General features: G+C 42.6%; 2 protein-coding genes across 4 annotated transcripts in view; both read right to left on the reverse strand.

The window, feature by feature from the left end:
* Window positions 1-2,573: 2,573 nt before the first annotated feature.
* LOC117532909 (ectonucleotide pyrophosphatase/phosphodiesterase family member 2-like) lies at window positions 2,574-37,091 on the reverse strand (the record flags this gene model as incomplete). The annotated part of the gene is given in 26 exon segments (XM_034196507.1): window positions 2,574-2,651; window positions 3,137-3,272; window positions 3,791-3,930; window positions 5,012-5,033; window positions 5,035-5,058; window positions 13,181-13,255; window positions 13,257-13,313; window positions 13,315-13,352; window positions 13,830-13,917; window positions 14,059-14,134; window positions 16,435-16,562; window positions 17,198-17,229; window positions 17,649-17,774; window positions 18,485-18,593; window positions 18,752-18,824; window positions 19,610-19,675; window positions 24,404-24,459; window positions 26,051-26,170; window positions 26,656-26,735; window positions 27,372-27,469; window positions 27,570-27,630; window positions 29,072-29,197; window positions 30,036-30,117; window positions 30,119-30,192; window positions 34,724-34,829; window positions 36,992-37,091. Coding segments are annotated over 26 exon segments (2,089 nt in total), but the record flags the coding sequence as incomplete, so codon positions are not given.
* Window positions 37,092-46,429: 9,338 nt separating this feature from the next.
* taf2 (TAF2 RNA polymerase II, TATA box binding protein (TBP)-associated factor) overlaps window positions 46,430-72,089 on the reverse strand; it is a 33,863-nt gene continuing 8,203 nt past the window's right edge. For all 3 annotated transcript variants that reach the window (XM_034196535.1, XM_034196533.1, XM_034196534.1), the window contains exons 8-27: window positions 70,873-70,986; window positions 68,586-68,685; window positions 66,927-67,012; window positions 66,709-66,844; window positions 66,427-66,581; window positions 65,971-66,085; window positions 65,470-65,579; window positions 65,047-65,112; window positions 61,597-61,723; window positions 61,192-61,317; window positions 59,272-59,412; window positions 58,600-58,710; window positions 56,059-56,252; window positions 54,652-54,791; window positions 53,056-53,125; window positions 52,230-52,339; window positions 49,256-49,485; window positions 47,866-48,036; window positions 47,616-47,718; window positions 46,430-47,450 (exon numbers count right to left, since the gene is read on the reverse strand). In XM_034196535.1, the coding sequence (XP_034052426.1) occupies window positions 47,155-47,450; window positions 47,616-47,718; window positions 47,866-48,036; window positions 49,256-49,485; window positions 52,230-52,339; window positions 53,056-53,125; window positions 54,652-54,791; window positions 56,059-56,252; window positions 58,600-58,710; window positions 59,272-59,412; window positions 61,192-61,317; window positions 61,597-61,723; window positions 65,047-65,112; window positions 65,470-65,579; window positions 65,971-66,085; window positions 66,427-66,581; window positions 66,709-66,844; window positions 66,927-67,012; window positions 68,586-68,685; window positions 70,873-70,986 (2,701 nt within the window). In that variant the 3' untranslated portion in view covers window positions 46,430-47,154. The remainder of the gene's footprint in view (window positions 47,451-47,615; window positions 47,719-47,865; window positions 48,037-49,255; window positions 49,486-52,229; window positions 52,340-53,055; window positions 53,126-54,651; window positions 54,792-56,058; window positions 56,253-58,599; window positions 58,711-59,271; window positions 59,413-61,191; window positions 61,318-61,596; window positions 61,724-65,046; window positions 65,113-65,469; window positions 65,580-65,970; window positions 66,086-66,426; window positions 66,582-66,708; window positions 66,845-66,926; window positions 67,013-68,585; window positions 68,686-70,872; window positions 70,987-72,089) is intronic.

The following is a 72,089-nucleotide window of genomic DNA, read 5'->3' on the forward strand; positions in this document are numbered from 1 at the left end:
CTTAGTTCCATAGGGAAACTAAGTGCTGGGAACCAGAGGTGGGGACTCGAGTCACATGACTTGACTCGCATATTTTTTGACTTGAGACTTGCTTGACTAACATTGATAAAAGACTTGACTTTGACTTGGTATTCATGACTTGAGACTTGACTTAAGCTTCAGAAAGATGACTTGAAAGGACTTGACTGTTTAAAATAAAAATATTTGCGTTTGTTTTTGTAGTGAGATATTACGTTTAGTTTTTTAGAAAAACGTGATTATAGCGCCATGCACGCAAACCTGGCAACCCACTAGAAGGCAGGAGTCTCAGTTAACATGGCGGCGGCTAGCGTTACTCCACAAATAGTGAAGTTTGGATTCAAGGATTATTTTTTGTCGATTACGGTAATAAGAAGAGAACAGCGGTATGCAGGGTCTACAGCATAAATATCAGTGACACGACCACCACAACATCCAACTTCATTCGTCACTACAAAAACACCACAGAGAAAGGTGCGTGCATGTGTTGTGTTAGCTAGAAAGCTAACGTTAAGTTTAAGCTACGTTAGACTTGGTTTCAAATCGATTAAGCAAAGAGAAACGGTAAATGAACACTAGAATCTCCAATGGATTCATTTTGACTAACCCTGATACTGACGGGCTGTCAGGAGAGGGAGAGAGAGAGGAAAATAGATGTATGGAGTCAGATTTGGGTCAATATTCTAGCGCGTAAAACAAGCTACTCACGAGCGGGAAATGTGCTTTTACACGCGCATAAAATGACCCTCGCGCGAAGATTAAACCCCCGCGAGCGAGAGAGACAGCCCTCTTGCTCTTGCTCTTGCTCGCGGGAGTATCAGCCTCGCGGAGTCTGTCTACGCGTGCGTGAAAAGTTTCTGGCACTTTGGGGCGGAGCCACTGGACTTTGATTGACAGCTGCCAGGAAACCCGGAGTTGCCAGGTTTGATAAATGCCTGAACTACCAAGAGCCGAGGAGTGACAGCTGCAAGATCAGTTGGACGAGATTGAATGGTAAAGTTGTCCATAAAAAACTATTATATTCGTAAAGTGTACAGCTTATATATTAATTAATTAATTTTATATAAAACAATATATTTTTGAGTGGGCTGTATCTGTCGGAAATTGCATATATATATATATATAGATTAAACCCCCGCGAGCAGAGCCGCACATTTTCCGCTCGTGAGTAGCTTGTTTTACGCGCTAGAATATTGACCCAAATCTGACTCCATATAGATGCCTCGTTTATTTCCCCTGTGTTATTATCAGAAGTTACTGTAAACTTTTGAATAATGTAGTTCATTATGTTATTTTTGTTTGTAGAAGTGCATCATTCCTTGATTTATTGTAAAATGAATCTGAACTTTTTGATCTGTTATGATGATAAGCTGAAGCAATTTCAAAATTAACCAAATTAAGTGAGTTTTAAATCGTCCTACTTAGTTTATAAGGAAATTTTGAAGAGGAACAAATTAAATGATTTGAAAATGATATATATGTAGGTGCTGACGCTGTTGGCGGTTCTAGTGTTAACAGAAATTTAAATTAAATATGTGTAGGTAATGGCATTTGCCATATGATTTTCTTACCTGGAATTCTGCCTTTTTTAACAGACATTTTGATTGAGTCCTAGCTAGTGTCTGCAGTTCTAGGGTTAATATGAATCTAATATGATTGTCATCGGTCTGAATTAGATTTCAAATGATTAACTGTGTATGTAATGAAGATCATAGGGTGGGTTAAATCCATTTTCATAACCACTGTCTTTTAACTGATTTAAATGCGGAAACTGGGCTTATTCATCAGACTTTTGTATGACTTGACTTGACTTGCTTGACCTGAGCAATGACTTGACTTGACTTGCTTGACTCTCACCACAGTGACTTGGGACTTGCTTGATACTTGTAGGTCAAAACTTGAGACTTGCTCATGACTTGCACATGTAGGACTTACTCCCACCTCTGCTGGGAACTAAGTACGGCAAAGTACTTGGTGTGAACGCGGCTATTGAGAACCTTTTTACCTCCTTTTCCGTCCCTGCTAGAGAGCAGGGACTTTCGTGGGAGAAAAAGGTTCCTATGTCTGATTGGCTGGGCGGATTGCAAACCACGCCCCGTAAAACTCCAAAAAAGTTTTGTGAAGCCGCCATTTTATTATCCTTGCATTAGCATTATTAACATTAGCATTAGCCCAGCGCACAGACAGAGAGACTAACTTATGACAACACAAAAGAAAACACGGGAGCGGCGGATATGAGGAAGTGTCGGCGTTCTGGTGATTTACTCGGAAGGCTTCAGTAGAAGCTCCAGTCCCTAACTCCGGGGACTTCGGGTGGCAGTATACGCCGTGAAGTTGTTTGCGGCCTGCCAGTAAACCCAAAGCAGAAGAAGAAGAAGTGACATCAGCGGCTCATTTGCGTAATCCACCCTCAGGGACTTATTCCGGTGTGAACGCGATCTGTACTTAGTGCCCTGGGGTACTAAGTGCCGGGCACTAAGTATGGCAAAGTACTTGGTGTGAAAGTGGCTAAGGATAATAAAGATGATGGAGTTTTTAATCGCTGAGTGACTTACTCTTGAATGCAGGATACATGGGCACAGTGTTGGTGATGAGGACAGCATCATATTTCTTCTCTATGCTTGAAGACAATTCTACCAATGAAAAAGTGAAACATATTACAAACATGTATAACATACAAACAAAAAATATTGAGCCATGGTTTAAAATGTATGAATGTATATGAGAAAAATGACGGTGGCCGACAGGTGCAAACGCGCTTCAACGGCCCAAAAGAATCCGAAAATATTGCAAGTAAAAAAACTGTGATCGGTTTGTGCAGCGCTTTTTGTAAATGTTTAAGCATTTGTTCTTATGTAAGTGTTTTGGGCCGTTGTAGCTGGTTTGCCACTGTCAGCCACCATAGAAAAGATATCAAAGTAAGTCGTAATTATTTGTACATTTAATTACAAGACCTTATATTTTGCTCAATGCATTGATAGTGAATAAATGCATGGAGATAAATGCATGAGAATGTGTCTGATTAAATCAATATTCAGTTTTTTGAAAATGAATAATCTACAAATATATAGTTTTTGTTTAGTTCCTGTGATTTCAGAGTTGCAGCTGGGGGACTCACGGGGGGGGTACAGGAAGCCGTAGGTGATCTGTCTGTCTGCTCTGTAGTTGGTGCACGACTGACTGTAGGTGGGCGGGACTCTGCTGTCAGCGCGCACACAGTTAAACAGAGCTTCAGGCAGAGGGGACACTTCTACCTGCAACACACACACACACACACACACACACACACAACACACACACACACACACACACACACACACACACACACACACACACACACACACACACACACACACACACACACACACACACACACAGTTGATCAAGAGTCTCAGAACAATCGATGGTGTCAAGTTAGGAAGACATTGCTTTCACATGAATGTAACAGTATGTGATCAGTAGCAGTTACTGTGCTAGGATAAGTCATTAAAGAAAATATATTTATTAAATAAAAACAAATAAGGAGAGTGGCTCCTGTAGTATCTTAGAACATTTGAACATATTGAAATGTCAGGTTATAAAGCTGTAAAGTGTAATGAATAGATCTGTATTCTACCAAAGCAGATGGTTGTAAGTCTATTAAACATGTTAGAGCCATAAACAAAGTGAATCATGTTCAGAAGGTTAAATGGTTTGAAGGTAGTTTCCTGCACAGCATGCTGTCTCTGATGGGTTCCTCTTATTGCTGAGCCACAGTCAGGGAGAAGAGTACCTGTCTGCTGACGCTGTATGACGTCCACAGAGGCATGGACAGGGCCTCGCTGTAGCCGCTGATGTAGTCGCTGTGGTGCAGGATGGAGTATTTGGTTCTGAAGAGGACAGCAGGGCGGCCGTACGGCAGGTTCCTGCTGTCTGGGGGGGGGGGGGGGGACACACAGCAGGAGACACAGGGTGTAACACAACACTACCGTTTACAGCTGATTACTAATACCCATGACAGGGACGTGTCATAGAATGCATTGGATAGTGATGCAGGACTACATGCTGGATCATTTGCTGTATTTTACTATTTCAATAAGTAAGCACTTAAGGCACTTATATACTAACAAAGCACTTATATACTAACAAAGGACTTATATACTAACAAAGGACTTATATGCTAACAAAGCACTTATATACTAACAAAGCACTTATATACTAACAAAGCACTTATATACTAACAAAGGACTGGCTTATCTAAAGCCTGTTGAGTAGCACTTAAAATGGTTTGGCTCTATGAAACCTAATTTGGTTTTCTTCAAGTTTGTCAAATGCACTTATTGTAAATCGCTTTGGATAAAAGCGTCAGCTAAATGTAATGTAAGTTGACGTATAATTACCATTAGATTTAGTCAAGTCTACATTTAAATTGAACAGTTTCCTAGAAAAGTGTGTTGCTAGATTTCGTATTGCTGCGAGGCTCTATTTCAGAGGTGTCCAAAGTTTTTTCACTGAGGGCCACATACATACAAATATATACGAAGGGCTGGGCCACATACTAGAGATGAGGTTTATTGCCTCATAAGTTAAGTTATAAGTTAGCCAAATCAATCAAATGTAGGTCAATTATGCTTCATACTTGAATATGCTCTCAGGAAAAAAACTGTCTACATCACAGCTCTCCACTCTAATTGACTGAATTTATTTGAAAAGTGGGCTTATTAACAAATGAATACTGTTTAATATATTGGTACATATATATTTAAGAAGTACAATATAAGACAGGCACAAGTTGTATGTGTGGGCTATATTCCATTACACTTTAAGAACTTTCTGAGGGCCAATTCAAAAAGGCCGTATTTGGCCCCCGGGCCGTAGTTTGGATACCCCTGATCGATCTTCATTTACTGGTGAGGATTAGAGTTATTGAACTTGTATTATGAGCTCCTTCCTCCTCCTGTTGTAAGCACAGTTCATGTCATTAGAGTGTCTCAGTAACATCATGAGGACTGACCATCCATAGCTTGCCTCATCCTGGTGGTTTAGCTCCTCCACTTTGTTCTGTAAGACAGAGCCACCGATGCTCCAGTTATAGCCTCGTACAAGGGTCACTTTCAAACCTTCTCTGGCCCCTACTTTTTACAACGCAACTGCAAAAAGATCGGAGATTGAAACATCTCTTGCCAGAGATCTACATGGGAATCACAAACACAGCAGAGATACAGCGCCACACTGCAGAGGAGACACAGATCACTTCCTATCCAAAACATTCAGTAAGGACATTTAAAACACTGATCAAAGAGAGGAGGCTTTCATGTGAAGGATACACTTTGATTAAAAGAGAGTTCTTTTCTGTGAGTGAATGACTTGACCTGAAGGTGACTGACTTCAGCTCGGCAGCAGGAAGCAAAGATGAAAGGTTATTAAAGTGTATACAAAAGCTTAATAGCCTAATCACACCACACACACACCACACACACACCACCAACACACACACCCACACACACACACACACACACACACACACACACACACTACACACACACACACACCACACACACACACACACACACACACACACACACACACACACCACACACACACACACACACACACACACACACACACACACACACACACACACACACACACACACACACACACACACCACACACACCACACACACAATATCTATTAAATCAACATGGGTGGTAGGCCCATGCTGATGAATCTTTTTTTACAGGTCTGCTGTGTAAAAAGACAACTTTAACTTCAAAAGCAAAAAAGGAGAGTTAGTTTAAACATTGAGAAAACAAGAAGGAACAAAGACAAGCATCATTAATGAAAGGTTTGGTTGTTATGATTAGATTCCTTTTAAATGTTTGTATTGTGATAGTATTCCTTTAAGGCTGTAAGGCACAATGCATTCATTGTACACAATCTGAGTTCAAGGTGCCTCAGACACCACAGACACACTCTCATCTTATCTACATGAGGAATGTAAGAGTTTATATCCTCAATCGAAGCATTGTTTAACTTCATGAACTCAAGAACAATCTCTCCTCTACTGCTTCCCCCCGGCCCCCCCCCCGACCAGTCACTGATGTCTGAGCTGTCCAATATACCAATATACATGTTATATATTTAAGATACTAGATTGCTTTTAGTCACCAACATATTCAACAGATCACATTAACAATCAGATAAAAGAATGACCCTCATGTTTGTCAGATGAGTCCATCAGAGTCATCCAGACTGCAATATCAAAGTATTACAGAATATCAATGTTTCTAATCTAGGAACTTCAGATCTGGTACAATGAATGTGTTGTGTGTTTTCGGAAAAAAATCCAAAACTTGAATCAATAAAGTATATCTTATCTTATCTTAAAATAAAATGCATACATGAAAACCATGTTACTGATACTGCTGGAGGACAGCTGAGTAGTGTGTGTTGAGACACAGTCAGCTGTCAGAGTGTTTGACCTCTGGCCAGCATCAGTCAGGTTAGTCACACCATGTTGAACCTTGTGAGGGTCTAATGTGGCCTGTGATCACCGAGGAGGGAGAGCCTGTAGCTGCTGAGCTACAGGAACCACTGTGAGAACACGCTGACTGGCAGTTTACCAACATTTATGTCAACAGTATTTTATCATTATTATACACTGTAAGGGAATTAATGAATTACTGAATGTGTGTTGCAAGAGATATTCTGTTATCATTTTGGGCATCCAACCAAACCTTATGATAGATAAACTGCTTCGTTTAACACGGACCCAAAAAGATGCATCATCGTTATGATCACATTAAAGTATTACAGTATCATTTTGGAGATTGGTTTAGAGGCCAACTTTCCAGAAATGGATGCAAACATTCATAAATACCAAATGATCTGTGTATCAGCTCCAGTGCTCCATGCCAACAGTTTATACTCAACTGAACCTTCCTCACAACTGTCCTCACTGACTCACTGTCAATCAGAGAAAACTGTCCTTCATCAGTGTTGTATGATGTATGATGTCCTTTAATTGTTTTATGTTTCATGTGGAACCTATATGCTGCAGGTCTCCCTTGAAAAAGAGATCTATGATCTCAATGGGACCAATCTGCGATGTTCGGGGGCGGTACGATTACATGTAAAGTCAATGCAGAGACGTGGACGGACGCAAATTCGCTCCGACGGCGAGGCATGAAGTGGTGGACCGGCTGCGAATCACGCGATTGAACGGTGCCGCTTCAAACGTGAGAGTTCAATTTTTTCAACTCGAGCGTCAAATTCACGTGACGCGTTCTCGCGGAAGCCAATCAGCGGTCAGGATCTCAGCCTGCCATCACTGATGTTCAACCAGAAAACATCAGCCGTTAGCTGTTAGCAGTTAGCACACAGAGCTCACAGCTCCTCATATCTGTTCAGAAACTGGACAAAAGTTAAACAAGTACAAACCCACAGACCAGGGCCATGGGAAGTAGGGGTGCTGAGGGGTGCTGCAGCACCCCCTGGTGGAGGACAGGGGATCTGCACTTCCACAAGATTAAATACAAATATAATACAAAAGAAACCGAATTTTCAGCCTTGATGTAACAACATTTATATTAAATAAAGATAACACCCTTTTCACCCCCGGTAAACATTTTCCATTTGCCCTGTACGATGGGCGCTGTAAGTGATGAAAGTGGGGGATGTTGGCTTATCAGGCGCCCGCAGCTCACAGCCAAAGTGAGAGATAGAGAGATAGAGAGAGGGGGTGCAACCGGTACCGGTGGGGATTGTTTGTTAGCTTCTGCTGCGCTAACGGATATAAGAAGCTGTTTCTACAATAATGTGGAGGGAGAGCTCTCCTGTCAGACTGAGAGGCTCAGTGAGGTAAAGGACTCTGAGTGTTTAGATAGTTCACTTTAGTCTAAGAAGTTATCTCAGTGGGTCTCAAACGTTTTGATCACAATTGATGTAAACAAATATTTCCAAGGCACACCTTTATAATTATTAGGATAAATAAAAACAGTTTTGCTTGTTGTATACTATATATACAGTAACCAACATATTGTTTTAAAAACTGGAGAGATTAAAATATGCATAAATAAATATTAAATGGTAAAATAAGATAAATGAACCACAAAAATAAAACAAGTTAGCCTACATTTATTTGTTTATTGGCTATGGTAGGTTATTGGTTATGTTCACATACTTATTTGATTAATAAAATGCAACCGATCTTTTTCACATGGGTGTTTTAGAGTTGTACCCCCTAGAATCAGGTCTCTAGTAATTGGGTTGCTCAAAGTGCACCAGATTGAAGCATTTTACTTTAAAATGTTAAAACAATCTTCGCGGGGGGGCTCCCCCGGAGCCCCCTAGAGGATCTGAAGTCCACCCCCCAATTAAAACATGTTCATAGCAATACTAAATAACATTTGAAGCCTTTTTATATAAGCTGTCCACCATGTCAATACGTTTCTCTGTTGTATTGGCCTTTTAGAGGTTTTTCATTGCCAGCTAAAATCTTGCCTAGGGCAAGCAAATTGTCAGAAACCGGCCCTGGTGTCAATCCCCACAGCACCCCCATTTGAAAACATGTTTCCCACGGCTATGCCACAGACTGTCTGTGTCATGGCGAATACAGTCGCTGGTTTATTTATGTCTGTAGGCCGTTGTTATGAGTGTGGAGTGAGCATTTATACAAGGTTAGCTTAGCCTGGTCGACCCAATCTTCATTCAGAAAACAAGCATTTAAAAAAAGGTTTTTCGCCTGCCGTCTGTCTGCAGACTTGTCATGCATTAATTCATGGTTTTTACTAACCGGTATCAGGGGCGGTTCTAGGGGGGGCAGGGCCCCCTAAGACTTTTTTTTTTTTTAAATGTATATTTTCTGGTACTTCGGTTTGCCAAAAACCGCAGGATTTTGTTGCTGTAATGTGAGATTGTGCAGAAAACCCTTATGTAAAGTAGAGATGTAACTGTTCATTGCCTTTATTTTTATATAAATATGGTGTGAGTGCAAACATTGCACTATAACTTAAGCTGAAGCTAACAGTAATAACTATAAGATCTATCTGAAATAAATACGTACGTGTACTGAAACAAATACCAATAACTATTGCATTGTTTTTCTTATGCGCAATTACTTCATACTGTCTAGTTCTCTTTTTCGTCCTGCATTTATTGTGGCCCCCTCAGAAAAATAACTGGCCCCCCAGTGGGCCCCCCCCAGTCAAATTGGTCTAGAACCGCCACTGATCAGTATGTTGTTACTTCGGCATCATTTAGAAATGTGTTTTACAATTAATCACGGTAAAATATGTTCATTTTGTTGTAGTTGTAGCTCCCGAGACAGCGCGTCTTGTTTGAATGATGCGAGTAAACACAGCTGGCAGCCAGGGTGGAAACTCGAGCGTTTAGAGCGAAGCGAATATTCGCATCGTGTCTGGTGTGAACGCACCATTAGACTAGAGCAGGGGTCTCAAACCTCAAGGCCCGGGGGCCAAATCCGGCCCGCGACTTCATTTTATGTGTCCCGCAAGAGCTTGCAAAGAATATAATAAGTTTATTATACAGTTACAACAACCAAGGCCAGGCCACTTTACAGAAGCAGGATGCCCATAAACTACATGTCCCACAATGCATCTCGTTTTGTGACATGCACACTGAAGAGACTTGCAATTATTTGCACTGGACTTCTGCTTTCAGACAGAGTTAATTACTTAAGTTATTATCCTATCCGATAATAATCCAATGCAGAGGCAATAATGTAATATAATTAGGGCTGTCAAGTTAACGCAAAAAAATAATTAACGCCACTAATTATTTTAACGCGATTAACGCATGTGTATTTTTTTTCCTCGGCCGCCCCGTAGTTTCAGAGCGCATCGAGTTTAAAATACCATCTACAATCTGATGCTGACAGCCCCGCTCCTGCCGCCCGCTTGTGGCAGACCACACTTCCACGCTCACCGGCAGGCACACCGACTGGCTGTTGGGAGGACCGGGAGGGGGTGTGGTATGTGTGGCCCCGAGCGAGCGAGAGAGAGACCTTACGTGCATTGTTGTTGTTAGCATCTGGTGCTAGCTAGCTGCGCTAACGGATATGGAGCTGTTTAAATGAAAACAGAGGAGCGACATTTCGCCACAACCTGCAGCCGAGCACTTGACTTTATGCAGGAAGCCAGACAGTGGGACATTGTACGAAAAGTCAGCACACTCAGCACGGATAGTGCGCAACATGATTGCAGTGTCCAGGCAGCTCCCGTTCGAGCATATGCCTTGAGTTGCACATAGCTCCAATGATCCATCACACACACACACACACACACACACACACACACACACACACAACACACACACACACACACACACACACACACACACACACACACACACACACACACACACACACACACACACACACACACACATAATTTGTATTGTATTAATGAATGAGAGAGGTTCCAGGTTGAATTGAGGCGAATATTTGTAATGTTCAGAGGTTGTTGTGTTTAATATTCATGAGAATATTTGTCATTGTTCAAATGATAATAAACATTAGCATAAATCATATTTGTCCACTCATATGTTGATAAGAGTATTACAAACTTGAAAAATATTCCTCTAAGGTACATTTAGAACAGATCAAAAATGTGCGATTAATTTGGCGATTAATCGCGATTAACTATGGACCATCATGCGATTAATCGCGATTAAATATTTTAATCGACTGACAGCCCTAAATATAATACCATTATTTTATATTGATATTATATATTTATATAGTTACAACCGGCCCTTTGAGTGGCAACCTTTATATGCGAATGAAATTGAGTTTGACAACCCTGGACTAGAGCGATGCGATAGGAGCGATTAGAGCGAAGCGAATATTCACATCGCGTCCGGTGTGAACGCAGCATTAAAGCTTAGGAATCCCAACTATAACATATAATAAGTACGCCTGTATCAAGATTGAATGCAAAACAAAGTGCAATTTTACCTTTTTAGAGAGGTTTAGCAACAAAAGAAAACACCTTTGGGTCATTTGGGTGGATTGTGGATTGGCCGTTTCTCTGGAACCCATTGGTCGATTTGATGATTGACACCTCTTTTTAACCGTTAGAGCCATAGAATCGAGGGGGGAAGTTCCACATACACACACGTTACCATTGAGGGAGTGAGAGTGACACGCACACATCGAAAGCTATGTTACGCTCTAAAAACTGAAACCTAAGGCTCAAACTAGTAAATATGAAGATTGGATTATCAGTAATCAATTCAAAGTGACACAGACACATTGGATTAACCTTCAGCAGCTGTTTTTAATCGTTTTGATGCCATTGAACACAACTTTTGATCAGAACAACAGCAAGGTAAGACTATTCGCATGTTTGCTCCGTAAAGCTACGTCGTGTGAATGTTTGGGTTTGTATCCCCATGCCGCAAGTTTTGATCGCAGTGATGATACTAGGGGTGTAACGGTATCCGTATTCGTCCCGTACCGTCACGGTTTCGGACGTCACGGTTCGGCACATGCAGTCACACGACGAATACGCCTTTTTTTTACGAGTGGGAAAAAGTCCTGTCATTCAAGGCAGTATCCATTACAACTATTTACAATCCAGGGGGCGGTATTGCGCCTAAAAGCTGTTGCCAGCCGCCCTTGAAACAAACAAATGAAGAACAAGAAGAAACACAACAAAACGAACAAAATACAAGAAGAAGAAAAGTTAGTATGACGATTTCAGATAACACACAGGAGCTAGAACCACCTGCTTCTTTTAAATCAGCTGTGTGGGAACATTTCAGGTTCCCTGTGGACTACAATAACGATGGAGTGGTGGGATCGGACGAGGACGGTGTGTTGGCGTTGTTCGACAGCGGTGCGGTATGCTAATGGAACACACGCCAAACATGCTAAATCATATCAGAAGGCATCACCCAGATTTGCCAATCACCGGAGCCCGGCAAAAGACAACAGCAGTTCAAACAGCTGATCCCCGCTGTTTTAAGAAACCAATAGACATGAAAGCCTTGAGACCAAAATAAATAACGGAAGCTTTTGGCATATGTTTTTCAACGACTTTTGCGCTCTTGAAACAATTTCTTATTATTTATGATGTCATATTTTCAAGACATTCTTTTTAGTTTTACAGCTTGATGAAAACCTTTTTGTTTGACATCAGCCATTATAGATAATATGGCCATCTGAGTGTGTGGTACTGTTTGTGGTTTGTTTTTAACTGTTTAATACAGTTAATTATTCAAAATGTCAGAGTTCCTTATTTTTAAACTGAAACTTGCACCTAACGTTCAAAACATAAATAACAACAAACCTGGAATTATGCATTTGGGACATTGTGTTGCTTTTTCTTGTTGTACCGAACCCGTACCGAACCGTGACCCCCAAACCGAGGTACGAACCGAACCGTGACTTCTGTGAATCGTTACACACCCCTATATTTCTGGAATCTCAGCTTGCTAGCTGATGTCTTGTTGTGCAGATCCGATAAGTGGTGGAGTGTTTCTACCGTGAGTTCTGTGCTAAGTGCGTAGCATTTTTTCGTTCAGGGCTGATTCAGAGGCTTGGCGTTAGACGTTTGGGCTAAAAATTGTTCATATTGTCAGTTAGCTGAGTTTCCTTTCCCGTTAAGTGGATATGACACATTCATAGTTTTGTTAAATGTTAAGAAGCCCTCAGACGCTGTTTTCTTGCAAGATGTTGAGTTTTGCCCCCGCGGGCGGGGCTTAAACAGGTTAAGACTATACCTTTACTCTTTATCCAAGTGTTACGTTTTATATTATATTTCTTTTAATAAATCGTACCTTCTTTGTAATTTCGCCACCATTTTACCCCACTAAAGCATTTCTTGAGTGTTTCTTGTACTATCAGACTTCATTTTAGCAATGTCAAAGCAATCTTAAAACTGAGCAGTTAGACAACATTTTTAATTAGATTCAAGTTGTAATGAACTAGAATTATCCTCGGAGTGCATGGCATTTACTACCAGTATTATTTACAGATACAATATTACTAAATCATAACTTACTGAACTATTGAAGATGATTAACATGCTTTCACACCCAAACTGGAGTAACATGTAAGCATGGAGTACTACGGCAAATTCAACAGGATCATTGTGTCTTCATGTTGTCATCAGTGTCTGAAGTCTATATCGCTGTAATGCTGAGTCATGGTGCTGACCTTGTCGTCGCAGCTGCAGCCCAGGTCGTCTGTCCCTGCCGGCGCCAGGGCCGAGGACAATGGTCTGGACACCTCCCTCGGGCATGGTGGCTCTGTGGGGGGGGGCTCCTCAGCAGTGGTTCATACTGCCATGTGGTTCCATTGTTAGGAGCTGGTTTCAGACCCAGAAGATCTGAGAGTGGGAGAGCCAGTTTCACCGCAGAATCAGAATCAGAATTCCTTTATTAGTCCTGCAGCGGGGGATCTTTACAGTGTTTACAGCAAAAGGGGCATAGCAGGTAAAAAGGCGACAATAATGAAGAGTAGGCTAACTTATTAATTATAAAGAAGAAAAGCACACATAAGTAATAGTATACAAAATAAAGACAAATAATTACATATCCATGGCTGAAAATGAGTAGCAGCAAAAAATAACTAAGTGACATAAGTAACAGATGTGTTGAGACATTTATAACAATGTATGTTTTTCACATAAAAGTGATTATTGCACAGTGTCTATAGTGCACATTGCAGGTTCATTGCACAAGGTTGCAGCAGTCTGTGTCGTCTGTGTCAGCTCCCAGAGACAGAGAAACAGACATTACGGTCCAAGATATCTGGAATCAAACACTCAGAACAAAGCACACAGGGACGCTAAAATATGTCTTACCACACATGACGTTATAAAGCTCAATGTTTTCGAAGGCTGGGACTTTAGTTTTGAATTTAAATGTAGGTCCATACCCCAAGAAAATAGTCTGAAAATGAAAATGGATTTGTTACAACAACGTTAATGTTTCAGAATTAAGGCCTAATTATTTGGCCTATTAAATCAGTGGAATCGTGCATACAATGGAGGTATAATCAGTGTTACTGGACAATATAGATTATGAGAGTACCTGCATGCTGTTGATCTTATTGTCGTATCCATGGTCACCAGCGAAGCCGCAGTGCCTCTTCCCCTCAGGGACCTTCCTGTATTGAAGAATAGGAATTATTGTATTGGCGCACATTGTTGTTAGTCGGATTTAACAAATATGGAATAAAGTATCATATATTTAAAAATATCAAAGTAGCGACATAAGCTATGTCATTTACATATGACAAAAATCCACACTTCCAGCATCCATACACTTTCTAGGTTTTTTGCAACCATAGAAAGTGCTTTTTAGAAAACATTCATGTATCTGCTCCTCAGGAGGATCAACACTCTGGGTTTCACTATTTTGCACTTCGACGTGTTGACCAAGCTAAACAAGCAATTTTTTTTATTTTACATTTCTCTTCGCGATTCTGAAAATCCTACCCACCAATTAATGCCAAACTGTGTTCAAATAAGGGAATTTGTAAAGAGATGTTTCGAGCTAGACTTTTGAGAATCTATGAAAAACTGTTCAGGATTACTGCTTCCTTGAAAAACAACATGGTGTTATTTTTTCTCTGAGCACACAGCACACACAGTGAAATGTGTTCTCTGCTTTTAACCCATCCTAGTACCAGGAGCAGTGGGCAGCTATTGTACAGCGTCCGGGGAGCAATGGGAGTGAGCGGGGGGGGGTGCCTTGCTCAAGGGCACCACGGCAGGGCAGGAGGTGAACGTGGTGACGTCACATTGCATAAAAGTCAAATAAATCATGAAGGGTTTCACCTCAAAGGTTCCAATTACTAGACGTTTTAGAAAGGTTCCAGTTTAACTTCAGTATGTTTTTATTATTCAGCTACTTAAAGGTGGGGTAGGTAAGTTTGAGAAACCGGCTCGAGATCGCTAGAATTTGAAAATACACAACCGGAGAAAATCTGCCACTTCCTTATAGAGCCCCTCCTCCAACACAAACGAACGCGCACATGACCAATGAGGGCACGAGATAAGTTTGTGCCCCGATGGAAGGCTGACAGGCAGGTAGGCCAACCAATCCGTTTAGCCGGGCCGGCTAAACGGATTGGTTGTACCTTTTACAGTATTACAGCTTCCACAGATGACATTTTTTTATGGATTTTTTGTCAAAGCACTTCAGATATTCATTGCTATCGGGGTGTTAAGAGCATTCCATGGAATATAACAAAAAGTGTATCTCGAGCCGGTTTCTGAAACTTACCTACCCCACCTTTAAGCCCTCTTCCCAGGAAAAGCACTCCTTAACAGCCCCCAGACTCAGTCCTGAAAAAAGGCCACTTCGTGCTAAGTGTCTTTTAAAAACGACTTACTACTTAATGTGTGTGTGTGTGTGTGTGTGTGTGTGTGTGTGTGTGTGTGTGTGTGTGTGTGTGTGTGTGTGTGTGTGTGTGTGTGTGGTGTGTGTGTGTGTGTGTGTGTGTGTGTGCGTGTGCGTGTGCGTGTGTGTTGTAAGCCGAGGTTTGTTTTCCCTTTTCAGTGCAGATGACCTCATGGTTTACTTTGTCACTGAATCACTGCGGTCACACTTCTCACCTCTCAACATCAAAGTCCCCTTCAGCAGATGCACAAAGATCTATGGTTTTCACACGAGTGTGGCCCATAACAGCACATGTTAAAAAATATTAGCACTTAATATGTTAATGGTGTGTTATTAGCAGCCCATCATTAAATGTATCTTTTAAGTAAAGCAAGATGTTCAGTAAAACACTCAGATGATGGGTGGGCTGCCACATCACTTCCTGCTAGTAAAAGCAGCCAAACATTTAGAGTCAATTAGTCACTTCTACAGGAGAACCCTGAACATCTAAACATTTTAATAATTATGGGGGGCGGGGGAGACATGGATCACTTGACAAAAAAGCAACGGGACCCAATTGGATTTTGGAATAGTTCCGAAAATGATATCTGTGGCAAACACACATTTATGATACGTTTTGTTCAGCAGGATAATCTCCACATATCGAAACTTTTATAATAGTTGAAGCGTAAATGCAATCAGCAGAATCAAAAAGCTAATGCTAGGCTACAAACAAACAACATCACACTTCATGGCTGCACTTCACCAGCGCTAAGCTAAAGGCAGCTAATGTTTAGCGACGTTTAGTCATCTCATGTAGTCACTTATTAGCAACTGCTTTTTTTTATGACACTTAGCAGCTTCAACATTCACCAGTGTGGTTTTTATTGACGTATTTTATGTCGTAGAACAAAACATATTTTTCTTTTCAATTGGGCCATCGCAAAAAACAATTGAATTTGGGGACAGGGGAACGGGAAATGTTCAAATGCTGACTCATTTCCGGCTTTTAGGACACATTACTGCTCCTCTCCAATTTTGTTGACGTTATTTGTACTTCCTGTTGCAGTGGTTGTACTGTACCTGGCAACGTGCCACTTCCTCTCCACCAGCAGGTGGATGTCCTCTATGCGTCTGTTGTTGGCGTAGTGCAGTCTCTTGGGCAGGTGCTGCTTCAAGTACGCCTTAAAGTGCTGGTCTGCTCTCTTACACTGGAACAAAGCCATCACACAGGTCACCAAAGTGCAAGAAGAAACAAACAAGACTACGACACCACTGTTGTGCAATAACACTTACTGTGTGTGCAATATGTTCCGAGTTCAAATTATTATTATAACTGGCTGCCTTCTTAGTTTGAAAATGGTAATACTGTAACAAGAATCTGTAAGTAACTATGTGCAATATATAATCTTACTTCTGTTATCTAGCTTCTACCGGACGACATCCTACATGTATCACTTCATTTTTTTCGGGTAAAAACGGCTGCTGCCACTTTCTACCCGAATGTTTACTTTGTAAATTGTGAACTTTTTTTATTACGAATTTACTTAATAAATTGCAAACACTTTTAATTTGTATTTCTAATATTATGTTCATGCCCTTCATCCAATAGTGTTTTATTGTTTGTCTCTATCTTACTTTTGTTGCAATAATGTGAATGTCCTCTCTGTGGGAAGAATAAAGGAAGTCTGATTCTGATTCTGACCAGCCGTTATCACCTGATCCATATTTCTTTGCTACAATAGTAAAACATTTCTTCTCATCAAACTTAACACATGTCGTCATCAATACTCATCACACAGTTAACTCTGCACGCTCATATTTGCCATGCAATCCTTATACTTACTGTTAGATTTGCAACAACAGCCTTGGCATCATCTGAAAAGATAACAATGAACAGAGCAGTGAAAATAAATAATCAATAAATAAATAACTTATGTAAAGCATTAATCCTCCATTTTAAAGTAAAACAAAGCAAGATAATGTTACCAATGAGAAGAAGTAGGACAAATAAACAAAGACATCTTACTAAATATCAATTTAGAAAATAAATGGTACGGCCAATGTTTCCACTGGTAGCTGCTGTAGGTTCTGTGGATGCTGCCATAATGACATCACAGCCTCGTGTTATTTATGGTGATGAAGATCTAACAGACAAAAAGCTCTGTAACAACGAGCTCAGCACGATCAATCATTAGCTGATGTTGTTCATGTTGAGTGAACAGAATACAGAAAAACCAAAAGAAACAATAAAAGGAGAAAGAAGAGAGAGGAGTATGAGCTGTCACTTCTCTAACATTTAGGGTTGTTGGGGAATCTGGAGCGTATTCTGCCCAGAGACCCAGGGATCAGGGTGATGTCATCAGCGTTGCTCAGGTAGTTACTGAGGAACTCAGTGCGATCACAGTGGGCCTCTTCCATACCTGAGGACACACACACACACACACACACACACACACACACACACACACACACACACACACACACACACACACACACACACCACACACACACACACACACACACACACACACACACACACACACACACACACACACACAAACACACACACACACACACACACACACACACACACACACACACACACACACACACACACACACACACACACACACACACACACACACACACACACACACACCACACACACACAATCTTAAAATACTCCAGTATAAGATGTCCTGAAGTCAAAAATCCAAAATACTCAGTATGCACAATGACTCTTTTCAGACTATTATTATATTTTAGAATATTATATTATTCTGTTGTTGTTGTTGTTGTTGTTGTTTTTGCTTACAGATACATGGAAGTGCAATTCAATGTTGTAGTTTGTCAATGTTTGCAATTTTAGCTACTTTTTAAAATACTGGTTTTGTTATAAGTACTGTATTGCATGATATCATATATACAAATCATGTGTTTTTATATGTAAAAGTAGCTGGTAGCTTTGATTGTTAAATACATGTGTTAGAGTAAAAAGTATGATATTTCCCTATTAAATATAGAAGTGTAGAACAGGGTTAAAGTAGTATAAAAAGAAATACTGAAGTGAAGTATGTTAGTAAGTGTCTGTGTGTGTGCGTGTGCGTGTGTGTGTGTGTATGTGTCCCACCATGGTCCCCCACCAGGATGATGTTGACACAGCGGTGCAATTTCATCTGTTTCAGTCCGTCCATCAGTTGGCCAACAATCCTGTCAATCAGTCTCAGAGGGCTGTTCAGCTGAAACACAGGAAGTGAGTGTGTGTGATGTGATGCCACACGATGCACACAGAGAGAAACTATATGGGTGTGTGAGTATCTTTCCATGTAAAAACACACATCCCAGTCTACACACATACACACATACACACACATCCCACACACACACAGGTGCTCACCTCGGCGCTCATGGGCCCCACTTTGTGTCCGTATGTGTCCGGCTGTTCAGAGTGCATGGCGTACACGTAGGGGCTGGAACAACATCACATCACATTGGAGAAGAGTTGAGCTACACTTATCAACATTAAATGCTTTTCTGAAACAGCTGCTTTACGGTGTTTTGAAGTGGTGGAAACCTAGTCCATTTACTCAAGTACTGCACTGAATGACCTTACCTGATTATTTTTACTTGATAGTACTTTAAACATGAACTTGACAGTAATGTTTACTACTTATTTATTCAGATTTTACATTACATTTAACAAAGAATGGTATGATCCATTTCAGACGTCTCTGAGTTGACAGAGCTTTCCCATTTAAATCACAGTCTAAAGCTTAAAGAGTTCAACTCATCCAATATTTTACAAAAAAGAGAATAATACAAAAAAAATACACATTTGTTAAAATAAATGGTTTTCTTGAGTTGCTGACTAAGATGTTAAAACTGCAATCTACATTTGATACAACAATAAATGCAATGCACACACTGATGTTTCAGTAATAAGTATTCACTGCAGAACAAGTTCTTTTAGGTTGATACTTTAAGTACCTTGCTGCTAATACTTCTGATCTCATAAGATTAATTTGCTTTTTGTATTTATTATATTGAAAGGGGGAGTGAGAGGGGACGACATGGAGCAAAGGTCCAGGTTTCTGACTGAAACACACTCACTCGCAAATGTACATTTCCTTTCTGAACATCTAGTTGTGATACTTGATTTCATTACAGGATGTGAAACAGCTGATCATGGGATATAGTGAAATTGTTTGCTGGAAACTGGAGTGTGAGACAGACAAACGGTGAGACAGGATTTCACCTCTCGCCTTCAGGGAGGTGGAGCCACTGCAGCATGGTCAGAATCCGCCTCTCCAACGGGATGGACCTGGAACATAAAGACACACAGGGAAGGGTCACATGGTTAACATTTGAAGAAATCCATAGCAGCAAGTGACAAACAAGCCACAGACAGAGTTAGAGCAATATACTGTGGTGCTGTCTTTATCCAACATTAACATCAAACTGTTCCTTCTCCTCACAAAGAGCTTCATTAAGCTGGGGTTGTAGAGTAGAACCCTCTCACTGTTTAGTGAGAGTGTCTCAAAGTCTGTGTGGTGACGAGGCCACCAACCCAGCAGCTGGCTGTCACACAGGCCACAGCTGTCAGACATCAAGCACAGGATGGAGGCCCTGGGCCCTTCTCACTTCGGTTAAATGGATTCCTTGCGTTCCTCACTTGCGTCGTTTCCCTGCGACTAGTCCCTCCCACCAGGGAAGCATGGAGAGACGCAAGGAAACCACGAGAAGCAGGGAAATTAGTTTTAAGAGCAATGGGACGTCCTTTCCTCCGGAGCGTCACGTGAAGCGACGTCCGTTTGTGATGACGCTGCACAGCTGATCGTCTGACAGCAGCTCTGTCCCCGTTGTTTTCACAAACACCCCCTCCTCTGTTAGTACACATTTACTGACACAAACATTTGTATCATCTGTTGTAGACCCAAATACATTAAATAAAATAAGAACTAATTCTCAAAAAAGATAAACGCCATTCTTAAAATGTATAAACGAACAATAGTTTGATTAATATTGATTGACACAATAGAAATAAAATAATTCAGAGAAGAAAAAGAGATATGTTATCTATCAAAACCCAGTAAGATTAACATTCATTGGATTGCACACTTTGTTTGGTTGTGTGGATATGTAGCAAATTAACATTTTAATAGCACTTAATGACTGAATGAATGGAAATGACAATCAATGAAAATGTAAAATGAAAAAAGCGATCATGAAAATGTTTCCAATAAATTAATAAAATGATTTTTGACCACTTTGTTGTTCAGATATCACATATTTGTAACTAAATGAAACATGAATTGAAACAAAACACGGTATAAACTGAGGAGTGACTCCCGTGAGGTTCATGTATTTTCTTCACTCCGCTGGGAAACTGCTCTCATGTCAAGAAGCATCAGATCAGTGCATGCGCTGCATCGTCCAAAAAAAAAACATGGGAGCGGTGGAGATGAGGAGGTGTCGGCGTTCTGGCGATTTACTCGGAAGGACTTCGGGTGGCAGTATACGCCGTGAAGTTGTTTGCGGCCTGCCAGTAAACCCAAAGCAGAATAAGAAGAAGAAGAAGAAGTGACGTCAGCGGCTTCATTTGCCTAATCCTCCCTCATGGATTTATTCCGGTGTGAACGCGATCTGCTCTTTAATTCCATGGGGTAACTAAGTGCTGGGAACTAAGGCCCCGGCCACACGAGGACGATAACGGTCGTTTCCGTTACCGTTTTGTGTCATATAGACCAGTGATTCTCAAATGGGGGTACGCAGACCCCTAGGGGTACGTTGGGGTACTGTAGGGGGTACGTGAGGTAAAATAAATAAAAAGGTTAATTAAAAAAATACCATGCATGATTACAAAATAATCTTAGTACAATAAGTAAAATAGAAAACACAATTTTATATAAAATATTCCTAGAACCACTCATATAAACATGTTACATTTGTGTATTGTATTTATAGTTTTTATTAATATATCATTTTGTTCATTGGTTTTTTAAACATATATTAATATTCAATTGAAAAACTCCTTGCATGCATAAAGATGAAAATATCCTTAGTTTGTTGTAATTCATGCATTAAGGAGTTAATAAATCAAACACTGTACTCACTATATTGTAATTATTTATATAGGCTTTTTCTGTCAAAAATGTCCGGGGTCGGTCAGGGGGTACTTGGCTGAGAAAATGTTTCAAAGGGGGTACATTACTGAAAAAAGTTTGAGAAGCACTGATATAGACCATTCGGCCACACTAGGACGACAGAATACGGCACTAAACGACTACGGTAACGATAACGGGTCCCAAGGTGGATAGAACGGCATACGCAACGCTCTGGGGGGTCAAACGGCTCCGTGTGTACGCCCTATACGATCATTTTCTGATAATGATGAGGCAATAGCCCCGCCTCTCCCCACCTCTGCTGCTCACCCCCGCGTCAAAGTAAACACTGAATTCAGATTATTTATCTTTCTCTCGATATGGACCTAAACGCGAGTGAAGTCTAATCTGACAGGACGGAGACACGCAACTCTGCTCACCTGCAGCTCCTCCCGCTGTGATGCGGCGGTGAACGGAGCAAAACACACACTTCAAGTGGTCAGATCATCACCCTTAGCTATTTTAATTACCTCTCAAACTACCTAAACTAGTTATAAATATGTTTATTTTTACTGTCGGCCGGGTCACTCATTACTGGATCAGCTGCTGCATGAGACAGACACTGGCGCTGTCCGAAGAGAGGGAGGAAAAAGAGAGGCTCCATGTATTTTATTATTATAATATATAGATTCGTTATTCATTTGTTTTAAAGCTCAATAAATAACAAAGAAGACCTTTGACCGGCACTTTCATAATTTTGTCGGAAGATTTAAACTTTAATACACGTTGACTGGCGAAAAACTCTGCCCGGTTCCCTCGGCCCCCACCGCGGAGAATAAACAGAAGGGCAACCATGACAACCACGCTTCTTCGCTGCTTTTGTGGAGGAAGTTACAGCGCCACGTACAGGCTCCTGCATATGTACTGCAGCTTCTCCAGCGGTTGGAGCTAAACGGAGCTATCTTGTGTGGGCAGACACTATCCGGTGAATATTGCGTGTGGACGGAAGCTTTTTTGCGATTGCGTTTGCGTTAATCCTATGCGTTTAGCCGTTTTCGTCCTCGTGTGGCCGGGGCCTAAGTACGACAAAGTACTTGGTGTGAAAGCGCCTATTGTGCAGATTGGTCCATTTCAGAATAATATGATATTTTTTATAATGATTGATCATTAAAGTGTTCTCAAAGCTGGTAAAAGTGCAGCTAGTTTGAATGACTTTGTATACTGCAGGGTAGCTGGTGGATTTACTCCAGGTGGAACTAAAGTCTGATTCAACACTTGATTATATTTCACATAGTTCATCCAAATCTGTGAAGTAACAAAAGGTATTAAATACATGTAGGAGAGTAAAAGTACACCATGTACCTCTGAACTGTAGTGGGGTAGAAGAATGATTCATCAAAAAGAACCTGGACTGAACATTAGTATGAATAATATTTGCACTGTATGTACACAAGACTTTCGTCGCACTGCTACCATCACATTTACATATATTGTAGAGTTATTTTATCTATTTATGTATTATTCGATTTGTATTCTTGTTCTTCCTATGTATGTGTGTACTATCTTTGTTTCTTTCTTATTCTGTTGCTGCTACGACACCTGCATTTCTCTACAAGGATAATTAAAGGTCTATAATATCTTATCTTATCCTCTGAATTGTAGTGGGATAGAAGTACAAAGTAGCAAAACATTTAAAAACTCAAGTAAATTACTAGTCTCTCAAAATTGTACTCAAGTGTGCTACTTGAGTAAATGTACTAAGTTACTTTACACCCCTGCTTCTATCTCTGCTCTCCCTGTGGTTAGGGGGACCCCCCAGAAAGCTGAACCCAGCAAAGACCTTCCACCAGTCAGCCAACCATTTAGCAAACCTCCCAGCTCCCATCACCATGCTGTCCCACTGTGGCACTGTAACCCTGTACTGTGTTGTTAAAAGGCTTCCTGTCTCTCCCCCTCTGTCCTCTGCACCGTCTCCTTCTCCTCTCCTCCCTTTCTTCTCCCCCCTCTGTCAGTGCCCAGTGTAAGGAGAGCAGTAAACCACACTGCTTCCATAGAGTGGCAAGTCTATGACCCTGGTTCACAGGAGTCGTGCATTGTGTAAACAGACCCATTTGCTCAAATTGCTGTAAAAACAGGCCTCAGCTGAGATGTGCCCCCCTGCTCCATCAAAGCCTGCTCTGTGCTGATTAATGTGGGCTGTGGTGTGTTCACAGGCTGTAGGGTTAGCGCAGCAGGAACATGAACAGGCATGTTCTGATCACTTCCTCTGAAAAACGTACACCACCAAATTATTAACACTGATGAATGATCAATTAAACATGATGCATCTGCAGGGGCCTTAACAGCCAACCTTCTTTGTTTTTAGTTCGGTGTTTGGGGAAATGAGAACAATACCACATGTGCTCAGGTGGAGCTTCATCAGGACTACACATCATATTCTACAGACTTGATCAAATATCTTTGTAAGGAACAGATTGTCTTTAAGAATCACACCATGATCATTTAAATATATCTTTCAATGATAATAAAATGAATGATGCCAGAATGATCAATCCCTCCATTATTGTGTTTTTTTACAATTACAATATCAAAATAATAGATTTGGCAGAAATGACTCATGGTTGGAAAGCATCCAATATTAATACATTACAATTTAATTATTTACATTTTAACAAACAGTGCATTCAGTATAAAAAACTCCCTGTAAGTCCTGTTTACAATCCCTGACTCATTTGAATACATAATGCCAGAGACAACTTTTCCAGAAAAGTATCCACCAATCCGTGATATGTACTAAGTAGAAATAAGATTAAATAGTAGTAGAAAACTAATGGAAAAAAGGAAGAGGTTTACTGTGACTTTGTGGAAGATTATCTTTATGGACATCCAAGTGTGGGAAGTGTATTCAGAAAGAAATGTGTGACTGAAATCTGTAAATGTATACTCACACAGGCCAGAAGAAGGTGGCAGCCTTCACTCCCTGTTTGAGCGCGGTGATCCAGATCTGTGAGAGAAACAGAACAGTGTCATTTTGTATCGCTATGTTAGAAGGGGACCACAGGAAAACCAAGGTCATGCTGGAGTAGCTACAGTACACCAAGAAGGATATCTCTCTGTGGGAGTATGGAGTACTACATCTCACAGTAACTGTTATTATATCTATTATTATTACTATGTCTTTATTTAACAATGACCATGTATAAAATGACATTTGTCTCAAAAAGAGAAGAGATGCCAGATTATAGCTAGAGGCTAATTTCCATCCATCCATGAACTTGGTGTCCATAGAGCATTTTGAAAACACTGATGCTATATTCTATTCAGTTTGTCCAATTTGTGAAACAACAAATCAAATCATGTGGAAAAGCCCCTTTACTAGTACCAGACAAATGTAATGTCAACGTTGGTGGACCAAATCCAAACCTCAGTCAGCCAATTTCACAGTTTTTTTCAATTTGCACATCCTGATATTTGTACTTGACTAAATGAAAGACCCAGAAACCACTTTTTTAAAAGCTGAAATAGAGTTGAAAGTTAGGACAGTCGACAAGAAATGTTCCACAGTCCCAGCTTTTGAACAGATACACCCCTCCCCAGCTTCAGATCAAGGTGTGCTCTCTATCTATGCAAGTATTGCCCAGTGTAAAACCCCACAGGAGCTATGCGGTCCCCTTTTAGGTTTTGAGCATCCAGACTACTTTCCCCCCGCTTAAGAGCTGAGGTTCAGTACCTTCAGGCAAAGTTGGCAGACTGCCTTTTTCCCTCTCTGAGACTGGCCTGCAGCTTGCACACTATAATGTTCTAGTTAGGGAATTGAAAACGAGGGTTCCTTAAATAATCACATGTCCTGGATGTTGTTGGTGGCACAGGAGATCTAAAAAATCTGCAATGCCAGCAGTACTGAAGTGTAAAAGTATCAGTAAGATCCACATCCTCTGGTGCTAAGGGAAAGCAGCGTGTGGTAAGCCAACGTCCCAGCTCTCCCCAGCAGCACTTTAGATATTTCCAACCAGCCTCGATCCCTGGTGCCAGTCCCAATGCCATCTGGTTTTCTGCGCCTGTCAGCTGGCAGTTGAGAGCAGATTCTCTCCTGGGCTGAGCTGAGGATCGGTTTGCTCCTAAGAGGTCAGTGTTGAAATCCATTGCATGGGTTCTCATCTTACCCAGACTGGGGGGACTGTACCATCTCTCCAGGTTTAAGAAGAAAGACATCTGGCATCTCTTTTTTTATTTGGAGGAAGACCTATTTCATTTTCTTTTGCAGGAAGAGCTCAACTCTCCTTCTGCAGCTGTTGACCAGCAGAGGGTTAGAGTCTCTGTAAGCCCTGTTCCATGTTTTTAATGCTGGCTTCAATTTCCTCAACAATTGCCACATAGACTGAGGTGGCAAAAAACTCAGTAAACAGTCAAAAAATCTTAACTGACCATACACATAGGGGTAAAAAAACAATCAGCAGGTGAACCCAATTAGCAGGGACCCGAAAATCCTTAAAAACTCCATGTTCACCACCACTCAGGCTCACACTCACTGGAAACGGAGAGAGAGGAGAGGAGAGCAGAGAAGAGGATAAGAGAGGAGGAGAGGGGGTACTCACTGGCTGTCCTCCCCACCAGCGATGGTTGAGTTTCTCTCGGCTCCTCAGGGTGAAGGTGGCATCAAACACAGGGTCATGCATGGAGTTACCAATGATACCATGAGACTCTGGGTAGAGACCCTGAAACCCATTTAAACTGATTTTAGGATTAGGCCAATATACTGTAATAACTGTACTTCACTGGTCTTCTTTTCACTGTTCCTGTTACAATGCTTCAGTAATGGACTGTCCATGCACTACATTCTCACTCAACTTCTGTTTGGATGTTGGTGAACTGTACAGCATTAATTAGCCTATGTTTAGCTACAGTTACTTTGGACCTTATGTGAATGTTAGCATGTTAGAATGTTAGCACTTGCTTATTATACTAGTATTAGATATTACAGCTATCAAATGCTTGCCATAAAAAAGCATTACTAAAATGTCAACATTACATCATACTTACAGCATACTCAGTGAAACATGCTAGCTAATTCAGCTACAGCTACAATTAGTTAGCCTCAGCTGTACTTTGAGCTGGATGCTAGTGTTAGCAGAACATTTGATGATAAAGCTGAGGTTAACAACTGGAAACTGACTACTTGACTATTGATGGCAACACTTACGGTAGCCAGAGAGTAGAGGTTGGGGAAGGTCTTCGACGGGTAAACAGGCCTCATGTATGGAGCATGGGTTCCACATGTTCCTGAAAAGGAAAGCCTTACCTTAGCATAGAGCAACCCATATATTATATTATAATAACGAAATTATAGTCACAAAATGTTTTTAATCTATTGATTCGTGTTCACCGACATGATTTTCGTGTCACACAGAACGATTTTAAAAGCAATGTATTTCTATTGGTAGTATGTTTCGTGCCTGCACCACGTTTTTTGTCCAGTCGGGTCTTGGAAGACAGGAAGCTGTGGGGTTCATAAAAACATTTTCTTACTCAATATCTTACCCTAAGCCTAACCCTTTTATTTTTGAATAGTATAATGTCTGAGTTGTTTTGCAATCCGTGAGGAAAATAAATTGGGCTCAGAGCCTCAGAATACTGAAATCTGTATTTTTTAAAATATTTGTTTCCTTCTAATTTGTTATTATTTGGTGCAAAACATGGGGAAAATCGTGTTAGTGAACACAAATCAATAGATTAATTTCGTGACTATAACACGAAATGCTGTGAGACTGTGTTGCATAGAGACACCCATGGATATAACCAAATCAGTTATTGCTCGTCTATGATCCTCACTACATAAATCATCACATCAACAGAGCCCCCCCACCTGCCAAGGACAAAACCTAGAAATCTTTTCTCATAGTCCCATGCAGGTCTTACTCAGTTTCTCGATGTTGGGTATGACAGTGTTTCCTCTCTTCACAAAAGAAGCTCTAAATCCGTCCACAGACAGCATGATGAGCGGCGGCCGCACAAACCTGCACACACATATATCAGAGGAAGAACAAAAATGATGATGTGTAAAATCAAATCGAATATGAAACTGTTTTTATATTAACACAGATGATGTGAACATACCCAGCAGGACATTCAGGTGTCTTGATCTCCTCACAGTCATCCTGCAGCCACGAGGAGTCTCCTGGAAGAACAGGAAGAACGGAGAGAGAAAATGATGATACAACATCACAAGCTACTGAATGGCTTGCTAATACATTGTTTTTGTATTATAGAAAAGGAAAGGAAAGTTTTTGAATAAGACTTATTCAAAAAGCAGCAGAATCTCTACTCTGAATCACCTATACTCTAAACTTACTTTAACTGTAGAACACACAGCTCCCTAAATGTTTAAAATATTTCTTTCCTTCTTTGTGTCCAAGCAGCCTGACTGAAGAGACACAGAGAGTAGTCCAGCACAAATGTGTCTGAATTCTACTGAAATCCTTGGTCAAATGTATTTTTGAGATCAGCGCTGATCTCTTTTCCCTGTGTGAAGTCTTTGTAATAATAATGCACATGCGGTTTAATAAAAAAGTTATACGTTCTCCAGGAGAAATCCAACAGGCAAGTTTCTCTAAAGTATTCCCAGCTAGATAGATAGAGGTTAGCTAAAGGTACACTTACAGTGTCTAACATATGACTGCAAAGTACATACTCAAGTAATGTAGGCTACTTAAGTATAATTTTGGGATACTTGTACTTTACTTAAATATTTCCATTGTACTTCTATTCCACTACATTTCAGAGGGAAATGTTTTACTTTTACTGCACTTCAATATCTGACACTGACATATTACAATTTACATCAACACGTGTTGATATGATAATATAGATGAGAGTAACACCTAGTCGCTTCCGGGCAAAAAAGTATGGCCCCGCCCACTTTTGGGGGAAAACAACGCTGTCATTTGAATGCCGGCGGTCAATACAAATTCTGAAGTTTTTGCCAATCCGATCAAATTGTTTTGAAAACCGTGGATTTTTGGATCTTCAAACGTTCATAATTTCTCTGCTTTGTTTCAAGACCCGCATCAGAAAGCTTTTGAATGGTGGTACTTTTCCAGTTGGTCTACCTGCTCTTCACGTAGCTCTGCATGTCGTCGCTTAGGTGCTTTTTTTTTCTGGAGATAGGCACTGCTCAATCCACTCCTCCATAGTAAGACCACCCCGGAGGTCGAAGTTAACCTTAAATGTTTCCATCTTAAGCTTTGTTTGTTTGTTAGTTAGTTAGTTAGTTAGTTAGTTAGTTAGTTAGTTAGTTAGTTAGTTAGTTAGTTAGTTAGTTAGTTTTGTAACGGATGTAATGTAACAGTTGTAACGGTTGTAGCTTTTTCTCAGACGCGGAGGGATACATGACTTGTGAAAAGTAACTACAATTCTACCCGTGATATACGCTCATTATATCACGGCTAAGAACCAATCAGATTGCTTGATTTGTCCGTTTTATAATGTCTATGTAATACTAATTTACTTTCCAAAACTTGCTCCATATTGACGAATTATAACATTAAAAAACTCTTGAATGTATTTTCTAAGGATAAAATGCACTTGAATGTACTTGAATGTTCAGGACAGTGGCAGACCTTTGCACAGCGTCCTGTAGTTGGTACAACAGTCTCCTCGGGCCAGGCAGTCCTCAGAGCAGTGGCAGGCGTGATGCTCATTCCGAGTCTCCCCACATCGATCCTTACTGCACTCATAACCCCCCTCTGTGTACCGGGACATAGATGTTCACAGAATAACCAGCAGGGAATTTCAAGAGTAGCTCCAAAAACTTTGATATATACACAATTCATCTGATACATCACTGCTGGAACCACCAGCGCAGAGAAAAGAAAGACGATATTAATTTAGCAGTGGTGTGGCTGCGTTCATACAGATGAACACTAAGCAGTTTTGGATTAACATTGACAATATTGCATGTTTTCTGGCCAAATCCTCCAGATGAGAACAGCAGATGACAGTTGTAGCTCAAAGTCTCTGGGTAGAGAACCCGAGTATATCATCAGGTTCAGACCCAGGCAGGATTACAGTGGCAAGGCTGTGGTAAGCCATAGACCACCAGGCTGAAGGAGAGAACTTCAAATCAGACCACCAACACTGATGTGGGGGGGCAGAGGGAAAGCTGCCCATAAACACGGAGAATAAGAAACAAACTACAGCTCACATCACAGGTAAGAAACCTGTTCAAACTGAATTGTACATCTGGACAATCGGGCTTAAGATCATACCTCAGATGAGATTTGTTTGCTCTGATACTTGATCTGATCTTAAAATGGTTCACATTAAATTTAAACTCACCAATATGTAAGAGAGCCCTGGAGATTTCAAATTCAAACTGATCAAACTGAACAAACATTCCTTCATTGAACATTATTAGGCTCTGTCTTAATAGAATATAGGGATAAATGTCTCAAAAGCATGCCAACAAACTGCAAAGTGGATTATGACTAAAGATGTATTAGACCTAAAATATGCAGGTCAGTTTCAGTCATAACTCTTAAGTCAAAGCTACACAGAAGTAAAAAAGGAAAGAGCAGAGAGTACCTGTCCGGAGGCACAGCTGGTCGAAGTCCCAGCAGCAGCTGTTGTAGGTCTTACACAGGTTGTCACAGCGGCAGCTGGGGGGGGTCCAGCTCCAGCAGCTCGAAGCACCTGTTCCTGCAGGAGCCGGAGGACGCCACGTACTGAGGAGCTGAGCGAGCTGCAGAGAAACACGCTCAGCGTTATCGCAGAACACTGCTGAAAACTGTTTGAACATCAATGATTCGCTGCATCATCCAAAATCAAATGTCAAAAATATTAAACAATAAAAATCCCTCAGTTTCTTGTTCATGTTCAATGTTATAAATATCTGGTAACTCAGCAGTATATTGATTTTAACAGTAAAATGCGGTTTGAGCTAACCAGCCAACTCTTGTGTTGGCTGGTTATAACATCTTTATCATAAACAAGCGCCAGTGTTGCTGGGGGTATGATTTCACATGACATGATAATTCTGCCATTTGTATGATGTGTGATGGACCATTTTTAAATGTTGTTTTACTTGTCATGAGCTCTCCTGGAGCAGTGTAATGGAGCTGATTCTAAGTGTATTGATATTCTATTGAAATACTTTTTAGCGACACCGTTCACCTTTCCTTTTGATAATCAGAAGATGTTTTACTTCAAATGTACACATCACATGTCATTATATAACATGTATATTCTAACATACAGTGGTGTATACAAATGTAATACTATTATTATGATGTCTTATATTATGATACTAATTTTGCTTTATTTATCTCTTATTTCAGTTTGTGCTAGCATTACTAATCAAAGGAGAAGCTGCTGTGATCCCATTGAGCAGAACAAATATATTCCCTCTCAAAATGAAACCCCATCAATGTGTTGTAATGTAACTATGACAGCATAAAACACTTTGACTGTGACTTTGAATGACTGATGTTGGTTTGGCCACCAGTGGTGCCTACAAATGTCAACGTCATTAAACTCAACACCTTCCTCAGTTCAGAGACATGAGCAGGAACTGGGAGGACATCGTGGAACCAATAACACAATACTGTACAGTATGCTGTCCAAAAAACGGTTTAAATAGCTGTTCAAGTGTCATTAAAGTCGACTAAATGTATTGACCTGGACTGACCTGCAGTCAAATCATTTCAACGTACCACCATGTCAAAAACAACAGACGTGGTTGGCAAACAAAAAATGTCAAATGAACAATTCACATTGCATACAGTCACAAAGAACTGTTAGCAATGTGCCAAACTCAACAGTTTAAATGTTCTCCGGGGACCAAGCTGTGTAATTCTAGCGCACAATAATGCTCTCTTTCCAATAGGTCCCACAGGACGGCGGAACCCGAGCTAAACTGAAGACATCCTGGAGATCTGAGCGTGAGACACACTCCACTTATTGCTACAATTCTAACAACATGCTCCTTGTTCACTCACCTTTGAAAAAACAACCTCAGACGCAGAGAAAACCTGAGGATGCCAAAGGGAGTTTGTGAGTTCCTGTGTGGGCATACGAATGTGTGTGTGTGTGTGTGTGTGTGTGTGTGTGTGTGTGTGTGTGTGTGTGTGTGTGTGTGTGTGTGTGTGTGTGTGTGTGTGTGTGTGTGTGTGTGTGTGTGTGTGTGTGTGTGTGTGTGTGTGTGTGTGTGTGTGTGAAAGGACACGTGAATGTGCATATGGATTCTGTGTGAAGGAGCTGAGGTGTTACACTGTGAATGATTTATCCTGCCCAGTTGGCGCAGCAGTGAGTCAGAGTGAAGCAGCACCAGTCCCCTGTCAGCTGGGAGAGTGGGGACTGCAGGTCAAAGGTCAACACTGTCTTCTGTCTCAGACTAATGGACCCAAGACTTCAGGAAGTGTGCCAGGCGTTCGACTTTTTCCCATTGATTTGCACTGGCGGATAATAATGTTTTTTTGGGGGAAGTCAACCTCTGAACAAAAGGCCCTAATGCAGGGTTGTATTAGGGCATTTTGGTAATTGGCCCAGAGCTAATTCTAAAAGTATAATGGAATATGAACCACACATCTATTCATCTATCTATCTATCATCTCTCAATCAATCTATCTATATCTATCTCTATGTCTGTCTGTCTGTCTGTCTGTATGTCTCTCTGTCCATCTATCTATCTGTCTGTCTGTCTGTCTCTCTGTCCATCTATCTATCTATCTGTCTATCTATCTATCCGTCTGTCTGTCTGTCTGTCTGTCTGTCTGTCTCTATCTATCTATCTATCATCTCTCAATCTATCTATCTATCTATCTATCTGTATGTCTATCTATCTATCTATCTATCTATCTATCTCTCTGTCTATCTATCTCTCTGTCTGTTTGTCTGTCTGTCTGTCTATCTATCTGTCTGTCTGTCTGTCTATATATCTATCTATATATCTATCTATCTCTCTGTCTGTCTGTCTGTCTGTCTGTCTATCTATCTATCTATCTATCTGTCTATCCATCAATCTATCTATCTGTCTGTCTGTCTGTCTATCTATCTATCTATCTGTCTATCCATCTATCTATATGTATGTCTATCTATCTATCTATCTCTCTCTCTGTCTGTCTGTCTGTCTGTCTGTCTGTCTGTCTATCTATCTATCTGTCTATCTATCCGTCTATCTATATGTATGTCTATCTATCTATCTATCTGTCTATCTATCTGTCTCTCTGTCTGTCTCTCTGTCTGTCTATCTGTCTGTCTATCCATCTATCTATATGTATGTCTATCTATCTATCTGTCTATCCATCTATCTATCTGTCTGTCTGTCTGTCTGTCTGTCTGTCTGTCTGTCTGTCTGTCTATATATTTCAACTGATTGCATTGTTTTCAGAATCAGGATTTTTTGGGAATAATCACAACTCTAATCAAAGTCAAAAGGAAAGTGATGCTGGCACTGTGGACTGCTTTCTCAAACACGTATATGTATATTTATGATTCTGATGTCATTCTTAGCAAGTCTGAGGGCAAAATAAAGTCAAGGAGAAAACATGAAGTATGATATTGAAAGCTCTGCATGGGAAAAGCCAGTTAATTTATATTGAACATTATGCATGGCTCTGTGAGTCCTGACAATACCTCAGCCTGACACTGAAGAATCAAAGTAATTTGAGTTAACTATGTTATTGAAAAATCTCTTGTTATTTTATACTATAAAAATAGAGGCTAATTATATAAATTAAATGTAAAAGTAAACAGATTCAGATGAAGGCAAGAACAGTATGCCAAAGTAGAGTTGTGTCTGCAGCCGCCGCCGGTTGCCATGACAATCCATGGCATAGTGGAGCAGACGTCTCTGGTCTCCTGCCACCGGCTCTGAGAGGCTGAGCCTCAACGCTCTCTCACTGTTGACCCAAGGTAGAGCAACACAAACACACTCTCTCTCCTCAAAAAAACACACCGGCTGCCCAATCACAGCCTCACAGGGTCACAGTGATCCGTTGTAACAACCCCCCACCACTACCACCATCTATTCCCTCATTTCATATGGACTGGCAGACACTCCATATAAAAAAATCCAGCAAATAAACGGAGCAGGAGACATTCCTGAGGAGCTGCAGCTCAGCTCTCATCCAGTACATGTTCAGAGACAGCCAGGTGGACATGTGTCTCTGCAGCTGACGCTGGGGCGACTGATTGCACTTGAAGCTCACACAGGGAACAAGATTGACTCTGCGTTGAAAAACAAACTCAGAAGTTGTTTTCTGCGTGTGTCTGAACTTGGAGCGCAGCTTTAGGCAAGTCCTACACACACTTGGCCAAGATACATCAGAGCTGGTCCAAAACACACTTCACATCCCTGTGCTGAGCCACTCTGGCAAATAAATGAGAGTGTGTGACTTTCCCTCAGCTTTACTGCACAGAGTTCTGAGAAGCTTTCACTTTAGCTGAAGACACTCACATTGTTGTCCTACATCTGACAGCAGTGAACACGGTGGAGACGTTGGCTGTGAATTACAATGACTGTCATCATTGATGGTTTGTTTCAGTTCATTCTTTGGCACATACATTCTATGGAGGTCGGCTTCAGACCGCTCATTCTGTCCAAACAAAAGTCAGAACCTAAAGACATGACTTCAAATCTGTCTGATGGGACAGCCTGGATGTCTCTGAGTTTGGACTGACTGGAGGACAAAACAAGTCATTGTAAGGTAGAGTTTTAGAAACTAATACAATGATTGTTGACAAATCAAGAAAATAAATTGAAGATGAGAACATGATGACAATAATCTCTAGTTGCAGCCCCAAAGGATTTGCGAAACAGAGAAAAGATGTATGCACAAACTTCTGGTTATTATTCAGACCAGAGTCATATGATGAGGCCCTCTGTTTCGGGAGCGGGGGGGGGGTGAGGGGTTGCTAGTGGAGCTGCTTCTTCTTGAACCTCTCTGCGATGATAACACTGTTACAGTCAGTGTTGAGTTCACCCCCCCACAGCTCAAACACATGACGGGAAAGCTTTTCTCTGCTGTACACCAACTAAAAACTCTGATTCCCAGGTTCTCCAGGTGGAACTAAAGTCTGATTTAAGACTTGATTATATTTCACATCATCTGTAAAGTAACTAAAGGTATCAAATAATTGGAGTAGGGTAGAAGTACAAAGTAGCAAAAATGGAAATACTGAAGTATAAGTGTACCTCAACATTTTACTTAAGTACAGTACTTCATACTAAATGTACTTAGTTACTTCCCACCTCTGCATGGCAGCGTACTCACACTCAGTCCTGGCTGACGTCCCGTCCTCTCCTGAGCGTTTGGGCCGGTCGTACACAAATCCAGAACCCAGGGGGGAGCCACCGAGGATGGACAGGATCCACACACACTGAGAGACACACACACACACACACACACACACACACACACACACACACACACACACACACACACACACACACACACACACACACACACACACACACACACACACACACACACACACACACACACACACACACACACACACACACACACACACACACACACACACACACACACACACACACACACACATTAGAGCGGCTGCAGAGGCAGACTACAGAGGAACAACACAAGATCTCACTGATTAGCAGTTTTTCTTCACACACATTGTGGATGTGTGTGTCTATGAATCCTAAAGATAGAGATGATAATAATATTAATACCTTACATTTATTATAGCGCTTTTTCAGATGCTCAAAGCGCTTTACAAATACACACATGTAACGGTCATGTACTGTGGACAATACCCACAGGAGCAAATGCAGGTGAAGTGTCTTGCCCAAGGACATAACGGCTTTACAGACGCAGCGGCGGCGGGTTTCGAACTGGTGTTCCCCAACGCCCCCTTGATCTGATGATCAACGCACAGCCCACTGCGCCACTCCACCCATCTTCACACCTCGAAGTCATCAAGGCGCTTTAGAAGTACACATTACACACATATCATACATGTAATGGTCATGTACTGTGGACAGTACCCACAGGAGCAAATTCGGGTGAAGTGTCTTGCCCAAGGACAAGGACACAACAGCCTGACGCAGTGGCGGGTTTCGTACTGGTGTTCCCCAACGCCACCGTCTGATGATCAACGCACAGCCCACTGCGCCACTCCGTCCATAATGATGGGATATAACTTGTGACAACTCCTACTTTATAAAACATACGTAAACTGTTGTTGCAATATGTACGTAGTTTAACATTCTTATTGCTACTGCTGCCTCCTTAGTTTGACCATTACACTGGAACAGGGATCTGTAAGTAACTCTGCAGTATATCATTACCTCTGTATAACTCCACCACACCACATCCATTTATTTGATACAAACTGCTGCTACTGCTGATTTCTACCCGAATGTGTACTTTGTAAATTGTAATAACTTTTATTTTTGTAATATGATGTGCATGCCCTTTATCTAATAGTGTTTTATTTTGAGTATCTGCACTTTTGCTCTAACAAATGTCCCCTCTTTGGGACGAATAAAGTCTGATTCTGATTCTAAACATTCAGTGAAGTCCTGCTCATAGCCTGCTCATAGGTGAACAGCTTTTACAACACGACTTTTAGTTTTTAGACAGAGTATTTTTTATAAGATTCAAGGCTTTATTGTCATTTGTACATACAGTGTAGATATGTCAATGAAAAACGTAGGTCACAGGCTCCGCCAACAGTGCAACATATGGACATAGACAAATAAAACAGATACAATAGTGCAAGTAAATAGAAATAAAATAGAAATAGTGCAAGAAGAGTCTACAAGTAAATGGAATATGATTTATTAGAGAGCCACCAGTACTATTCTCCATAGAGCTTCCTGTGCTCCTGATGAGTGCCACCATCACATCTAATACCAACAGCATCACCATGTACCTCAACAATACGCTGTCTACATATCTCTGGACGTTTATAGTTAGACTAAAACGTTTGAATTCTTCTTAAAAGCCTGCGAGCTATTTCTGGATATTAATAAGTAACGTTAGAATTGGTTCGGTTTGGCTTTGATTTGGTGTGATTATTTCATAATGCTGTGCCTGTTGAAGAGCATGACTCACAGAGAACACAGTCGACTCCAAAATAAACCTCATAAAAATGTGAACGTTTGTGAAGCATTAAAACCTAAAAATGGAGACAGAGATAATACTGATTTATAAAGCTCTTCTTTTATTGGATGTGGTCTAACACAGTTCCTGCTGGCTGCATTTCACGATGACCTGTCAACACCGCTGCCGTGTTTAGTTCAAAGTGAATAGGGACCTCCTGCGGCTGCATGACAATCACCTTCAGTCGGTTCACGGATCTAGAATGGTTCTGTAAATGCTAAACAGCACGAAGGAAATAGTGTGTATTTCGAAAGAGCTAAGAAACTGGGAACATGCCCTTTGATCACAATGAAAAACTACCAGAACACACGGTGAAATGCGTAAAAGCGCACGGATTTACGCACAGAGATGTCTCCTCTCAGGAGTGACCTGCAGTTAAAAAGGGAAAGACATGAACTCCTACCGTACCAGTTTGTGAAGCAACATGTTCCTGTGTCGGTGAGCGGGTCCGGGCTGTGATGCTGACTCCGGCACCGAGGGACCACAGAGGCGCGAGCAGAGGGAGGAGGAAGTGAGGGGGGGTTGAGGGTAGGCAGCGGACCCGCTTCTTATTGGTGTTGGGCTGGAGGAGGGATTCAGAGATCCAGGAAAAAAAATATTGAACGGGGGGGGGGGGGGGGGGGGGCGCGCCGTCTGCAGACACAATTTCATCTCGTGTGTGGGGGGGGGTCACTTTATTTTCAAAACATGACGCTACTTAGTTGTTTTTTACCATGATGGTTTTTTACTTAATAAAAAAACATGTTGCATTCAATTTGCATTTGTTTTATTTTTAGTGTAAAAAAAAAACTAAGTACAGTATAATAAGACAAAATGTGGGATGTTACGTGGAAAGCTGTGCAGATACATTCATATTTATATCAGACAATGGAAACACACACGCGTTGGAAAAATTAAGACAAAACCCCCCCCTGATGGGAGTTAGGGGGGGGTTTTGACAAAATGTTGGAGGGTTTACTCAGGTAGACCCCTGAAGACATTCAACACCACAAAAAGGATCCCATGGCACATAAGAAGTTTCTCATGAATCTCAGCATGGAGCTCTACAATGAGATCAGACAGCTGCAGGACGAGAAGGACAGCGTCTCCCAGGAGCGGAGCACCAAGCTCAGGGACTGGGGGGGGGGGGGGGGGGGGTCTGCTGCTGCTGCTGCTGCAGATAGAGAGGCTGAGAAATCAGAACTCTGGTGTTAGTGGCGCAGAGCAATCAACTAGTTGCACATAAGAGGACGTTCCTAATGTAACGAGGGCAGACATGGAAAAGTGGAGTCCTAAAAGTAACAGGTTTAGGTTTTGGTAGAAGAAGAAGAGATGCTGAGTCCATTCAGCCTGCTGAGCCTACTGAGATATCTCAAAATGATGTATTATCTATCTGGGCCGAGAAGAAGAAAACTATAGGGGTCGAAGGAAATTGAGAGTTTGGCCTTGACCCAGAGTACAACAAGTCAAAGAGTGAAAACACAGAGGAGAAAAATGTGCCTTTCATAGTGAGTCCACATACAGGAGCCATCGTGAAGTCTGCTCGCCTGAGGGTCCAAAGAACAACCTGACTCTGAGCAGGATGTTAGCAGTGACCTCAGCATGTTGACAAACCTGGAAGACCACACAAATGGAAACAGTTGCAGGTCAGAGGAGACGAGCGAGGAGTCAGGAGGTCCCTCCGAGTGAGGACAAAGGCCTTCAATGTTGAGAGCATTAAGACTTTCCTTTGGATAAGTCCTTCGTTATCAGTATATTTTTGAGGTTGGTGGGCTCCCTAAGAACTTGGTGTTATAGCGAGTTTTATTACTGTTTCCGCCACGGCTCTAAACATAAGATTATATATTGCACTTAGTTTAGGCTTCTTTGTATGATTACATGCATGCACTTTAAGAATTCTGAACAAAAATCCCTAACTATTTTTGTTTGATGCCAATAGGAAGGATTGAGTGTCAGTATGGACACGTTTTAGTTGTCAAGCTTGTGAAATGAGGCAAACAAATTCCTTTATCTGATACATGCCAAGTACTGTATAAAGGCAAACACAACATGGAAATATATTATACGCTTTGTAAGCAGTTTCATCCATCTAAATGTCAAAATATTTGTGCAAAATGTAGTTGTGTATAAATTCCAAGATAAAATTAGCATACCAGAATTGATCAGCTAAAAGTAATGGAATCATCTAGTTTAATCACTGATGAGTACACGTGTCTTTCATTATTAATGATGACAGTCTGGCAACAAAAAAATATATTTTACACTGAATACAGACTATCATTTTAGGAAATGATTGTTGATGGACACCATTTTATCCATGTCAATTTATTTGAGCTTTAAAATGGTATACCTTGTATATCCCAGAATAACAGTACAATGGCCAATTTAAAACTGTATCAAAATTCTGCTAAAAGAAATAAATGCACTCATTTGACCGAGGTTTAAACCCAGCCAGCCTCAGTCACATGTTTTGGCTCTGTCCAAAATGGACCCGTTTTTGGACTGGTATATTTAAAACCTGTTAGCATCTATAGCTGTATTACACATACTAACTCATCGACTGCATTATTTGGCGTGGTCCCACAGGAGACACGAATAACAACTCATCAGGCTGAGGCTGTGGCGTTCTTTACCCTACTTGCTAGACGTCTGATACTCCTTAGTTTGAAGAAGGCTGCACCACCATCTCATAAGCGCTGGGTAGAGGAAGCAATGTTCCATCTTAAACTTGAACAGCTAAAGCACATTACCCGGAGCTCTATCCAGAAGTATCATAAGTTCTGGCAACCATTTCTGTCTTATTTTGAGATGGAGTTCTCTGCCATTTACCCGTAGCCATTTGATAATGAATGATCAGCAAAATAAGAAATTATCTCTGCAGAAAGTTACTATGAAGCATGAGATCTGTGGGGTTGATCTTGGTGTCTGCAACAATTAATTCAGCTTTTTAGATCACAAACACTGTTTGATTCAAGACCTAAGGCTCGCATCATGAATACATTTACATCTGGGTACACAGGAACATATTAGTTTTATATGATCTGGAGATAGGCTGTAGCCCTCTGATGATGGATAAGGTCATTGTTATGGTGGGGGGGATTGGGTGAAATATTCTCCTGTGGTGTGGATTGGTTACCCACCCGTCTGTGTGGTCTGGTTGAAGAAGGTTAAACTGATCCTGCTGTTACTTTTAGTAAAACAAAGAAAAGGGTTTAAACAGGTTAAGGGACAACTAGCAACACATTGTAACCAGGGAGCCTAAAGGCCCTGACACACCAGGCCGAAATCGGCCGTTTTCGTTAGTCGGACGACGAAGCGTGCCCTGTCGCCCAAACAATAGTTACGGCTGTAACTACGGTTCTATGAGTCCCGGATGACCGCCAGAGGCGGTGCTTTAAGCACTGGATATGTCCATCGCGCGCATGCGCAGCTCGAGTACCAATAACAACAAAGTCACCTGTGACCCATGTGACACCGGCTATATCAGCCGGTGTCGTCAGAGGATCTGTTCCCAGAATCTTCTCGCGAGCACACAATAATTCTGAGTGACAGGAAACTCTGGCGGTCATCCGGGACTCATAGAACCGTAGTTACAGCCGTAACTATCGTTCTATTTCGTCCCTACTGACTGCCAGAGGTGGTGCTTTAAGCACTGGATGACTTATACTAACAATGTCATGAAGAATCCAAGCCCTTGCTCACCACTGGAAACAGCGGAGCTCGACAAAAGGACCACGCCCAAAGAATGGGGAGTGGCGACATTGACCTGATGACAACTGGAGAATGTGCCAGAAGACGCCCACGACGCCGCGGCGCAGATGGTCTCCAGGGGCACCACCCTCAGGGCAGCCCAAGATGTTGAGATGCTCCTTGTAGAGTGGCATCTCAGCCCGATGGCAGGGGGCGGCACATTCTTGCCCCCCAGTTGGGGTAGAAAGTGCGTGAGTGCAAGCTGAGTGCAAGCTGCACAGTCCGAAGCCCTAGCACGTTGACCTGGCAAGCACCCTCCTGGGCAGACCGCTGACCATGAACGGTCCTGCCCTGCCGCACTGCACCCAACCCTGAGAGACATGCACCTCTGGTGATGGTCTCCTGGCGGGATGGGATGGCGCCCATGGGCACGCCCATTAAGAGATAGAACCTGCCCCTCCAGCGTGACAGAGAGTGGAGGCAATGCTGCGACACCCTGACTTCTCTGTGCCTGTGCCACTTGGCGTCCAAGTGAAGGCTATTCAGCCACATCTGCATGGGGCGCAACGACAGCGGGCCTAAGGGCCTAGCGGCCGAGGCAGCCGCCAGTCTGCCCAAGGGCCGGAGGAACTGAATATAAGGCACCATCTTGCCCGGCCCACGTGGAAGTAGGCATCCCTCAAGTCCACGGTTGAGAACCACTCCACCTGTGCATGTGCAGTGGTCAGCATATAGAATGGCAGCACCTTCAGGAATCTGTTGATTCCTCTGAGGTCCAAGATCCGGCAAAATCCGCCGACTTTCTTGCTCACGAGAAAGTACGCCGAGTAGAACCCCCTGGACTAAGCAGAGGATCTTACTGGCTCGATTGCATCCTTGGACAGAAGGACGGACAACTCTTGGGCCAGAGCTAGGGCCCCTGCCGGATCGCTAACGACTGTCAATTAGACCCAGCCGAAGGCTAGGGGCCGGAGCTGCGGTCCGTACCCCTGGGTTAAGGTGAAAACCACCCAAGGGCCGGAAGTACCGACTGCCCAGTAACTGAGCTGCTGCTGGGAAAGCAGCCGACGACTGCCCCCGGGATTTCAGGGCCCAGCCCCCCGGCCCCTGGAGCCCCTTGGGGGGAGCCGGTAAGGCTCTGGGGCACGAGGCCGCCTGGAAGGTGGGCGACCTGGGGCACGAAAGTCATTGGGAGGCGGTTGAGTGCCGCTGCTAGAGCGGCCCCTGGGCCTGCTGGGAGTGGGCACAGGTATGCGAAGACCCGAGAGCTGCTGCCTGGTGACCCAAACAGCTCCCCTGGCTCGACTGGTACGCTACGGAGGACTCTCCTACATGCCTCCGTTAGTGGTGACTGGGCCAGCCAAACCTGGCGACGAGTCTGTACCAGCGACAAGGCGTCCTCATACAGAGGTGCGTCAACCGAAGGAGGTGCGTCAGCCGAAGGAGGTGCGTCAGCCGAAGGAGGTGCGCCAACCGAAGGAGGGGCGTCAACCAAAGGGGGGGGGGGGGGGGCAGGCGGCCCACTAGCAGCCCCTACACCGGGCCCAGGCTGAAGGGCCAAGAGGCGACTTCATCATGCCCCTATCGGCAGCTAGCCGATCCACTTTAGAGGACAGCCTGTTTCTAGTCCTTCTATTGGGGGGAGCATCCATAGCCATCGCTCCCTCAAGTCACCGGGAACGGCCGAATTGCTCTGGAGGAGGATGTGACAAGGAGAGGTGTCTGTTGGCTGCTGCCAGACGTTCCACTTCAGTGATTCTAGCCACTCTGAGGCATGAAACTACAGCTCATGCAGGCGTTTACCGTGAGAACCTCCCTCAGATGCTCGAATTTCATCCCCACTGACCGCCAGAGGCGGCCGAGGCAGCGGTCGTGGCCGTCCTCGGGCTCAAGAGAAGCCATACAGGCGCTACGTGAATGAGCCATTCTGTAGGTAGCCAGATGCAGCGTAGCCGGGAGCGGGAACACAGCCTTCACCAGCTACCTGCTTAATGGAAAGAGTAGAGCGTTGCTGCTACTAGCCAAACAGAAAGAGGGATGTAATTACACCCACGTTACCGGCAGAGGGAGCGGGAGCGAGAGCACTGCCTTCACCTGGCTGGATTAATAAACACGGCAGTTCAGCGTCTACCAGGAGCTGGGGCGAGAACACTGGCGTCACCGGTTGAGTTAGAGACGAATGCCAGATGCAGCATAACCGGGAGCGGGTGCGGGAACACAGCCTTCACCAGCTACCTGCTTAACGGAAAAACGAGGCAGTTCAGCGTCTACCAGGAGTGGGGGCGAGAACACTGCCTTCACTGGTTGAGTTAGAGACGAATGCCAGATGCAGCGTAACCGGGAGCGGGTGCGGGAACACAGCCTTCACCGGCTACCTGCTGAACGGGAAGAGTAGAGCGGCGCTGCTACTCGCCGAACAGAAAAAGGGATGTAGCTACATCCGCATTACCACCAGAGGGAGCGGGTGCGAGAGCCTTGCCTTAACCTAGCTGGGTAAAATAAAGAAGCTTAACAGTACACGCAAGACGTTAGCCGAGCGGCTGCTGCTAACGATCAAGCGAGATCAAGTCAAATAACACACATGTTTAAGACCAGATAACTAGCTTCTAAAGAAGAGAACAGCACAGAGCCGTAGTTACAGCAGTAACCCTGGCCAGTGCTCACACGGCATATAACCGTAGTTACAGTAGTAACTATGGCCAGTACTTACACGGCTTAGAACCGTAGTTACAGTCGTAACTATGGCCAGAACTTACACAGCATAGAGCCGTAGTTACAGTAGTAACTCTGGCCAGTACTTTTACGGCTTGGAACCGTAGTTACAGTAGTAATTATGGCCAGAACTTACACAGCATAGAGCCGTAGTTACGGTATTGACTATGGCCAGTACTTGCACGGCTTGGAACCGTAGTTACAGTAGTAACTATGGCCAGTACTTACGGCTTAGAACCTTAGTTACAGTAGTAACTATGGCCAGTACTTACACCGCCTAGAGCCGTAGTTACGGTATTGACTATGGCCAGTACTCACGCGGCTTGGAACCGTAGTTACAGTAGTAACTGTGGCCGGTGCCTAAAAGTGTCAGCCAAACGGCTGCACACTAGATAATATAATATTGGGAGGATGAAATCCTCTTTAATGGCCACACATGCAGAGCACACAGCACACACAGTGAAGATTGTTCTCTGCATATCGTCCTAGTGCTAGGAGTCTAGTACTAGGAGCAGTAAATACAACGATATAGTGCTACTGCAACCATACAATGCGTTTACCGGGAGCGGGAGCAAGAGCGCTGCCCTCACCGGCTGAGTTAAATAATTAAGCTTAACAGTACATGCAAGGTGTTAGCCAAGCGGCTGCTGCTAACAATCAAGCAACCAAGTCAGAACACAATGTTAAGACCAGATAATTAGCTTCTAAGAAAGAGAACAGCCCGCATAGAACCGCAGGCCATGGTTACAGTAGTAACCGCACATGCGGAGCACACAGCACCCGCAGTGAAGATGTTCTCTGCATATCATCCTAGTGCTAGGAGTCTAGTACTAGGAGCAGTACTACAACGATACAGCGCTACTGCAACCAAACCCTCTGTTACCGGTAGTGGGAGCACTGCCCTCACCGGCTGAGTTAAATAATTAAGCTTAACAGCAAGGTGTTAGCCAAGCGGCTGCTGCTAACAATCAAGCGACCAAGTCAGAACACAAATGTTAAGACCAGATCATTAGATTCTATGAAATAGAAAGTGCTTACCTTACTCTCTCATCTAAACGAAAAACGGGTTAAAAATAGGACACTCTGGGCTTTCCATACTAAATTGAATGAGGGACGCAGCCAAAGCTGGGACTCAAATGCTAATGATAGCTCGGGCACAACGCCACAAGCAGAACTTTCAAAAGAGCATAAGGGCAACTTTATGGGAGAGGAAGCGGGAACACTGTCATCACCAGAAAGTCTAAGCGAAACAAAAAATAAGACGGCAATCAGGACAACTTAGCTGGGAGAGGGTGCGGGGACACAGCCATCACCAGCAACAAGCTGACACCAACCTGTCTGTCAAGGCTCTGCACAGCCGGCCACAGCTCCTGGAGGACGAGTTAACGACCCGTAGCTCCGACTGTCAGTCGCGAAGCTGCACGCGGCCAGCTGCTTGCAGAGAAATCCCTCAGATCAAACGTTCAAACCTGAACGCTGTAGGCTACAAAAATGTAGCCACGGTACTCTCGCGCAGCGAGAAGATGAAAGGAACAGATCCTCTGACGACACTGGCTGATATAGCCGGTGTCACGTGGGTCACAGGTGACTTTGTTGTTAATTGGTACTCGAGCTGCGCATGCGCGCGATGGACATATCCAGTGCTTAAAGCACCACCTCTGGCGGTCAGTAGGGACGAAATAGAACTCAATTGTATGTGTCCCGCACCGTCGGCCGTGACACACCTTATTTGGCCTTTCATGGCCGACGCACGGCCACAGGCAGTCGAACAAAGAAATAACTCTGATTGGCTGTTCAGCTAGCGAATCAGTGCATGAGAAGTGAAACGGTTGCTTGAGAATGTCTTCCACAAGCAACAGTCCAATGGCTGATAGCTCCAGTACCGCACGAAACATGTTTTCGATGGACGAGAGTGAAAATGGAACGCACACACACTATTTGTTGTTTGTTTATATGACACAGTCTGTTCTTCTTCTCTGTCTTCTGGTTGTTGCCTCTTTTGAATGACGAATACACACTACCGCCGCCTGCTGGTAAGAAGAGTTATTGCCACTCACGCATGCGCAGTTCGTACGTGCTCGGCTTTAGTCTTTGCGGTGTGTTCCAGTCATAGACTGTATATATAAAGGTTCCAGTGCGACACATGGCCAAGACACAGGAGAACACGGCGACGCAACAGTCGGCGTCGGCGAGCTCTCTGGTGACTGCTGCCGATTTTCGGCATTGATAGATGTCTGGCCGTCGATGAGCGTCCTGTCGCCCTACTCAGATTGGTGTCTGTATACAGTCTATGGTCCCGCCCCGTCGTGTCTTTTCGGCCGTGCCGACACCTTCCGCCTTCGATTCAACATGTTGAATCGGGAGGCTGTCGGCTAAAGGTCGTCGGCCAACGAAATCACTCTGATTGGCTGTTCAGTTTAGCGAATCAGTGCATGAGAAGCGAAACGGAAGTGAGGGACCCAAACAAACTATTAAGAAGGCCAATCTGAGATTTCATTTAACTCCAGCTCTCGACACATGTTTCTCAATCTCGAGTAAAGCTGCTCCAGAGCCACTATTTCAAGCATACTACGTCATCGAGTGCCGCCGAAGGACTGTTCCAATGTCCAGCATACTTGGAATTCTACCGAGCCCGGCGTACTTCGTTTGGAGAAATTTCTAAGCTGCATATGACATGTGTAGACTCCGCGGTCTTAAAACCCCCTCAATGCTTTGCTCACGGACCAATTTCCCCAAATCTGTGGCGGAAAATGTAAGGCGGGGCCTCTCATATGACGAATACGCATGCCAGGAAGTATTCTTGCCTCGCTTCTGAAGCAAGATACTCGGCAGACATGTGCTACCAAGCAAGCGTACTCGAGATTGAGAAACACCCAGGTTCGGGAAAGCCCCATGAGCTTCTCTCGGTTATCACGCAGTCTGTCTTCCAGTTGTTGCCTCTTTTGAATGACGAATACACACTACCGCCGCCTGCTGGTAAGGAGAGTTATTGTCATTCATGCATGCGCAGTTCGTACGTGCTACTTGGCTGAAGTCTTTGCGGTGTGTTCCAGTGCGACTGTTGGCCAAGACGCAGGAGACACAACAGTCGTGTTCCGTCGGGATGTGTTCTTTGGTGTGTAGGCCCCTGAAAGGTTGTTACAATTGAAATTATTTTACAGAGGCTTCAGATTGTTACAGATTACATTTGTTGGCAGCAGCATTATTGGTTTGTTTAATTTATGATTCCCAGCTCCAGTGGTCAGCATGTCCTTGGGCAGGATACTCAGTAACCCCTAATAGCTCCCAATGGCCAGCGGTGTGAGTGTTAGGGTCTCATGATGGCAGCCTCTGCCTCTGTATGAAGGAGTGTGAATGCTGACATTTAAAAGTGTTTTGAGGGGTCATAGCCTTCAGTAGATTATTGTGTTTAACAATAACTTCTGAAAGTGACTTTTAACAAATGTCAGGAATCTTTACACAATGTTAAGTCTATTTATTTTATTGTTTATTTAGGCGATTCTGATTCAATAAGAATCGAAATGCTCTAAATGAGGAACATTGAATTATTCTCAGTGTTCCACTGCTAAGAAACAGAGCCAGAGTAAATGTACTCATACATGGAATCTAGTTAAAACATTCATGAATACAAAAGTGTCTTTCATTATCAATGATGACAGTTGGGAAAACAAAACATATTTTGAAAAAAACATACTAGTATAACTTGAGTTTCATTTGTGGACAGGAGATGTTCAGGGCAAACAGGAGATGTCATTAAGATGTTGAAGACAGACGCTGTACTCCACACCCCCGTCATCAATCTCCCCTCAGAGCCTCACTGAAGGCCGGGGCCGAGCTGTGGGATGAGGCACACAAGAGTGGTCTGGGGAAGGGGGGGTGGAGGAGGTTGTTGCCTGTTTGTGGAGAGAGGTGTGTGTGGTTGCATGCCTCAGGCAGATTGGAAGCGGTGTCAAAAGTCCACAAACCCCAGCATGGTGTGTGTGTGTGTGTGTGTGTGTGGCTCTGGAGGGTTTTCCTCTCTCAAACTGACTGCTGAGAAATTGCGTGGTGCCATTGATCTGAGGACTACATCATCCTTTCCTTGTATGCGTTGTTCTAATAAGTCTTCCTGTGCATTAACACCACTGAGTGTTGAATATTCAGATAAACTGCCATGTTGTGACTCCGTGCTCAGATGTGTGCAGTTGCCCTCAGTCGGAGAGCGAGGGTGAGCGCAGCGACCTGCCGCTGGCCGGGCTGTTGCTGTAGGCGTGGCCCCCGTCCCCCCTCTCCTTCTCCTTGTCCTTGCTCTCATGTTTGTGCTTGTGCTTGTGCTTGTGTTTGTGCTTCTTCTTCTTCTTCTTGTGCTCATGATGGTGGTGGTGATGGTGGTGGCCATGCTCCCCGACGTGTTTGGAGGTTGAAGAGGTGGTCTCCTTGGAGAAGGAGGGCACGGGCGTGGCAGGCATGGAGAGCATGGACTGCTCCACTGACGGAGGCTCTTTACCTAAAAACAGGAGGAAGAAAGGTGTGTCACCAGGTGAGGGCCAATTCATTGTTTTTTTAGAATGTGTGTGTGCGTGTGTGTGTGTGTGTGTGTGTGTGTGTGTGTGTGTGTGTGTGTGCGTGTGTGTGTGTGTGTGTGTGTGTGTGTGTGTGTGTGTGTGCTCACCTGGAGTAGAGGGTCTCTCTAACAGGTTGAGATGATGGTGAATGAAGGCCTGACTATCATGAACCGTCTCCATATCGATATCTTCATCTTCCATTGTGTTGAACTACAACAAGCAGACTAAATGTTAACACCAATAACAGAACATCATCATCATCATTCATGAACTAATGACCTGAGTAAAGCAGAGAAGAAAATACTTGAGAAGAGTTAAGGAAGTATAAAGTCAGGCATCATGGCAGAGCGGTGTTACCCTGATCTTGAAGCGGCCCCCCCTCCCGTCGTCCTCCTGCTGCTGCTGCTGCAGGATCTGTCCCGGCTCTGGAGGCGAGCCCAGTGGGGTCTCAGCCTTCCTCTTCAGGCCCTGGGGGGGCTGGCCCACCCCACACACCCCTAATGAAATCGGGTCAGGTTCTTCATCCACCTGCAGACACAAACAAACTTCAGGTCTCCCTTGAAAAAGAGATCATTGATCTCAATGGGATTTTACCTGGATAAATAAAGGTTTTGAATTGAATTGAACTTCAATAGTGATGCAGGAATAAGTCCTGATACTGAGTCAGCATTTTACCACTTATGGTTCCCTCTTCTTGAAGTCAGTTTTTTTAATTTCTTTTTTTATTGGTGCATTAAATTAAATCTGTGGTTGACACATGCTTACGAGATTTTGAGGTCTTGTTCTACAACGTTAAATGTGTCAGTAAATGCCCCACTGCTAAATGTCTGAAGCTCTTGCGTGTCTTAAAAACAGCGGTTGCTCACAAGTGACTAAATGACACTACTTAATGTTATCAAGCTGAACATTAGCCGCATTTAGCTTAGCGGTGGTGATGCACAGCAAGTTGACCATGATGTAGTTCCTTATATCCTAATGTTAGCAAATAATAGAGCGGAGAACATTATCCTGCTGAATAAAATGTGTATCAAAAATGTGTGTACGCTAAAGATCTTATTTTCTGCAGTATACCAAAATCCAATGGAATAATCCCATTACTTTTTGTCGAAGGAGGCCTTGCGATGCTAACTTCGGGATCGACCGACACAAATGTATCATCATTATATCGCTCTATATTTAGAAATATGGTTTACTTATTGTCCTTTATAGAAATCTAACTTAATAAAGAGATGAATGTACAACAAAAGTCAATCGTTTATATGAAACCACTAAGCAGAATACTGAAATGCTAATGCCTCCATGTCAGACTTGTGCTGATAACTCTCTCGCTGTCAGCGATGTCTTACAAGACGAAGTGCTCTTAACTGTGATTCTGGGTACAATGGTGACGCAATGGGAATGCTGTATAGCCAAATACTGTTGGCAGGACTCTAGTAACCATAATTACATCGATTCAACCTAAGTGAACAGATTTATTGAAGGCTTTGCTGACTATCTTTGTGCCATCTGAAATGTTTTATGCTGCATTAGTAAATCAAAATGGAGGGAGACCACCAGGCAGTTGCTGATTACATCACCATTAGCTGCTGCTGATGTAGTGTGTCTTTGACTAGTGTGTTTGTTGGCTGAAACTACACAATTTAAAGTCAAAATACAAATTCGACCTGTCAAGAAATGTGAAATGTAGTTCAGTCAGTATTTCTTAAAGTGCAGTTTCCATAATACTAAAGTAAATGAGCCCACTTACAGCTATGTAGCTCATGCCAACACCATGGATGCCTATACTGGCCGCGGTGTCCATCACTGGGGCCCCCCCCAACTCAGGCTTGATGGTAGGGTTCAGGACAGCTTTCTTCTCCTTCAGGTTGAGCACGAGGCCCAGCTCCGGCAGGGGCAGGCAGGAGGGGCGGGTCAGACCAAACAGCGTATAGTAGAGGTTCACTGCATCACAGCGCAGCCGCCAGTCATGGGACGTACCTGAGGACAGGGGGGGGGGGGGACAACAACAAAAGGCAAAGCTGGTTAAATCAAATAAAGATAGAAACACCCCGTAAATGCTCTCCGTGTCCCCCTTGTACTAATAATAATAATAATAATAATGATAAATGGGACTTGTATAGCGCTTTTCAGGAAACTCAAAGACGCTTTGACAGAGAAGAGAAAAAAAGAAGAAAAACAAAGAAATACAAAAAAGAGAAAATGGGGGGGGGGGGTGGTCAGTGGTCGAATGCAGTGTTGAACAGGTGGGTTTTGAGTGAGGTTTTGAATGCTGTGAGGGAGGAAGAATCTCTGATGGATTGGGGTAGTGAGTTCCAGAGGGTGGGTGCAGCAACGGAGAAGGCTCTGACCATACTTTACTTTAAAGCTTTACTTTATAAGAGGCTCCATTATGCTTTATGAGGTTGTCCCTTTCCTGTAGTGTGTTCTATAGGTTTCTGTGCATGTAAATGGTCTGCAAAGGCTAAAATCCCTCTGTTCCTCCAGAGGGACTTTCTCCCCCAGACACACCCCCCCCCTGGTGAGAGGGTTAGTACACTTCAACCGCACAGTTCATTCAACACTCCCTAAGAGACAATGAGAACTAAATACAGGATAATTGAGAGCTAAATGCATTACTATGAGTCATTTGAGTAGCGTTGTGTTGAGTTGGGATGATTTAACACTAAATATGGCTGAAGCTGACAATCCTAAAGCCAAGCGCCTACAATGATTGGGGGGGGGGGGGGCACTGTGGCTTTAGAAGAGGGTAAAAGGAGTTTGTGTTCTTACAGGACTGACCTTCAGCTGCTGAAACATCATCCTGTGTGAGTGTGTGTGTGTTTAACATGTGAGGGGCTGTGGGTTTTGGGGGGGCGAGGAATAAAACAACCAACACATTTTCATAACATAGTATTTAAGGTGAGCACACTCTGTGCTGCCAGTGTAAATACATAGTGACCAGTCAGGCTCTCCAACAGACACACACACGGACTGACCGGCAAACAAAAGTTCACTGGAAATAATCAGCATCATATTTTCATTCATCCCTCAAGCTTGTAAGGCAAACAACATGCCGCAATAAGAGCTCAATGGGCTTCAGAAATATGGAATTGTTAACAGATACTTGTATTTGGGTTTTGAAACGGTGGGTATTTGGTTTGGCAGACTGAATCGTTATGGCCTGGCTGGCTAGCTGAAACACATAGGACCCCCTGGAAGAGAAATAATGAAACCTGAGGACACAATAGGAGGCAGAGCCGTGTGCGTACATGGTGGAGGCACCGCAACAAGCAGACCCTAACATTGTTCACTTCATTACTGGAATATACCAGATAATGTAAAAAAGAAAACAGGAAGACAAATATTTCATATGAAATACACACCGTTCCACAGTTGCTAGTGCTGCTGTTCGTCGGGGTGAAAGTGAGTCTATGCATTTACTGCTACACTAACGCATTGTGAGTGCACGGCTCCCATCAACATTTTATCAAATCAAAGCCACATTGAATTTGACGTTATTGCGGTCGGTAAACAACAATTTGGTGCGTTACAGCCACCTTTTGGACTGGAGTGTGGCGCAGTATATTGGCCGATAAACAAAATAATAATAAATAAAAAACAGAAATAATTTCTCGTATTTATAGAGCGGTGCTGGTGCATGAGTCCTAGCACCCTGAAAAGAGTCAGCATTCTACCACATCCGGTACCCTTGTCACAAAGTCAAATGTTCGTGTTTTGGGTTAGGTGCCTGAAACGAGGTTAATACAAGCTGAAGATATTTTTACGTTTTATTCTACGACATTAAATACCAAATGTGACTAACTTACTTCTGGCGATTTAATTGATATGTTAAACTTATTAAGTTGTGTTTATACGTGGAGATTAATACAACTTAAGTATCATAAACGTGTTTGCCAAAGATCTTGTTTTCTGCAATATTCCGAGTTCATTGAAAAATCCCATTGGCTGTGTATAGTCCAGAGGGGGGTCTGCCTTTTCTATGGAGAGTGTGATTTAGTCCTTTGTCCTGTTCTCAGAGAGCTACTACTAACGTCTATTTCACAGTGATAAGGCCAACGGGGCTTTCTAAAAATGTCTAAGAAGCTTTTAGAAAATGTGCTTTAGATGAAGTGCATTACAACTACATCTGGAAGGGATGTTTTTTGATTGATTCAGAAATTATTTATTTTAAGGTCACTTACAAACACACTGCCTTCTCTTTAGGGAGGAATCATTCTAGCTCAAATGCAATTACTGGATATATGTGCCAGAAGAAACCAAAGAAACATATGTGGCTAGATCAAATGTTATACTTCTGTTGCATGGTGCTCTTACAAGAAAAAAGTGAACATACATGAATTCAAATCTCAACAGTGCAGTGGCTCAAATCTGTTGGTCATGCGATGCAGTTCAGATTCAGTTATGATGTGCTCAGTTAAACCATTTCCTCAAACCTAATCACACATGATTGAGTTGACCTCTTTCGTTTCATTAAAAAGTAATGCTTGGGTCAAGTGTCACCGGTAAGATTCAAATGTACCGGACAAATGGGAAATGTTCCGTCAAGATGTATCTCTCTATTATTGAGCTTGAAAACAATTGATAAATTAAGCTATAGGAAAATAAAGACATCATCAAGGCATATAGATATATACTTCATTTCAATTCTTATTGAGAAACTCAAGCCTGCATAACAACAAAGCGCTGCCAGGAGACTAGTGCTGTTTGTGTGCGTGTCTCACCTGAGTTCATAAGTTTCCAGAGCTGGTCGACCAGCGCTTCGTTACACAGAGCCGAGTCTGTGCTCTTGGTGAAAGGTGGATTCTTGCAGAGCATCCCAAGGATCTTATGTCTGATTGGACATAAAAAAAACAGGAAGATGATCATCCACGTTTTCTGTTGGTCTGTAGGCTATACAGTAATTTAGCAGGACCTACAACGTTTCTTTAACAGTAGGGGAGGCTGGTCATGCATGGTCACTTATGCAGTTGGTAGAATAAACTATAGGCAGAGAAATGTAACACACATGTGTCTGCTTCAGAAAGGGGTTGCATATCTTTGTAACGACAGAGGCAGCAGAGCCTTTCCTTTTCCCCTTAATAAAGGATAGGTTTGCATGTTTCCATGCCAATCTTAAAACATTCCTGACATACCCATATGGTCATTGAAAGGGTCTTTGGTTGTAAAGACATTCTTTCCTAAAGCGATTTCAGCCCTGCTCTATGCTCAATGCATTGCAATGTTCTGGCAAAGCTGACATGAAGCTCAGCAGTTTGAGAGAAATCTGCAGGTCATCTTTAAGCTTCATGAGTATGAGGTTCTGTCCGTGTGCTTCCGTTCACGCTGAGCCGCGGCAGAAGGGGCGTAGCGCAAAGTGGAGTCTCCCTCTCTGTGTCCACACTTGATTTGTCTTACTCAGACTGCTAATATCATGTCAACTGATATTTACACTATCATCAGTGTTTGTTGTATTTAATAATGACAAATGAACCAAGAAAAAAACATCGAGGTACGGACACTGTTCTCAAAGTGCAAAGTGTACACATGGTTGTGTGTGTGAATATGTACCTGACGTAATGAGCCGGCTCGTTCTGCACCATGTTGAGCAGCCACTGCAGCTCTGCTGAGCTCCTCTCCACTGCAGGACAGAGAAACAAACAGAGGCTGAACTCACAGACATGTTGCAATGAAAGAACTGTGTCAGATCAAATACAAATGTGACAAAAACCTTCAAACATCAGGTCTTATTATTAGGGCCGGGACTCGATTAAAAAAATTAATCTAATTAATTAGAGGCTTTGTAATTAATTAATCGAAATTAATCGCATTTTTAATCACATATAAATATTTGACCTGAGAACAGTGAGAAGCAATTTTTTTCACATGGATTTTAGTATACCATTAGGCGCATTCACACCGCAGTACTTTTCCCACAAAGGTTCATGAGAATTTAGTTCATGAGAACTCTTTGAACCTGGGGGTGGATTAGGCAAATGAAGCCGCTGACGTCACTTCTTCTTCTTCTTCTGCTTTGGGTTTACTGGCAGGCCGCAAACCACTTCACGGCGTATACTGCCGCCCAAAGTCCCCGGCCGGAAGTCCCCGGAGTTGGGGCCTGTAAATCGCCAGAACGCCGACACCTCCTCATCTCCACCGCTCCCATGTTTTATTTTGTGTTGCCATAAATTAGTCTCTCTGCGTTTCTGCGCTGGGCTAATGCTAATGCTAATAATGCTAATACGAGGATAATAAAATGGCGGCTTCACAAAACTTTTTGGGAGTTTTACGGGGCGTGGTTTGCAATCCGCCCAGCCAATCAGAAATATAGCTCTTTTCTCACAAGAGAGCCGTACGAAAGTCCCTGCTCTCTAGCAGCTCTCTGCTCTCTAGCAGGGACTTTCGTGGGGGTAAAAAGGTTCTCATGAACTAATTTTAGTACCGGCTCTTTTTGGTGTGAACGCGATAAAAGAGGCTAACGTCCACGCTAGCTTCCACGCTAGCTGCTATATGTTTTGCATTGAGGTGATACTTGAGGCTTGATGTGCTGCGGTGATATGCGAATTCCTTTTTGCATAATTTGCACACAACCGTGCTCTGATCGACGCTTCCATCCGTCCGTTTTTTAAAACAACATTTCCCACTGTTGTTCACTGTGGTTTGTTGTTGTCTGAAGTCATGAATGTTAGTTGGTGCTCCAGTATAATCGGTACGCCTGAAACTCATCCAGTGAGAAACGTTCCGCGGTGCAAAAATAAGTGCGATTAAAATGCGTTAATTTTTTTAACGCGTTAATTTTTGTGTAATTAATTAATCTTAATTAACGCGTTAAAGTCCCGGCCCTACTTATTATATATATCACATGATGTTTGGCATATTATTGTACCCTTGATGGCATCTACATTTCAGATTTGTGTCAACACCTTAGAATATGATTACATTTGTCTAAGAATAAAATGTGTCGCAATCCTGTTTTTGGGCTAAAATCTGATTCATCGTGTGATGAATAGAATCTGGATGATTCACAGTCAAATGAGTGAGTAATTGTGTGATACAGATCCTATGAATGAACATGCAGACGGATCTATTCTTGTATATGTGGATCTCAAGTAACCTGACAACTAGATCAACAACAACGCAGAAGAAGTACGTGTCATAATGTCCAACCTCTAGTGTAGTCCACCAGAGCCTCCAGTGCAGCGACGCGAACGTCTACAAAGTGTCCGTACTCTGCGTAGGACTTGAAGAGCGACGCGTCACTGGGAATGTGTCCGTTCTTCTGCAGCTCTCGGATCGCATTCAGACAGCTGGAGAGGAGGGGGGAGAAGAACACGAGGGGTTGTGTGTGAAATGAATGGAAGATATAGAAGATAACTAATAAAAGGAAATGACACAGTTTTTTGTTGCTTTTGGATATATATATATTTTTTTAAAGTACATTACCATTACATTTTTATACTTCATTATTATATGATGGTATTTTTATTATAAAACTATACACCTATCGATTATTGTGACTCCCTGTCTCTTTCCTGCAATCTTAAACTTGGATATGCAATGGGAATCATTTAGAAATGAGTCTAAATGAGTTTTAACTAAAGCCATGATCCCTTCAGGCGCCTGCCTAAATAACACAAGCTGAACTGAACGATTATAAAATATAAATAAGGCCCTAAATATGTGAGATATGTAAATGATTATTTTGAATGCCAAGGTAGTGTTTGTGGAGTGCTGTCAATGTATTGAAGAATGTAATTGTGTTAATCACAATAATCGTTTGTGATGAATGATTATCGTACATATAGCTTGGTCCAGTACCTCCGCTTCCTTTGCCTTTTCATTGCCATGCAATTCATGGTCAAAACAGGCGCTGGTATTTAGGGAGCAACAATGGGTCACTCTTGGTGACTCATTTGCACTTTTTTGACATGCTTTAAGGTTTCCAGATTATTCGCGAATGCTAACACATTTAGCGTTTACATCGACAGCCCTAGTTGATGGAAATTAGCTCAAAGCTAAAAATCCGGCATGTTTACGTTTTAAAGCATTATTTGTTTTAAATGTTCATCAATGTGCATTGTCCCTCTTCAAATAAATGATTAAATACAGACAACAACAAAAAACTACCATATATCAAATCTTAACATAAATGAAAAAAAAGCATTTTCTCTAATTATGGTTGAGATATTGTGTTTTTTGCTCAACAACATGGGTCTACACTCTTGCACACATTACTGCATGCAGCACTGTATTCATGTTCATTTTAGAAACTCTTACATTTTAAGTAAAGGCTAAACTTAAGAAAAAGACTCTCTGACATTGAAAGCCCAAAAGACCTTAACCCACCATAGCACACCTTATTTTGTGGCAGATAATCAGAGTCTTATTAAATTGAAGCAAATATTTAAATAAAATCTAAGAACACTGCGTATGCCAACATGGACTGATATTACTTTACTATGTAGTACCAACATTTTGTATAAGTTTAACAAATGAGATAAATAATCTACCAGGACAAACACATGTTTCATGAGATCATCAGTGGAACATAGAGACCAACACTCCGCTGCTAACCTGACAGTGATGGTGTTCCTGAAGCTCGGCAGCAGCTTCTCCATGTTCAGGAACCGTGTGATCTCCTCCAAGATGAGACGCACGTCAGCATTCAGATTGTCCACGGTGCGCACCTCATTGCTGATGCTGATGGCCGGGGTCAGGGAGTTGGTCAGGGCTTCAATCAGCTCTGCACGGTAGTAGTTATCTGAGAACTGAAGACACGCAAGAAGAGGGGGGTTGTGTATGCTTATCACTGGGGCCAAACATTCAACTTCACTGGCATTGCACAGTACTGGGATGACCACATGCAGTCAGTGTCTAACCAGAAGTGCAAGAGAAGCAGTGGAGTGCAGTGTAATGTATATGTAGAGTTCAACTATATCAAAGAGACAGATATGTAAAGCTTAGGTTTATATAGTATGAACAGTATTAATACGTATAAACACTATGAACATATGAAATATAGACAGTATAATAAATATGTATACACTTTGAACAAATTATTTGAATAAATACACTATCTCAACTGCTCGTTAACACAAATATCTAATCAGCCAATCACATGGCAGCAACCTAATGCATTTAAGCATGAAGACATGGTGAAGACGACCTAGTGAAGTTCAAACAGAGCATCAGAACGGGGAAGAAAGGGGATTTAAGTGACTTTGAACGTGGCATGGTTGTTGGTGCCAGACGGCTGGTCTGAGTATTTCAGAAACTGCTGATCTACTGGGAATTTCACAACCATCTCTAGGGTTTACAGAGAATGGTCCGAAAAAGGGAAAACATCCAGTGAGCGGCAGTTCTCTGGGAGAAAACGCCTAGTTGATGCCAGAGATCAGAGGAGAATGGTCAGATTGGTGCAAGATGATAGAAAAGCAACAGTAACTCAAACTAGAACATTCCGAGAAATGTTGACTGTGTGACTGAAACTTGGGTGCGTGTCCCGATGCTAACATTACCCCCGCTGAGTAAGTATTAATAGCAATAGTTGTATTGTTAAGGTACAACAAAGAATATCCATTCATTGTAGCTCACTTTTAGCTGACTATTTGAACTGTTTATCTATGACATTTTTTGATTCTTGTACCACATTCCTGCATCGTTTCTGAACATGTTTAGATTACAACTGGATTTAGTTAACGACCGACAGGTGTGTTCAAAGATCAAAGCGTTTCCACGGCAACGCCCTGCCAGTGAACGAGAGACAGCCTGTCAGAGAATGTATTGACAATATTGTGCTGCATTATTGATTCTAAGTAAAAAAACTGTAACTCCAATCAGCTAAGTATCCTAGCCAGAGTATTTAGGATACCAGATGAACACACCTGATGACTCTCGTGTTTGCTATGTGTGGAAGTCCGTTTGATTAAATGAGCATATCGGTGCGGCCGTGACAAATTTCCTTACATTATGATCACCAAATTATGTATGAAGAGTAAGAATTGTGGCCAGCCAAGCAATAGTTGGAAAAAAACCACTCCAGATTTTCCAGCTCCTCTCCCATCTAGCCGTGATGTCACCACTAAGTCTTAACCAGCTCTCCCATAGACACCCATTATGAAACGTGAAACATTGTGACATTTTCACAAAACGTAAGCTGCGAGTACGTGAGAACTGTACTAGCTATCCAAAAATATCCAATTAGTGTAATAAAGTCCATAGTCTCGAGAACCGTTTAAACTTGTAATTTTTGTTCTACATTAAAGTATGCGGAATCTGTGTGGGGTCAAAGTGGGGTGTTTTTGAACTCTGTTCAAATGGATTTCCCATTCATTCCTATGGGGCAAATGATCGCAGTGTTCTGCGATTTGCGTGAAAACGGCTAGGCGAATCTCTTATAAAAGACTTAGCAACCCGATCCCTGTCATTCCGCACGTTTTGATGTGTTTTTTGTGTGATTCGTGTCAACGCTGCCGGACGAGTAGTATGACAACATTTGTGGCGGAAGAAGGAGAATTAGATGAGATAAGTATGTTGAATATTATACTGTGTGTGGCTTTGCCAGTCACACAGAATAACCACTAGTTACAACCAAAGTATGCAGAAGACCCTCTCTGAGCGCACAACACGTGGAACCCGAAGCAGAGGGGCTACAGCAGCAGAAGACCACACCAGGTGCTCCTGCTGTCAGATAAGAACAGGATACTGAGGCTACAATTTGCACCGGCACAACAATAAAACTATTGGAAAAATGTTGCCTTGTCTGATGAGACTTGATTTCTGCGGCTACATTCGGACGGTAGGGCCAGAATTTGGCGTAAATAGCAAGCATGGATCCATCCTGACAATCTGCAGCAACTGCGTGATGCTATCATGTCCATATGGACCAAAATCTCTGAGGAATATTTCCAGCACCTTGTTGAGTCTATGCCACAAAGAGTTAAGGAAGCTCTAGCAAGGTGTACCTAATAAAGGCGCTGGTGAGTGCACTCTAGAAGCTCTAACCAGTACGGACAGTTGTACAAATAAAATATGTCACCGTGATGATTTACTGTTGGCATCTGTGAAAATAGAAACTACAAATTAAAGATTAAGTGTGTGACGGGGCATCTATACTTTGTTTTTTCTGTTGTCGTTGTACTTGATCAGGTCCAGGATGAAGTTGAGCACATCTTTGGGACAGAGGTTCTGGACATCTCTGAGTAACGCCATGGCAACAGGCATCGTCTGACATCGGAGAAAAAGACAACAGTACAATCATGATCATGTTTGCAACAAAAAAGATGGAGACATTTTTTATAGCTAAATGTTACTGCTGAAAACCTTTACTGTGCTTGCACATGGCATTGTAAGTGGAGCCTAATACTGGAATTTGTAAAATGTGGTTGTTCTGTAATTGTACCAAAATAGGTTCTGGGTGCACTGAAAAACAAAAAATAAAACGTTGACTTGAAATAAATGTATTTTGTCAACAAAGTTCACATTACTGTATTAGTTTAGTTGAAAGCAATAGTATTAAGTTGGACCTAATATTTTTTTGTTACACCTTTTTTAAGTGTGGGACATAATACTGCTGAAACATCAATGTGTCAGGGCTCTGGTGGATAATACAACAAATAGACACAAAATATATTTAAAAACATTTACGGTATTTCTGCACTGAAATGTATTGTATTGTAAATGTATGTATACTAAAATAAGCTGAAGCTATGCCCGGGATAGCGTCCAGGACTACAGTGTGTTGACACAGTTAATGGACCTATAAGAGTTATGCATTGTATGTATTACCTTTTGCAGGAAGTACGTCTGAAAGCTGATGAAGTGGTTGGTCTTGACGATGTTGGGGCAGCTCTTACAGCAGAACATTCTGGTAAACAGGGACTTCATAGCTGGGGGGCCCTGCCACGTGCTCACCATGGCATTGGCTATCTGCAAGGTTTACATATACACATGAGAACAAGAAAAGACAGCTCTTTTTCAAAGCTTGTGTCTGCTGTCACCACATTAAAATAACTGCCAACTGAAACATACAAGAGTTCTGCAAAGCATGTGGACCGTACAATGTACCCAGATGTATATTCTTATAACTCTCAGGAGCTATGGGCAGACAAATAACTCATTTAAGAATGTTTTACTTTTATAACAATGTCCTTTCTGTCCATTATAATTGCTGTGGTGGGAACAGAACCCCACAGTGAAAGTGTACACAGGAGAGGTTTCCACAGGCATGAAGACCAGCGGCTCCAGTGGTCTTTGGGTTCCAACAGGATATTGGGGAATTTATGTTAATGTTGTAATATAGGACCAAGGGTCACTGACACAGGATGTTGTCATTTGGTAAGGTAAATAAAGGCATGCTCACCGGAATGTTGTTGTATGTGCGTGTGCACGCATTCACGAACACACTTGTGTTTGTGTGAATATTAAACATGTGCATGCATTCTTTCGTTTTATGTCCCCCCAAATGTTCACCCCCAGGCTGTTCCTTTATCCTTCCCACAATTTCTATCAATAACAAGCAAGTATATGCCATCCCACCAATCATAACGCAGCAAAGTCCATCCGAGGTCAGTTATATTTCATGTTTGTGGTCAGTGTGGGTATGTTAGTATGTGAATGTGTGTGTATGAGCTTGTATGTCAGTCAGCGTGTGAAGTATAAACCAAAGGCCATTAGGATGGAGACTGTTGGGGGTTCTGTGGCCAATCACAGCACCTTAATGAAGGTAGTGAAGTTTATCATGTTGCGAAAATATTGGTTCAGGTGGAACCTGAGAGGCGGATATCCAGTGGGGTTAAAGTTGGAAAAGACTAAATCCAGAGAATAGAGAATTTCCTGCAGTCTCAGAACAGGATTATACAGCCAACAGGACAGGGAGGGTTAAACTAGTGGGTGCTGGTCAAATATTGTTATCAAAAGAACAAGTGAGGGAGCGATGAGGTGGATGGATATGGTTAACAGTGTCCCCTTTATTGGAAATGACAAGTGTAAAAAAAAAAAGAGCAAACTATTAGAGCATGCTGGTTTCAGAGTCTTTCTGGGGCTATAAACTGAACTTGTATTCTCCCTTCTGTCCCTCTCACATGCATCCCTCGCCTAACACACATTCATTCACATCCCCACCCTAGGCCTTCTTCACCCTTCTTGTTTCCTCATATTCTTTCAGGGACCCACATTACTACTTATTTCTCCTCATCCCCTCTCACTCCATATTTGCAAAGTTACAGATTCTCTCTTCTGCTCAGTTAGAGCATTTCTATGGAAGCCCAGTATCTCAGTTAAATGACATTGTGACCTATGGGTCACCATGCTTCCAATATAAATCCATTGATCCTGCTGACAGGCGACACCACTGACTAACTTACCTTCTACTCTTACTAAATGTAATCTGTTTCGACTAAACTACAGTGAATGTAAAAGTAAAATGTACCCACAATGGATCTGCCTGAACACTTAACTTTTTGCATCATATGTGAGTAACTCATTTCAGTTACTAAATTAAAACTGATGTGACTGTTACTCATAATAAATGTGTGTATGCATGATACAGTCTGGATCTTAAATTGTATTTATTGTTGAGAGGTCAAGCTTTCATTCAAGACTTTCCTACCTTAGCTAGGCTAGCTTATTCCCAGATGCTATATTTAGTCAAAAACACTGATCAAACTACAATTCACAAAACACACGCACATACTGGCAGACACATACCTTGGCCAAACAGAAGCAGGCCTGCATGCGGACTTTGTAGAAACACTGTTCCTGCTCCAGGATGTCCGTCAGAGCCAGTCTGGAGGCAGGAGTTGGGAACTTCTCCAAAGCTGAGATGGCCTCCTCCTAAGAGAGAGAAAAGGTACATGCTCCGTCAGTGACAGTAGGCTCAACGTGAAAAGCTGCTACCAACATGTTGCTTGGAGTGAGGAGAGATAGAAGTGATGAGAGATAAATGGGACTGATAAGTGATTCAGTTTTTTTTTACCAACTAGGATGTGGTTCCAAATTAGAACCCGCTTTCAGAAGCTATCACTGAAAGCACCCTTTAGGGATGTGGTGTCTTAGCAGAAAAAAAGAAGATCTAACTGCAGAGTGATATGGTGAACCCATAAGAAAACCCACCTGTGCAACTACATCCCTTTCATAGCGCAGCTGATACTGCCACATGAAGTCAGCCTGCTCAAACTCCACCTTCCTCAGGATGGACATGTCCGGGTCGATCCGGATCCAGAGGAGAGGAGAGTCAGCACTGCAGACGTTACAAGAGATAGACACATTGAGGGGAAGTTCAAACAAAAGTAAGGAACGTCAACTCCCACAGGGAGCAAAAATGAGTTGCTCATCACAGATCCATCTTTAACTAAACATTTCATCCTGAAGAGGTTTCCATAGCAGTCATATCAAGAGTCAAGGCTTTTATTGTCATTCGAATATAGCTACAGTATAGTTATGTCGATGAAAATCTTAGGTCCCAGGCTCCTCCAACAGAGCAACACAATACAACAGATTAAATAGTGCAAGTAATACAATAAAATAGAATATAAGTAGTGCCATAAAACTCTATATACAAGTGAAACATCATTTGTAAGTTGCAAACAGGTGAATGTTATGGATGTTCTTAGTTCAGGAGTTTAACAGTCTTATTGCCTGCGGGATGAAACTGTCCCTGAGTCTGGTGGTTTTAGTCCTGATGCTGCGGTATCGCCTGCCAGACGGCAGCAGACAGAACAGTTTGTGGCTGGGGTGATGAGGGTCTTTGGTAGTCCTGAGGGCTTTCTTCCTGAGCCGCTGGAAGTAAAGATCCTCCATGGATGGCAGCTCTGTCCTGGTGATGTGCTGTGCAGTTTTCACCACCCTCTGTAAAGCCTTACGATTGAGGGCGGTGCAGCTGCCGTACCAGGCCGTGATGCAGCCAGTCAGGATGCTCTCTATGGTGCACCTGTAGAAGGTCAGGATGCTCTCTATGGTGCACCTGTAGAAGGTCAGGATGCTCTCTATGGTGCACCTGTAGAAGGTCAGGATGCTCTCTATGGTGCACCTGTAGAAGGTCAGGATGCTCTCTATGGTGCACCTGTAGAAGGTCAGGATCCTCTCTATGGTGCACCTGTAGAAGGTCAGGATGCTCTCTATGGAGCACCTGTAGAAGGTCAGGATGCTCTCTATGGTGCACCTATAGAAGGTCAGGATGCTCTCTATGGTGCACCTGTAGAAGGTCAGGACCCTCTCTATGGTGCACCTGTAGAAGGTCAGGATGCTCTCTATGGTGCACCTGTAGAAGGTCAGGATCCTCTCTATGGTGCACCTGTAGAAGGTCAGGATGCTCTCTATGGTGCACCTGTAGAAGGTCAGGACCCTCTCTATGGTGCACCTGTAGAAGGTCAGGATGCTCTCTATGGTGCACCTGTAGAAGGTCAGGATGCTCTCTATGGAGCACCTGTAGAAGGTCAGGATGCTCTCTATGGTGCACCTGTAGAAGGTCAGGATCCTCTCTATGGTGCACCTGTAGAAGGTCAGGACCCTCTCTATGGTGCACCTGTAGAAGGTCAGGATGCTCTCTATGGTGCACCTGTAGAAGGTCAGGACCCTCTCTATGGTGCACCTGTAGAAGGTCAGGATCCTCTCTATGGTGCACCTATAGAAGGTCAGGATGTTCTCTATGGTGCACCTGTAGAAGGTCAGGACCCTCTCTATGGTGCACCTGTAGAAGGTCAGGATCCTCTCTATGGGGCACCTGTAGAAGGTCAGGATCCTCTCTATGGTGCACCTGTAGAAGGTCAGGATCCTCTCTATGGTGCACCTGTAGAAGGTCAGGATCCTCTCTATGGTGCACCTATAGAAGGTCAGGATGTTCTCTATGGTGCACCTGTAGAAGGTCAGGACCCTCTCTATGGTGCACCTGTAGAAGGTCAGGATCCTCTCTATGGGGCACCTGTAGAAGGTCAGGATCCTCTCTATGGTGCACCTGTAGAAGGTCAGGATCCTCTCTATGGGGCACCTGTAGAAGGTCAGGATCCTCTCTATGGTGCACCTGTAGAAGGTCAGGATGCTCTCTATGGTGCACCTGTAGAAGGTCAGGATGCTCTCTATGGTGCACCTGTAGGAGGTCAGGATACTCTCTATGGTGCACCTGTAGAAGTTGCAGAGTATCCTGGAGTCCATGTTGAACCTCCTCAGCCTGCGGAGGAAGAAGAGCCGCTGTCAAGCTTTTTTGGTGATGGTGGTGGTGTGAAGAGTCCATGTCAGGTTCTCAGTGATGAGTCCATGTCAGGTTCTCAGTGATGAGTCCATGTCAGGTCCTCAGTGATGTGGACACTGAGGAACCTGAAGCTGCTGACTCTCTCCACCGTAGTCCCATTGATGGCGATGGGGGCGTGTCCCTCTCTCTGCTGCTTCCTGTAATCCACAATCAGCTCCTTTGTTTAGCTGACGTTGAGATGGAGGTTGTTATCCTGGCACCAAGATGTCAGGTTTCCGACCTCCTCTCTGTACGCCGTCTCGTCGCCGTCGGTGATCTGGTCGATGATGGTTGTGTCGTCAGCAAACGTCACGATGGTGTTGGAGCTGTGTGTGGCCACGCAGTCGTGTGGGAACAGGGAGTAGAGGAGAGGGCTGAGCACGCAGCCTTGAGGGGCTCCGGTGTTGAGGATCAGGGTGGAGGATGTGATGTTTCCTACCCGCACTGCCTGGGGTCTGCCCGTCAGGAAGTTCAGGATCCAGTCACAGAGGGCGCTGTTGAGCCCGAGGTCTCTGAGCTTGATGGCCAGCTTGGAGGGCTCAATGGTGTTGAAAGCTGAACTGTAGTCAATGATCAGCATTCTCACATATGTGTTCCTCTGGTCCAGGTGTGAGAGGGCAGTGTGGATGGTCTGTGCTATGGCGTCGTCTGTGGAGCTGTTAGCTCTGTAGGCAAACTGCAGGGGGTCCAGAGAGTCAGGGAGGGAGGAGGTGATGAAGGTTTTGACTAACCGCTCAAAGCACTTCATGATGATGGAGGTGAGTGCTACTGGGCGGTAGTCGTTGAGGCTGGTGATTTTAGACTTTTTGGGGACAGGAACGATGGTGGAGTGTTTGAGACATGTGGGGACTACAGACTGCAGCAGGGACCTGTTGAAGATGTCTGTGAACACCTCTGCCAGCTGAACTGCACACACCCTGAGAACACAGCCAGGGATGCCATCAGGTCCAGGAGCCTGTGTGGGTCAACCCTTTTAAAAGGATTTACACACATCTGCCCGGTTTAAAACAAAAGGGCAGGGCTCCTGATCCTTCTGTGCACCCCCAGCCTGGCTGCTCTCGAAGCGAGCAAAAAAACTGTTCAGCTCATCTGGGAGAGATGCGCTTGCAGACACTCTCACAGCACCCCCTGCTGCTCCATCAATGGCTAAGAGGTAGACACACGTTTGTTCCAGCTAGAAGAGTCAAGTATTTTATGAATAATGTTTTCCTTAAATGAAAAAAAAGCTTGCCTTAAACACTAGAAAACACCATTACATTATATATAAATAAAATGATACAATAACTAATACATACAATATAGATAAAAAACAAATGGCTACAGCAGTGATGTCTTACTCCATTGCCGATAAATCCATGTCAACTTCCTCTCCATTCATCAGAGGAATCTTCTTTTTCTTGTTTCTGTGGGAAGAAACAACGGAACAGTCAGTAAACACAGCCACACTCAGAATTTCTTTAATAAATTCTCTTTGTTGATCACATTTCTGTTCCACTAGAAACAGAGACGAGAGGACAAAGTAAAGAAACAAAGATTAAATAGATAACAACAAGATCAACGTATCACCAAGAAACAAAGCAAAATAATGAGTAACAATGAGTATCACACTTATTATATTATAAACATGGTTGTATTAATATTCAAATGATACAAACTCCATTACCGGCTTACAATAATAATAAGTAATATATGATATCTAGTAAATATAAACATTTCTCCATTATTGTGTTGACTTATGAGAGTGTGTGCAGCGTGTGTACCGGCGGCTCTTGGAGTGACAGGGGATGTCGTGTTTCAGGCTGTTCTCCTCGATCTGCAGCGTGTGGTTGAAGGATCCATCCAGCTCCTGCACTGTCACTTTGATAGGGCCCTGCAGGCAAATAAACATAGGATCATTTTATGAAATGGGAATTCTGTAACATTATTAGATTTTTTGTATCCCTTTAAGTCTTGGATTTTGGTTTTAGAATAGGTCTCCCTCGAAGGGAAAGATCTGCTGTGCAAAATGCTAGGACTGTCTTAGAAGGATAGCCATGTTTGTGCCATACTTGGTAACTCGTGTTTTGCACTGTAAAATAATAACTAATCCTTTCATTGACCATCAGCAAATGTTGGCATGCAGACTAGGATTGTGGCCTACAGTACACTTTGATTTTATGAAAAATCTCATTTGAATCTGCTGTAAAAAAGAAAAAACGATTTACTTCAAAAAATGGACACAGACAATTCATTTATTCCAAACACTGTATGTAGACGCTCACCACATATTTCTGGGTTCCAGATGATGTGTAGTCCTGACGGATCTCCAGCTCCAGCACGTTCCTTTTCCTATTAAAAGCAAAACTGCCAAAGAATTTCACCACAGCACTTTGGTCTCTGAGTACCAAAAGTTAAGGTCAATAAGTTATTTTATTTTTTTAATTCAAGATTAAACAATGAACTGGTGACATTTTTAAAACATGACCTTTGTAATTATTTTATACATTTCATATATTTTTGCATTTGTTCTAACGTGAGTCAGTTCTGAGTCAGTGGACTAAGTTTCAAGGCTGCAGAAAAACCTGAAAAGTGCTTTAATTAACTAAAACGATTTAAGGTCTGACATGACCAAACATTGAACCTCTATATTTCCCTTCTGTGTAAGGTCATACCGTGAAGCAGTTCATCAATAATCACTCTGTGTGCTGGCAAACCATCCATTCCAGATTGAAGGATACACCCACTGTTTGATGAGGGGGCCGATGTCTTTGCCTGAGACGTTGGAGATGGACTTGAGGAAGGCGTGAGTGGACAGAAGCATCTGGCTCCACATGTGACTCTGGTACTTCTGGGAGGAGGCGGTACTCGCCAGGCTCAGAAGCTTGTTGAAAACCTTTAGTAAGGGAGCAGAAAACAAAGAATTCAAATGAAGACAAAACCATCTTTTGTTATGAGGTTAATAAATACTGGCTTAGACGTTTAAAGAGGCATAAGACAGGGAAATGCTGGCAGTGTGTCACCTGCAACATGAACTCCATGCTGATCCGGTTCTCTATCAGCCTCATCACCAGGTGGGCCTTACACTGGAACATCTTGTAGTACTCCCAGGACAAAGTGTGGGGGTGCTTGATGGAGAAGTGGAGGTGGGGGGTTGGACTGAAGATAGAAAACAGTTAGGTCAGTGTGTCATGCAATTATGATCCAGGACCAAATGACTGTGATTGGATTGAAGCGTTACTTGTCTTTCTCTTTTCCTCCACTGAAGGTCGGGTGCAGCAGAACCCCCCCCATCTTCAGTTCATACTCCACAATCTTGTCCAACTCCTGAAGAGAAAATAATAACATTCATAAGCATTTATAAATGAATCAAGTTTTTAAATTCAGTAGTATATAAACTCAAATAAGTTGATCATTAGTTAAGTCTATGAGTAAATGGCTGCCTACTGCACGGTTATATTTGTTATAGATAAATCTGTGATCATTTTCCCAGATTGACTTTTACATTTCAGAGAAAAGTGAAAGGCACATACTATGAGCCAAAACAGTTCAAAAAGCTCCTTATTTTTCTCATACTGACTGTGCTGCACACTTTTTTTCACTCTCTGTCGAAAACCAGGGCCCAGTCTGCTCTGATTGGTTAGCTGTTTGGCTCGGTTGTGATTGGTCAACCACTTGGAGATGTTAAGTGGTTCTTATGTGGTACAGCGGTGCTACACCTGTAGCAGTGGTGCTACATGGCACAGCAAAAGTGACATGGTTTGAGTGAGGCAAATGTCTAAACCAACATGGTCACTTCCTTAACCTATCACATTGATTTAGGATACATTCATTACAAAGCATGTCACAACGTCATGAAAAATGATCGGTTTGTGTGAAACTGCAGGTGTTGGGCTGCTATTATCACCAAGTTCCGACAGGATAAAGAGTTGTCTAGAGCAGTGGTTCTCAACTGGTCAGGCCTCGGGACCCACTTTTTCCTTAGTCAATAAATCGCGACCCGACATTTTTAACCACTCAAATCTATTCAACAAAAAATCCTGCAGTAAAATATACTCTTTTCAGCATACATTATTAATTAAAGTGAAGTACAGTGCATAGATCCCTTATATCCCTTAGCAGAACTAAAGTATACTTTAAAAAAGGTTTAATGAGATGATGGAATGAAAGCTGAACTGTATAACATAAAAAGGCACACATGCTGAAAACCCAACCCCAGAAGGGGGGTATGGGGGGATTCCCCCCCGGAGATTTTTAGAAATACTAACATATAAACTACGCTTTCTGGTACACTCTGAGAAGAAAATAATTAGATGTATTACGACATATTAATAATATTTTATGCCATTGTTTGTTTTTCACTTTGTTCTGACAGCTTGCTGCTCCTCACAGAGAGAAGAGCAAAGAGGAGAGAGTCTGTGTGAATTACTTTAAATTGTGGGTAAGGGTAGATAGCTCCCATTGTTCTGTGACCTGTCAATCATCAAACCGGGGGGCATATTTCATTATGTGTTCATTTTGATCTGAAGTTGTACCCATGGGTGTATAAAGAATAGTTCTACCGCAAAGTTATTCTCCGTGGGGACTTCCGGCAACAATCTTGATTCTGATTGGCCAGAAGACTCGAAAAAACATCAGCAAAGATATTTTATTAAGAAGATGATCACTACGTGACAGAATTTTCAAAACCGTTCATGGTCTCCCGTACTTCCAGTCCAACGCCTACTGCATGCACAGCGTTAGAAAATCGGGCCCAAAAAAAAGTTTCACTTTTTTCCCCCAAAAACAAAAAGGAAATTTTCTTCACTCACACATCTGCGACCCACTTGAAACGGGTCCACGACCCACTTTTGGGTCGCGACCCACCAATTGAGAACCATTGGTCTAGAATAACTGTTACCTCTTTGATCCAGTGCCGGTACTCATTCACTCCAAAGGTCTTCTTTAGGTAGAGGCCGTAGATGTAGCCTGAGATCCCCTTCAGCACCCACTCATCAGCCCTTCAGGAGGAACAACATATATAATACACTGCAAGTTCACAAAATACAAATCATCACCAAATATCAATGTCTTCACCTGGGGGGTTAAGTGCCCCGCATGGTTTGAGGTATATGTCCAACGTTCAGGCATTATTCAAGGAATTGTAACCAATGAAATGCAGGTTAACTCCATATTTAAGAAAATGAACTCCAGACCTTCGATCCTTCACACTTTCAAGGAGCCCTTTCTGGGATCCGGATTAAATAGGATATGGAGACTAAACCCTGGAAACTGAGAGCTCACCCTGTTTCCTTCACTGTTTCAAGCTTATTAAAAGTGACTTTTAAAGTAAAAGGCCACACTTGTGTTGCTCTTTACGAAGTTATTGTGTAAGTTACCCTTGTGGTATTCCTAGGAACAAACTTGGCATGGCAGACACAGCTTTTGTACATTTATCAGCCTGGATTTATTAGCTTGTAAAAAAGGAACGCAATACTATGATTCAACCTGGGTGGTTTAACAGCGTCATGCTGAACTGAATCTATCCTGCGGGTAGCAATTAGGATTTCAACTGTGCAATAGCTATGATCAACTTTATGGACACTATGGAATTATTTTCCTAAAATATTTCATCCTAATATTGTCTAGAGAATATCTTTGATTCATTATTAAAAACAAGGTCGAACTCTTAAGCTTTGAGTTTCTTTCCTTTCTTTTTAGAGAAACCCTTCTTAAAAAGTAGTCCCAACTTAATTCTTGTAACACTGAAAAAACAGCACTTTACAACCCTCAGATGCAATTGGTCAATTAAATCTTCAGCAGATTTTCATTATGAAAAACCCTCTATTACACAGAAACACGAGGCGGAGATAAAACACAAATCAATGTATTGTTTCCTAAAGCTCCTCAAACTTCAGTTTTTGATATCAAGGTTTCATAGATTTGTAAAAAGAGCAGTTTTTATTTTTCCGTGTGCCTTTTTCTTTTATGTCTGACAGGCTACTGAGCACGGCTGCTTTCAATTACAGCCCTAGTTAACCCCCACTCTGATTAATTGCTAGCAGGCAGCACCATGTTTTGCTAGAATCAAAGAGCTCTGAGTCTCCTGAGATCTTTTCTGACACAACACCAGCCAGCTCAACAACATAAGCAAACCAAGGACACACATCTGATGTGTGTTTAAAGGTCAGAGAGGGGGGGACAATACGCGTTTCTCTCCACAATACTAGCAGGATTTAAGTCCTATCCATGGGCCTCTTATCTTAACACAAGCCTACTGAGTTTTGGACAAAATTATAAATATGTGTTATTTTCACCTTTTTTAAAATACAGTCTGGGAATTTCATAAATGTATGGAAAGCTGAGACGATTAAATTAGTTCAGCTGTATAAACGTGTGTAAATGTTAGTCAAGCCTATTCATTGTTGTCAGACTATTTTTTGAAACATGACCTCACTTTATAAAAGGAGCTGTTTTGAGCTCTAGGATAATCAGAACCTCATTCAACTTAACAAACACAACTAGAGACTGAGGGCTTTTAGAAGCTTTCCTTATTCAATTGGCATTCATAGGGTTTCTAAGCAATTATTGCAAATGTCCAAAGTTTTTTATACCAAATCTCTGAATGTATTTTTCTCTGTTGTTTTTTGATCAAGTGTTGAGTGATCCAGAATAATCAACACAAACCTTTCTGCCATACTTTATGAAGCATAATAGAGCACGGGTATGGCCATTCACAGTCATGGTGTGATCATAGCGTGGTCATAGTGTTCAAGGATCTTCTACACTGTAAACTTTTAGATTTGAAATGCGTCTTAAAACGCAAAAAAAGTCTATAAAACCTTCCATCTTCAGGGTCTCAACTTTTAGAGGACGTATACCACTGATATTTGGCATGTCCCTTTGACATGCGATCTCCCCCTAAAGATCCCCTGTCCCACTCGCAAAATAAGACAAAAATATGTTTTCTAAGGGTTAATGCTGTGATAGGCTCAAAGTTGTCTTTTTTTATTAATCTTATCTTTAAGTTGGTTTTCTGGTAGATCCAGAAAAATGCCCCCACATAGGGCTGAGGCAATCTCTTGATTGACGCAGCGATTAGCCAGTGAGAAATGGGTCTTCAGTATCTGAGGTCTCAACAGGGAATATCTGCCTGTGTGGCTTAGACTTCCCGTCTCCGAGCTCACGGGCTCACTGTGCAGACTCACCATGACATCCTGGAGATAAAACAGCCAAAGAACTGCTGAGCCAGGGCCTGGGCCAGACAGCGACGTGTCTGCGGGGTCTGGTCTATGATCATAGAGCTGTGGAGCAGGTTGGTGCTGAAAACAAAACCAACAACTCCAGGTGAGACAGAATCAGACACAGTACATGAATATAGTATGACCAAAATACTGTTGTTGTTTATAAAGCACTGAATGGTTTAGGACCAAAATACATTTCTGATCTCCTGCTACATTATGAACCATCCAGAAATCTCAGGTCTTCTTGGACGGGTCTGCTTTCTGAGTCAGAACTAAACAGTGAGAAGCAGCATTCAGTTATTATACCCCAAACATCTGGAACAAACTCTACTACTTTAAATCCAGGCTCAGGGGCCTCATGTATAACGCTGTGCGTAGGATTCACGTGGGCAGGTTGCTTACGTAGTAGAAATCCAAAAAATAGGTACAGAAACTTTCCGATTCGCAAAACATTGCGTACCGGCGAGGAAAGTGCGTATGGCACTTCCTACGCCGGTTTCCCTTTATAAATCACAACCGACTCGAAATGCGGTGCAGCTTTTGCGGGCTTCACGTAACGCCCATATTTGCCTATAAATAGTCAAAGAAACGCCCATTCATTCATTCTGACTGACTTTATGAAGAAGATCGCAGGAAATGACGACAGAACAGCTAAAAAAGACATCTCACACCGTGTCAGAAGTGGGTTATTTTGGGGAGGTGGAGATAAATCATATTGTTTGGTGGATGCAGTTTGAACCAGAGTAGCAGCATGGAGGTCGGATCGTCACCAACATAAATAAATAAGTGGTCCGAAAAAGGTTAATGACAAAAACAATACACATAGCCTTCCTCAGGCAGTGTGTTTGTACCGGGGACAGGAGACCCCCCCTTGATGAGAAACTGTAATAAATGATCGGGGAATCCCTCCGGAGTGGAGTCATGACGACTGGATCTGAATTATGTTTTCGTATTTGGTGGTTTGTGTCCCAGCTGTCGATCAGCTGTTCGCAGCGTCTCCACTGCAGCAACTCTATATCCACCAGTTAAAGGAAATACAACTAATGTGTTGTGTTATATTAGCTGTACAATTGACCACATATGGTGTTCTTAGCTTCCATACCTCCTGTGTTTTATGAGCGACTTATCAAGTCTTAGCAAACGGCATAAAACACGATTAAACATGATAGAATATAAAACCA

This window comes from Gymnodraco acuticeps, unplaced genomic scaffold, assembly GCF_902827175.1.
Source record: "Gymnodraco acuticeps unplaced genomic scaffold, fGymAcu1.1, whole genome shotgun sequence".
Lineage (NCBI taxonomy): Eukaryota > Metazoa > Chordata > Actinopteri > Perciformes > Bathydraconidae > Gymnodraco > Gymnodraco acuticeps.